The 72,089-nt window shown below is 41.3% G+C and overlaps 2 protein-coding genes across 2 annotated transcripts; both read left to right on the plus strand.

Annotated features, from left to right (window-relative positions):
* Positions 1-15,774: 15,774 nt before the first annotated feature.
* LOC142109644 (granzyme A-like) lies at positions 15,775-28,714 on the plus strand. The gene is made up of 5 exons (XM_075193715.1): positions 15,775-15,895; positions 18,589-18,730; positions 25,553-25,691; positions 26,471-26,737; positions 28,372-28,714. Exons 1-5 carry the CDS (start codon positions 15,790-15,792, stop codon positions 28,531-28,533), a joined length of 816 nt encoding a protein of 271 aa, XP_075049816.1. The 5' UTR covers positions 15,775-15,789; the 3' UTR covers positions 28,534-28,714.
* A 135-nt stretch (positions 28,715-28,849) lies between these two features.
* LOC142100038 (granzyme A-like) lies at positions 28,850-53,411 on the plus strand. The gene is made up of 5 exons (XM_075184037.1): positions 28,850-28,994; positions 29,409-29,553; positions 40,963-41,107; positions 43,141-43,407; positions 49,228-53,411. Exons 1-5 carry the CDS (start codon positions 28,940-28,942, stop codon positions 49,384-49,386), a joined length of 771 nt encoding a protein of 256 aa, XP_075040138.1. The 5' UTR covers positions 28,850-28,939; the 3' UTR covers positions 49,387-53,411.
* The last annotated feature ends 18,678 nt before the right edge of the window (positions 53,412-72,089 follow it).

Below are 72,089 nucleotides of genomic sequence, written 5' to 3' on the forward strand. Positions count from 1 at the left end.
TGTATGATGGCACAAGGGGCTTGTGGAAATGTAATGTGTGTGTGATGGCACAGGGGTCTTGTGGCAATGTAGTGTGTGTGTCATGGCACAGGGGTCTTGTGGCAATGTAATGACTGTGTGATGGCACAGGGGGCTTGTGGCAATTTAGTGTGTGTGATGGCACAGGGAGCATGTGGCAATGTAGTGTGTGAGTGTGGGATGGACCAGGGGGCTTGTGGCAATGTAGTGTGTGTGTGATTGCACAGGGGGCTTGTGGCAATGTAGTGTGTGTGTGATGGCACAGGGGTCTTGTGAAAATGTAGTGTGTGTGTGTGTGATCTCACAGTGGGCTTGTGGCAATGTACTATGTGTGTGATTGCACAGGGGGCTTGTGGCAATGTAATGTGTGTGTAATGGCACAGGGGACTTGTGACAGTGTAATTTGTGTGTGATGGCACAGGGGACTTGTGGAAATGTAATATGTGTATGATGGCACAGGGGGCTTGTGGAAACATAGTGTGTGTATAATGGCACAGGAGGTTTGTGGCAATGTAATATGTGTATGATGGCACAAGGGGCTTGTGGCAATGTAGTGTGTGTGTCATGGCACAGGGGTCTTGTGGCAATGTAATGACTGTGTGATGGCACAGGGGGCTTGTGGCAATTTAGTGTGTGTGATGGCACAGGGAGCATGTGGCAATGTAGTGTGTGAGTGTGGGATGGACCAGGGGGCTTGTGGCAATGTAGTGTGTGTGTGATTGCACAGGGGGCTTGTTGCAATGTAGTGTGTGTGTGATGGCACAGGGGTCTTGTGAAAATGTAGTGTGTGTGTGTGTGATCTCACAGTGGGCTTGTGGCAATGTACTATGTGTGTGATTGCACAGGGGGCTTGTGGCAATGTAATGTGTGTGTAATGGCACAGGGGACTTGTGACAGTGTAATTTGTGTGTGATGGCACAGGGGACTTGTGGAAATGTAATATGTGTATGATGGCACAGGGGGCTTGTGGAAACATAGTGTGTGTATAATGGCACAGGAGGTTTGTGGCAATGTAATATGTGTATGATGGCACAAGGGGCTTGTGGAAATGTAATGTGTGTGTGATGGCACAGGGGTCTTGTGGCAATGTAGTGTGTGTGTCATGGCACAGGGGTCTTGTGGCAATGTAATGACTGTGTGATGGCACAGGGGGCTTGTGGCAATGTAGTGTGTGTGTGTGTGTGTGTGTGTGTGTGTGTGTGTGTTTGTGTGTGTGAGGGCAGGGGGCTTGTGGCAATGTACTATGTGTGTGATTGCACAGGGGGCTTGTGGCAATGTAATGTGTGTGATGGCACAGGGCTTGTGGCAATGTAATGTGTGTGTGTGATGGCACAGGGGGCTTGTGGTAATGTAATGTGTGTGTGATGGCACACGGAGCTTGTGGCAATTTAGTGTGTGTGATGGCACAGGGAGCATGTGGCAATGTAGTGTGTGAGTGTGGGATGGACCGGGGGCTTGTGGCAATGTAGTGTGTGTGTCATGGCACCGGGGGCTTGTGGCAATGTAATGTGTGTGTGATGGCACAGGGGGCTTGTGGCAATGTAGTGTGTGTGTGATGGCACAGGGGTCTTGTGAAAATGTAGTGTGTGTGTGTGTGTGTGTGTGTGAGGGCAGGGGGCTTGTGGCAACATAGTGTGTGTGTGATGGCACAGGGGTCTTGTGAAAATGTAGTGTGTGTGTGTGTGTGTGTGTGTGATCTCACAGTGGGCTTGTGGCAATGTACTATGTGTGTGATTGCACAGGGGCTTGTGGCAATGTAATGTGTGTGTAATGGCACAGGGGACTTGTGACAGTGTAATTTGTGTGTGATGGCACAGGGGGCTTGTGGAAATGTATTATGTGTATGATGGCACAGGGGGCTTGTGGCAACATAGTGTGTGTATAATGGCACAGGAGGTTTGTGGCAATGTAATATGTGTATCATGGCACAAGGGGCTTGTGGCAATGTAATGTGTGTGTGATGGCACAGGGTCTTGTGGCAATGCACTATGTGTGTGATGGCACAAGGGGCTTGTGGCAATGTAATGTGTGTGCGATGGCACAGGGGGCTTGTGACAGTGTAATGTGTGTGATGGCATGGGGCTTGTGGAAATGTAATGTGTGTGTGTGATGGCACAGGGGGCTTGTGGTAATGTAATGTGTGTGTGATGGCACATGGGGCTTGTGGAAATGTAATACGTGTGTGATGGCAAAGGGGGCTTGTGGCAATGTAATGTGTGTGTGATGGCACAGGGAGCTTGTGGCAATGTAATGTGTATGTGATGGCACACGGGGCTTGTGGCAATGTAGTGTGTGTGTCATGGCACAGGGGGCTTGTGGCAATGTAATGTGTGTGTGATTGCACAGGGGGCTTGTGGCAATGTAGTGTGTGTGTGATGGCACAGGGGTCTTGTGAAAATGTAGTGTGTGTGTGTGTGATCTCACAGTGGGCTTGTGGCAATGTACTATGTGTGTGATTGCACAGGGGGCTTGTGGCAATGTAATGTGTGTGTAATGGCACAGGGGACTTGTGACAGTGTAATTTGTGTGTGATGGCACAGGGGACTTGTGGAAATGTAATATGTGTATGATGGCACAGGGGGCTTGTGGAAACATAGTGTGTGTATAATGGCACAGGAGGTTTGTGGCAATGTAATATGTGTATGATGGCACAAGGGGCTTGTGGAAATGTAATATGTGTGTGATGGCACAGGGGTCTTGTGGCAATGTAGTGTGTGTGTCATGGCACAGGGGGCTTGTGGCAATGTAATGACTGTGTGATGGCACAGGGGGCTTGTGGCAATGTAGTGTGTGTGTGTGTGTGTGTGTGTGTGTGTTTGTGTGTGTGAGGGCAGGGGGCTTGTGGCAATGTACTATGTGTGTGATTGCACAGGGGGCTTGTGGCAATGTAATGTGTGTGATGGCACAGGGAGCATGAGGCAATGTAGTGTGTGAGTGTGGGATGGACCGGGGGCTTGTGGCAATGTAGTGTGTGTGTCATGGCACAGGGGGCTTGTGGCAATGTAATGTGTGTGTGATGGCACAGGGGGCTTGTGGCAATGTAGTGTGTGTGTGATGGCACAGGGGTCTTGTGAAAATGTAGTGTGTGTGTGTGTGTGTGTGTGTGTGTGTGTGTGAGGGCAGGGGGCTTGTGGCAACATAGTGTGTGTGTGATGGCACAGGGGTCTTGTGAAAATGTAGTGTGTGTATGTGTGCGTGTGTGATCTCACAGTGGGCTTGTGGCAATGTACTATGTGTGTGATTGCACAGGGGCTTGTGGCAATGTAATGTGTGTGTAATGGCACAGGGGACTTGTGACAGTGTAATTTGTGTGTGATGGCACAGGGGGCTTGTGGAAATGTATTATGTGTATGATGGCACAGGGGGCTTGTGGCAACATAGTGTGTGTATAATGGCACAGGAGGTTTGTGGCAATGTAATATGTGTATGATGGCACAAGGGGCTTGTGGCAATGTAATGTGTGTGTGATGGCACAGGGTCTTGTGGCAATGCACTATGTGTGTGATGGCACAAGGGGCTTGTGGAAATGTAATGTGTGTGCGATGGCACAGGGGGCTTGTGGTAATGTAATGTGTGTGTGATGGCACAGGGGGCTTGTGGAAATGTAATGTGTGTGTGATGGCAAAGGAGGCTTGTGGCAATGTAATGTGTGTGTGATGGCACAGGGAGCTTGTGGCAATGTAATGTGTGTGTGATGGCACACGGGGCTTGTGGCAATTTAGTGTGTGTGATGGCACAGGGAGCATGTGGCAATGTAGTGTGTGTGTGTGTCATGGCACAGGGGGCTTGTGGAAATGTAATGTGTGTGTGATGGCACATGGGACTTGTGGCAGTTTAATTTGTGTGTGATTGCACAGGGGGCTTGTGGCAATTTAGTGTGTGTGATGGCACAGGGGGCTTGTGGCAATGTAATGTGTGTGTGTTGGCACATGGGGCTTGTGGCAATGTAGTGTGTGTGATGGCACAGGGGGCTTGTTGCAATGTAATATATGTATGATGGCACAGGTGGCTTGTGGAAATGTAGTGTGTGTTTTTAATGGCACAGGAGGCTTGTGGTAATGTAATATGTGTATGATGACACGGGGGGCTTGCGGCAATGTAATGTGTGTGTGATGGCACACGGGGCTTGTGGCAATTTAGTGTGTGTGATGGCACAGGGAGCATGTGGCAATGTAGTGTGTGTGTGTGTCATGGCACAGGGGGCTTGTGGAAATGTAATGTGTGTGTGATGGCACATGGGACTTGTGGCAGTGTAATTTGTGTGTGATGGCACAGGGGGCTTGTGGCAATTTAGTGTGTGTGATGGCACAGGGGGCTTGTGGCAATGTAATGTGTGTGTGTTGGCACATGGGGCTTGTGGCAATGTAGTGTGTGTGATGGCACAGGGGGCTTGTTGCAATGTAATATATGTATGATGGCACAGGTGGCTTGTGGAAATGTAGTGTGTGTTTTTAATGGCACAGGAGGCTTGTGGTAATGTAATATGTGTATGATGACACGGGGGGCTTGCGGCAATGTAATGTGTGTGCGATGGCAAAGGGTGCTTGTGGCAATGTAATTTGTGTGTACGATGGCGCAGGGGGCTTGTGGCAATGTAATTTGTGTGTGATGGCACAGGGGACTTGTTGCAATGTTGTGTGTGTGTGATGGCACAGGGGGCTTGTGGTAATGTAATGAGTGTGTGATGGCACACAGGGCTTGTTGCAATGTTGTGTGTGTGTGTGTGTGTGATGGCACAGGGGGCCTGTGGCAATATAGTGTGTGTGTTTGATGTAGAGATGGGCGGGCTAGGTTCCCCGACAACCGAACCCACCCGAACATAGGGTATCTGAGTACCGAGCCAAGCAACCTCGGCACTCTCCCACCCGCTCGGAATCCAAATCGAGGCCGAACGTCATCGCGACATCGTCGGATCTCGGGGCTCGGTTCTCGCGATACTTGAAGATTATAAATACACGCCTCCACAGCAATCCATCGCCATTTGACAGAGGGAGAGAGCAGGGTGTAGTCACAGGCTGATTAGAGCAGGGACAGAGAATACAATATTCTGATTCCAATTGTGCTAACAAAAATCGCTAGAGAAGAGAGGAGAATAGGGGGGCTTTTTGGGTGTCCTCCATTATTTTGCCTAAATATTTCTGGCTGTCAAAATTACTGTCTGTCAGCAGTATCTACCAAATATTTTTTAGCACTCCCAAATGCTTTTGGGGTGTCCCCCATAATTGTGCATAAATATTTCTGGCTGTCAAAATTTCTATCTGTCAGCAGAATCTACCAAATAAATTTTTAGCACTACAAGTGCTTTGGGCTCAGAATGGATTAAAAGCAGTCCACATATGAGCAGAATGAGCAACCAGGTTCTGTCACCATTCCTGATGTTAGTGTTTCCAGTACGTCATCTGGGCAAGGCGATGTCAAACTACACAGTGTTTCAAAATCAGTCAAAAAAACACACACTAAAAATTTTTTTACTGTGTTGAAGCGAAAAAGAAGTGTTACTGAGCAAAAGTTAAGTGCCGATAAAAAGAAAAATGCCAACATGCCATTCTACACACGCAGTGACAAAGAGAGAATGAGGCCTTCACCTTTGTGTATTAGTGGCAGATCCCAAAAAGTTACCAATCCTGCAATTGGTGCACAACTACTGTTACGCATCAAAGCCGATCTGCAAGATAACAGTAAGGCATTAGAGGATAATGTTTGCTCTGATTCACAAATGACACCAATCCCTGTGGAGAGTCCATCCAACAGTTTGATGTCTAATCGTGAGCATTCTGCTGATGTGTGCCTTAATAGCACGTGTGTAGCCGGTGATACACAAATCTCCCCCTCATCCTCTTCTAATTTGGAATTAGAAGAGGATGAGGAGGAGATTTGTGTAGGCGACGAGGGCGCTAATGAGGATGTTGATGAGGATGAGGTTGTTTGTGTAAGTCCTGCACCAGTGGCAGCAGTTCTGGCACGTGACAAGAAAAAGGCCATTGTCATGCCTGGGCATAAAACAAAAAAATCCACTTTTTATGTGTGGAATTATTTCTACCCAAATCCAGACAACAATTGTATAGCCATTTGTAGTGTATGTCAAGCCACAGTCAGTCGAGGGAGGGACCTTAACCATCTTGGAACCTCGTCTATGTTACGCCATTTAATGAGAATTCATGGCAAAGTGTTGTGAAAAGCTGAAAGTTCTTCCAAAACAAGTACAGAGCACTCCATCATCAGCTAAGACCCTCCGCTCACCGACATCCCGATGGCTACAAAATACACCCACCTCATCAATATCCTCAGTCTCGCTCGGAGTTAGCCCGGCATCCCACTTATTAAGGTTGGATGACTTCTGCACTATTATTGATTCCTCTGAAGAAAGCATTAGTCCCACTGCTGCTGCTGCTGTTGCTGCTGCTGGGGGTGAATCGTCAGCACAGAGGCAGGTCAAGAAAATGAGCAGTCCTACATTTCAGCAATTAACTGTGAAATAATCATTTGCTAGGGGAAGCAAATATGACAGCAGTCACCCAGTCGCCAAGCAAATCACAGACGCCATGGCTGCAATGTTAGTGTTAGATCTGCGTCCAATCTCCACAATAAACGCAGCTTGTTTTTCACAGTTAATTGAGGTTTTGTGACACCATTTCTCCCGTAAAGCAATTCCACAACTATACCAAAAAGTGTGTAAAAATGTAGAGACTGCGCTGAAAAAAGGTCATTCTGCCCACTGTCCACTTAACCACAGATATGTGGACAAGTGGAAGTGGCCAAACCAAAGACTATATGACTGTGACAGCCCACTGGGTTGGTCATTCACCTTCACCAGCAGGAACAGCAGCAGCATTTACACCACTACGTAACATTTGTCACAGGCAGGCCACTCTTTGTATCACCGGCTTCACTAACAGGCATACAGTTGACAATTTGTTACGCAAACTGAGAGATGTGATTGATACATGGCTTATACCACTTGGACTCTCCCCAGGGTATGTCATTTCTGATAACGCCAACAATATAGTGCGAGCATTACAGCTGGGTGTTTTCCAACACATTCCCTGTTTTGCTCACACCATCAACTTGGTGGTGCAGAGCTTCCTACGAAATAACCGTGAGGCGCAGGAGATGCTTTCGGTGGCCCGTAAAATTTCAGGCCATTTCAGGCATTCAGCCACAGCATGTAGGAGATTACAGCAGCTCCAAGAGCAGTTTAACTTGCCCTGCCACCAACTTAAGCAAGAGGTGGTAACTAGGTGGAATTCCACCCTGTATATGCTTCAGAGGATGGAGGAACAGCGCTAAGCCATCTAAGCATATTGCACAAGCCATGACATTGGGAAAGGAGGGGGGATGTATTTCACTCTTGCACAGTGGGGAATCCTTTCAGTGCTGTGCAAGGTGCTGAAACCATTTGAAGTTGTGACGTGTGAGGTGAGTGCAGACTCTGCTAGTTTGAGCCAAGTCATTCCTTTAATTAGACTATTGGAAAAGCAGCTTGAGAAACTGAAGGAGGAGCTGAAAGCAAGCAATTCAGCAAAGTATGTTGGCCTTGTCGATCAAGTACTTCATTCGCTTCACAATGATCCTCGAGTTATTAAGATCTTGAACTCGGATCAGTACGTTTTGGCCACTGTGCTTGATCCAAGGTTTAAGACCTACATTGAGTCTTTACTTGTAAATAAGCGAGATGTGAATTTTTGCAAGGAGCTATTGCTCAGCAAGTTGGCCGCTGAACTTGGCCTCGGCTTGACAACGTGTCCTCCTTCACTTTCTCAAGCTGCTGCTGCTCGTAAAAAAATTAATTTCCCAAAAAGAAGCTGGGAAGACAGGGGGCAGACAAGAACAATTTAACATCTGGGCTGGTTTGAAGGATTTTTCAAATAAATGTGTCACTTTGCCCATAACTCCATCCAATACGAGTATAAACATACAAAGGATGGTGGAGGATTACTTTTAAGAGGTAGTTGATATGGAAATGTCAGACAGTCCCTTTTCTTACTGGGAAGAAAAGCAGGCCATTTGGAAACCCATGTACAAACTTGCTTTGCAATACTTAAGCTGCCCACTCTCCAGTGTGTACTCTGAACGAGTGTTCAGCACAGCAGGGAACTTAGTCAGTGATCGCCGTAGAAGGTTACTTCCCAAAAATGTGGAGAAAATGATGTTTATAAAAATGAACTACATCTTCCACGAGGAAAGCCTTCACCATCCAAGACATCCAAGCACTGACTGTTCTCTAATGGCGGATTCAAGCGGCGATGAATTGATAGTCTGTGATGATGACGTACACACTGATGAGGGTGAGGATGAAGCTGAAGATGATGACGATAACATCTTTTTAAAACGTTCTATGTAAGTGTAGGGTGCAATCTACCCCCAAAGAGGAAAGGGACTTGTGGCATTTCCATATAACGTACTGTCTTGAAAGACTGCTGTTTGGGCAATTTCTCCTTAAGGGTAGGGTGTCATAGACAGAGTGACCCCAAACTGGCTTTGTCCATTTCTCTTAAAATTGTACAGTCTATAACGGCTGAATTTTTTTGTATTTTCGACAAGTGGAGGGGGGCCTAGAGAGCCAGAAACCAAACTGGCTTTGTCCATTTCAATTAATATTGTACAGTCTATAACGGCTGAATTTGTTAGTATTTTCGACAAGTGGAGGGGGGCCTAGTGAGCCAGAAACCAAACTGGCTTTGTCCATTTCAATTAATATTGTAGTCTATAACGGCTGAATTTTTAGTTTTTTTCAACAAATGGAGGGGGGCCTATAGAGACAGAAAGCAAACTGCCTTTTTCCATTTCTTTACATATTTAACTATAAGTGTAGGGTGTAATATACATCCAAAGACGATGGCTGCATTGCCAATATGCATAGATGGAGAGGAAGACAATCTGTTTTGTGTGTAGAATAAATGAAGGTCTACCTACCAGGAATTAAACTGTTTTTTTGATCATTTATTAGCTTTACAATTAAATTACTTATCCAAGAAACAGGTGGAGCACTAAATTTGGTTATTTTAGGCCCAAAAACATTGATTTTCCAACAAAATAGCAAAACAAAACCAAACAAAACCAAAACCAAAACACGCAATGGCGGTTTTGCAAAACCAAAACCAAAACACAACGGTAATCCAGATCCAAAACTGAATACAAAAAACGGGGGTCAGTGACCATCTCTGGTTTGATGGCACAGAGAGCTTGTAGCAATGTAATTTGTGGGTGATGACACAGGGGGCTTGTGGAAATGTAACGTGCGTCTGTTGGCATATGGGGCTTGTGGCAATGTAATGTGTGTGTGTGATGGCAAAGGGGGGTTGTGGCAATGTAATGAGTGTGATGGCACAGGGGGCTTGTGGCTATGTAAAGAGTGTGATGGCACAGGGGGGTTGTGGCAGTGTAGTATGTGTGTGTGATGGCACAGGGGTTTGTGGCAATGTAGTGTGTGTGTGTGTGTGTGTGTGTGTGTGTGTGTGTGTGTGTGTGTAATGGCACAGTGGGCTTATGGAAATGTAGTGTGTGTGATGGCACAGGGGACTTGTGGCAATGTAATGTGTGTGTGTGTGTGCGGGTAGGGGGCTTGTAGCAATGTAGTGTGTTTGTGTGTGAGGGCAGGGGGCTTGTGGCAATGTAATGTGTGAGTGAGGTAGGTGGTGGTGGCTAATGAATGGGTGCTATTTTTTTTGTGGGGTGATGTCCAAAAATATACTTGCAGGTTAATTGGTTGCTATAAAAAAAAAAAAAAATTGACCCTAGTCTCCCTCTCTCTGTCTCTGTGTGTGTGTGTGTGTGTGTGTGTGTGTGTGTGTGTGTATGTTAGGGAATTTAGACTGTAAGCTCCAATGGGGCAGGGACTGATGTGAATGAGTTCTCTGTACAGCGCTGCGGAATTAGTGGCGCTATATAAATAAATGGTGATGATGATGATGATGATGATGATGGTGGGGCAATTTAATTTAATAGTGGGGACTATAAATTTAAGATGGGGTGGTTTGGGGGCTATTAATTGAATGTCTGGGTGAGTTTGGGGAGAATGAGGTCTATTTATGAAATGAGAATATGAATTATTTAATGGCAGTGATGGTTGTTTGAAACAGGTATATTTTTTAAATGTAAATACTGTTAATTTATTGCTGGGGCAGTTTGTAGAGAAGAAAATAGGTTTATTTATTAAATGGGAATACTATTGCTTTAATGTTGGAGTTGGTTGGAGGGATAAAGATCTATTTATTTAATGGGAATACTTTTATTTTAGTGTTGTGGCTGGAGGAAGGCCTAATTATTAATCATGGGTGCTACTGATTTAACGCCAGGGTTGGATGTAATTCTCTAAATGTAGCCATTTTTTTCCCAAATAGGTCCTCCAACATTCCAGGATCCGGACAAGCCGCAACTAAAGAAAGCAGCAGTCACAGGGGGTGAAAGTGAGAAGAACAGGTAGGAGAGAGCAGCAGAGTGTGTGAAATGTTGTGATTCTAGTAGGGACAATGTAAATTTTTGTTGTGCCCAATGTAAGGTGCAGGCCAAGACTGAACTCTTTGTGTACACACTGCATTCTTTCTATACTATACTGTGGTGCTAGATGTCTTAAAAGTCAGGAGTGCTGGGACATATGTCACGCTCTGGTGAATTCAGGACCTAGTGATTTTGATGTGCTAGCCACGCCCCAACAGCACATTGCCACGCCCCCAAATGTATGACCACACCCCCAAAATTTTTTGCACCGCCGTTAGGCTAGCCACGCCCCAACAGTGCATTGACACGCCCCCGAATGTATGACTACATCTCCGAAAATTTTTGCGGCGCAAATTTTTTTTAGGGCTTACTCGACTATGAGGGGGGGCCTCATGAATTTGTTGTACCCGGGCCCTGAATTCCTCTTGGCAGCCCTGCCTATGCTGATCAGTGACAAGGTTCCCTGCCGTGCTGAAAACTGTTTCTGAGTAAACACTGGAGGGTGGGCAGCTTAGGTACTGCAAAGTGAGTTTGTACATGGGTCTCCAAATTGCATTTTTTTCCTCCCAGTATGTAAAAGCACTGTCTGACATGTCCTTTTCAATGCTGTCATTAAAATAATCCTCCACCATCCTTTATAGGGTCAGGTGTAGTTATGGCAGAGGTGTCACGGTTTTTGGTCAATTCTTTTAGACCAGAGCAGATGTCAAAATGTTGTGCTGAGTCATCTGCATAATCCCTGGGTCTCCTGGGAAAGCTAATTTTATTCCTAGGAGCATTTGCCTGAGAAACTGAAGGAGGAGACGCCGCCGTACAACATACCACTTGAGCTGTCAACTTGCTCTCCTTGCATCTCTTGAGATCTAGGTCAGTTAGAAGCAAAAAGAAGACTTAGCTCTTAAACCTAGGATCAAGCACAGTCGACAAAATGTAGTGTTCTGATTTCAAGATTTCAAAAACTCTTGGATCCTGGTGAAGCGTAGTTGCTTTGTTTCATCTCCTCCTTCAGGTTCTCAAACTGCTTTTCCCAAAGTCTAATTAAGGGAATCACTTGGCTCAAGCTAGCAGTGTCTGAACTAATTTCACTGCTGACTACTTTGAATGGTTTCAGAACCTTGCACAACACGGAAAGTATTCTCCACTGCACTTGACTAAAATTCATTCCCCCTCCTTTCCCAATTTCAGGGCTTGTGGAGTAAGCGTGGATGGCTTTTCGCTGTTCCTCCATCCTCAGAAGAATATAAAATGTGAAATTCCACCTTCTTACCACCACTTGCTTCAGTTGGTGGCAGGGCAAGTTAAATTGTTCTTGCAGCTACTGCAATCTTCTACATGCTGTTGCAGAATGCCGGAAATGTTCCAAAATTTTACGGACCACAGACGTAGCCGTAGATACACAGAGTAGCCTGCCTTGGAGAAATCTGATGACAAATGACAATTCAGACAACTGATAATAGCTGCTTATCCGTGCCGTTTTCACCCTTCCGGAGGGAATAGATATATGGCAACGTAACTGTAGTCACAAACCTGCTACTTAGATGACTTCCTGATTAATCCTGTAATCTTTAGCGTGATACCGCACGGCTCCAAAAGTCCCTTGCTTACAGCGGGGTAATGATTCCTTTTTTCCGATGCTGCTCTCTTCAGCGCAACTGCGCGCAGCTTCAATTGGAGTCCCACTGGTAGCAAGCGATGGTTACACTTGTTCTGCTGTTAAAATGTTATACATGAGCCGACAGGAATTGGAAGCAATGTCCGCAGGTAGTGTGAAAGGATATTATACCTTCTGACGCATTTCGTGCCAGTGCTTGCCACTTTCTCAAAAAAACTTTTTTGGAGAAAGTGCCAAGCACTGGCACTGTCTGAATTGTCATAAGACAACATTTATCTCGGACAGTTAAAAGGGAGCCGGATAACAGTTTTATTATACCAACCTACTATTCAATAGGAAGAAACATTATCGATTATAAAGTACTGACTGATAATTCATGAGGCGCTATAAGTTGGTGTTACAGCCTTTCACAAAGAATATATGCATTTTTTGAATCAAGGGGAAATTCCTCCATATTTGAATAAAGAAATTCAGCTATTATAATCAACTCAAAACTACTACTAACTACCTCAGTACTGAAGGTCTTTTTATGCTCATCATATATGATCCATTTGCGGGTTCTATTGCCGGTTATTATTGGTGTTGTGTATATACATATTGGCCTGGATATTTTATGATTACTTTGCTTGGTGAATAAATATTGTATTATTTTATTATACATGTTTTGAATGATTTCCTTCTAGTTCTGCAAGAGAGACTCCAATTATATTGATTGATTATAGGTGCTAGAGTTTCCACAGCGCAGCCCTACCCCTTCTTTTGTTTTGTCTATTAGATACTATTGTGGTCTTTATGCAATAGACCACGGGCTTTGCAGCAGTGGAAGACTTGGGTATTCCTTTGTATTGTATACTTATCTCTATCCACTTATCAATTTTGTAATACATACATATATATATATGTGTATACTTCTTACATTTAGATACACATTTTTTTTATATCTCTCCATTCTATAGCGTGCGCCATTAACCCCTTGTGGGATTGTTAGTTGTGTACATGCTGCTGCTGTTCCTGCTTGTGAAGGCAAATCACCAACCCAGTGGGCTGTCACAGTCATATAATCTTTCGTTTGCCCAGTTCCGCTTGTCCATATATCTATGGTTAAGTGTACAGTGGGTAGAATGAGATGTTGTAGCCCAATAATTACATTTTTACAAACCTTCTGGTAGAGGCGAGGAATAGCTTTTTTAGTAAAATGGTGTTGTGATGCAACTTGGTAATGGGGATACAAGACCTCAATTATCTGTCTAAAACCAGTTGCATTATTAGTGGATATTGGACGCAGATCTAATACTAGCATAGTCGCCATGGTGTCTGTGATCTGCTTTGCGACTGGATATCAGCTTTCAGACTTGCTTCCTCTTGAAAAGGATTGTTTAACAGTCAATTGTTGTAAACTACTAGTAGTCTTCTTCTTGGTCTTCTTCTGAGATGAAGATCCACCCCCAGCAGCAGCAACAGCAGCATGGGCACTAACGGTAAAAAATTCTTCTGAGGAATCCTGGATAGTGGAGGAGTCATCTAGCCTTAGCAACTTGGATGTAGAACTAACTCCAATCACTAGTGATGATATTGATGAGGACGGTGTTGTGGGTGTAGGTTGCAGGTGCTGGGATCTGGGTGAGATAAGGGACCTAGCTAATGCTGGACTGCTTGTTGTTATTTTTTTAGCATAACTTTCAGATTTTCCCAAAAGCTTCCCATGAACTCTCTTCAAATGGAGTAAAATGGATGAGGTTCCTAGATGGTTAAAGACCCTACCTCTACTGACTGTAGCTTTACAAATGCCACAAATGGCCAGACAACTGTTGTTAGGATTTGGATAAAAATAATTCCACACAGGCATGGCAATGGTCTTCAGTTATCACTGGCAAGAACTGCTTACACTGCTACAGGACTATCACAAACAACTCATCGTCATCAACATCCTCATTAGCATCGTCGCCAGCTACACAAATATCTCCTTCATCGCCGGCTACACTTGAACTGCTTGTCCACACATCTTCAGAAATGCTGAAAGGAGGCTTCTTTATGAATACAGCATCAGAAAGGTCAGGCTTACACATAGCACTAGTGGATAGACTCTCCTCAGGATTGTGTAATTTCTGAACCTGAATGTACAGTTTCTTCTGACTTACTGTTTTTATTAAGCTCGGCTTTTACACTTAAAAGTATTTTGACACCACTTTTTGAGTCTGACAGACAAGGTCTTGCATCTTCATGACTGACATTACAAGAAGATGCCTCACTGACAGTTGCAGATCTAGCATTCATACAGAAAGGCGAAGGCTGGATTCTTTCCTTGCCACTGCGTGTGTATAATGGCATGTTGGCAATTTTATGTTTTTCTGCAGTTAACTTTGGCTTGATTAAAGGTGTTTTTATTATTTACCAAGGTAAAAGGTGTTTTTTACATTTTCATTTCCGTGACTTAGAAACACTATGCCCTTTAACATAGGCTTTACTATCATCATGACTGGTGCCAGCAGCTGCTTGGCAGTCTTGGTCTTCCACCTCTCCTGTTTCTGTGTAAGCTAAGGCACAGTACAACGTCACTGGAGACTTTTAGGGACACTGCCAGCCCTATTATTCTGTTTTGGCACTGAACACTGCCACCTCTCCTGTTCGGCTCGATACTCGGATCTGCAATGTTCAGGTGTGCTCGGTTTTAAGAAAATCGGGCCTGAGCATCTCTAGATTTAAATGAACCAGAGGTTGTGGCTTTGTTGAGAGACAACAGAATTGTTTGTTATGGTGATGTGTTTAAACAGTTAGTCAAAGACTATCAGTGCAGGGTTGGTCCGGTGCCCAAGGTTGACAAAATGATAGTGAAGCTACCTGGTAGTAGGTATTATTGATTGGGCAGATGTTGGTGTCCCGTGATTTGACAATTTAGTTGGGGACTACAGTCCCAAATGTTATATTAAAAAATTCTGTGATCAAGTTGCTGAGGCCTGCTTACTTGGAAGAAATTTTAATTTATACTCTGGATAGGAGTCACACTTAAATAAAGTGGAGGCGGTCCTTCTTTAAGGTCGGCAGGGTTAAAAGCGAATCCAGAGAAATGTGCGTTGGCAATGAAGAAGCCAAGTATTTGAGAATTTACATTGGACAGAGTTTAGTCAAATCACAATTAGATAAATTAGAGCCAAGGAGTCTGCACAAAAATGCAAATGCTCTACCTCACAAATATGTGATCTCTGAGGTGTACGCTTCACCAAGGTTGGCAACACTAAGGGGAGGGGTATGTGACAAAGAGGGTTATTTGCCACACCGCTCCTGCTTAAGGACAGGTGAAGTCACAAAGAGTCTGCAGGTACAGGCTGCAGACAGGATTAAGTTCTTGCAGACTAAGACTCCTAAGTTGAGCACACACAGGGGCACCACATGGGTGTGATCAATTTGTTATTTTTTTATTGGTAAGTAGTGCTTTGGAGGGGAATAAAAGCCTGTATGTTGTTGTGGGTGGGGTGACCAATGTCAGCTAGTTGGCCGGTGACTAGGCACGAAGACTGTGTCTAGCCAGAGTTAGGGTCGTCTGGTATCTTAATGATAAAAGAATGCTTTGTTATTTGTGACGTGAACAATAAAAACACATTTACCCAAGTAAGAAGTGGCTGTGTCTGTCATCTGTCAAATGTCAGCATCACACTATTTATAAAGTGACTGCTAATAGTGAAACCAAAATCAGACCGTTACCTCCAGTATAAAATGTGCTGTGTATGTCTGTAGCTTTCATCTGTCTTTACAAAAGCTGCAGAGTTGGAGTAATTATGATTCTTCTTTGGATTCAGCATCTTCTAGTAGCTCTTCTGCTTCTCCAGAAATGTAAGTTACACTTGACTTGACTTTAGTTAAATGACAGATGGCATAATAAGAATAATTAAGAATATAGGGTTGCGCTCTACTCCCTATTGCTGCAAGAGCTGCACTAACCTAGTGTATCCCTCCCTAATTAGTATAAATAAAATGGTATATATAGTTAGGCGCTCATTGACCCTTGAAATATATGGATAACCTAAAAAATTGACCAAAAGAACAGTGTAAGGCTAAAAACTGAATGTACATATGCGCAGACACTGTCACATATATACCTACAGAGGTAACACATATACCTACACATAAAACTACACATATATGCACATGTATACATATGTATATATACATCCAAATATAAATATGTGGTCAAACTATATGTCAAACCATACACCTTACCGATATCTCAATAAGTATAACAAGGATTTTTATTTGACAGTAAGGACAGGATCTAAATTAATCAAAGATTTAAAATAAGAATAAAAATAAGAATAAAAATAAAGTTAAATACAATATGCATAGCACTGTGCAATTATTGCAAATAAATAAGGATAACACTGACACGTATAAATATAAACCACAGTATGCACGTGTATCGCAATAGGATCTCAACACTGTACTTCCAGCCAATACAGTCCAGTATTTGGATTTCTATATAAGAGAATCTAGGATTTCAAGCAATGTTCATTTGTGGTGAAAATATGTCCATTACAGTGGATACTGAATTGGACACTTCTAAACGAGAGTGGGCTAACAACGGCAACAACGGCAATAAGTGTCCTCATAAGCTGTCTTTATATAAACAAATTGCGTGGTATAAAAATCAAAAGTACTTGCAAGTTCCCGTGCCGGCCGGGTACCCAGCAATGAAAGTATCTCTTCATCACAGATACTTTTTTTTGGAATAATTGCACAGTGCTATGCATATTGTATTTAACTTTTTTTTATTCTTATTTTTATTCTTATTTTAAATCTTTGATTAATGTAGATCCTGACCTTGTTGTCAAATAAAAATCCTTGTTATACTTATTGAGATATCGGTAAGGTGTATGGTTTGACATATAGTTTGTCCACGTATTTATATTTGGACGTATATATACATATGTATACATGTGCATAAATGTGTAGGTGTATGTGTTACCTCTGTAGGTATATATGTGTAGTCATCATTACAGTGTGTGCGCATACGTACATTCAGTTTTTATCCTTACACTGTTCTTTTAGTACATTTTTTAGGTTATCCATATATTTCAAGGGTAAATGAGCGCCTAACTATACCATTTAATTCTGAATAATTACAATATTTACAGATAAACAACAAATACACAATGTGTGATATAGTTCTAGAATACTTCTCTGTGTGATAAAGGGATTATTTCACCCTTACACACTTGTCTGATTCCTCCTGTCTATTTGTCTCCTTTCCTGCATGGATTGCAAATTTGTGAAAGTAGGGACTACAACTCTAGTATTTAACCGAAGTCAGTTAGTTTTTTGCCCTCTTGCGGTGTCTTTAGTGTGTCTTATTTCCACAAATGGATCACTGACCCCTAAGAAGAAAAGCACAGTTACTGCACACAGGTTTCTTAAAGGGTAACTTCTATTAAGATTAATTTTCTCCCTTCAGCATACTCTTTATAAATTGTCAAGCCATTAACTGTGTCCCCATACTTACATATCTGGCTTATCCAGCTCTATTTACAATATTCAACAGCAGAATGCACAGGCTCTCTTCTGCCTAAAAACCAGTTGATGAATCTGAAGACTCACGTCTCCAGTGTGATGCCGGCTGCTCTTGACCAGGGCCTATTTACAAAACTGCAGTCAGCCTTAAACCGGAGAAAACAGCTGTGTTCTCCGGAGAATGACCATCGCATCAATCTACACAATTTATGAAGGGGTTAACGCAGAAGAAATTAGAGATTTTTCCTTTATTAATCTACTCTTCATTGGTTACAGCAGTCCTCATAGAACTCTATGAGCAATGCAATGATAGTAATTTATCAGACAGCGGAAAGCACTGCTAACTAACTCTAGCTTATCTTGTCTGTGTGGTCCTGTGTGGCCACAAAGGCTTTGCAAGATCCCGTTTTGGGTCGGATCATTATGCCCATGTGTTGGACTTTAGCTGCGGAGGGATATCTTTGTCGGAGCTTCCAGAACAGCAACGCATAGTAAATACAGCAGTACTGCATTATGTATCTCTATAATTTGCAGCGATACATAATGAGTGCTAACGCTGATCACTAGTAAATAGAACCCTATGTGACATATGTGATAGCACACTATTGTACTGTACATAATGCATAGGCAGGGACAGCAATGTGCAGATCCAGTATATTGAGGTTAGACAGAGTCTTGCAGTCTTCCCTGCCGGGAGTTATCCTTTACCAAACTGCATGGTACATCAAAGATGTCAAAAATGTAGGACATGTTCTTGTATTTGTATCCCCGTTTTATCAAACATTATGTGAAACAACTCTGGGCTTGGGCTGTGGGTTTCTTCATTGGCATATCTGCATACTTCCACTCTCCGTTCATACTGAGTACAGCGATAAAAACTACAGGAAGAACTGTAGTCAGATAAAAACAATATTTTTGTGCAAATACCCTCATGTTAAAATTAGGTACCATATATCTTTATGCAGCAAAAATACTTTGGTCACTATATATTTTATTCCATTTTTGTTTTTAACTTTATGCAGATGACTGTGCCCAAATCATAGGTGGGAGAGAAGCTGTTCCTCATTCTAGACCGTACATGGCTATACTGCAAACAAAGGGTCACTCATGTGGAGGAACTTTAATAAAGAATGACTGGGTGCTAACAGCAGCTCACTGCATAGTGTAAGTATCAATCACTTGCGAGATTTCCACAAGTGGGTTTAAATTTTCACACACACACACACACACACACACATTGTGCACATGCATAACATGTTACATAGGTGTATGCAGGAGTAGAACTATTAACAACATTGGCAAGCATAGGGGGATATTATAGGTGCCCTGAAACCCACTACAGACCAGGAGAAATAATTTAATTCATTTAAATATTAAGAAATGCCAAGAACCGTTGTAGCTAACCAGAAGTCCTTTTTCCAGCTCGTTGTGTTTTCTGTAGGGTTTCATTAACTGATAGGACAAAATCCAGACGGCATGTGAGGACAAATTTAAAACTGGGAAACGGCGAAGGTTATTAGCTCTACCAGGGCCTTATTAGGGGTTCAAGCCGCCCTAGGCTAATACACTTATAGAGCCCTCTCACATTCCATACTAGGCTAATACACTTATAGAGCCCCCTCACATTCCATACTAGGCTAATACACTTGTAGAGCCCCCTCACATTTCATACTAGGCTAATACACTTGTAGAGCCCCCTCACATTCTATACTAGGCTTATACACTTGTAGAGCCCCCTCACATTCCATACTAGGCTAATACACTTATAGAGCCCCCTCACATTCCATACTAGGCTAATACACTTATAGAGCCCCCTCACATTCAATACTAGGCTAATACACTTATAGAGCCCCCTCACATTCCATACTAGGCTAATATACTTGTAGAGCCCCCTCACATTCCATACTAGGCTAATACACTTGTAGAGCCCCCTCACATTCCATACTAGGCTTATACACTTGTAGAGCCCCCTCACATTCCATACTAGGCTAATACACTTATAGAGCCCCCTCACATTCCATACTAGGCTAATACACTTATAGAGCCCCCTCACATTCCATACTAGGCTAATACACTTATAGATCCCCCTCACATTCCATACTAGGCTAATACACTTGTAGAGCCCCCTCTCATTCCATACTAGGCTAATACACTTGTAGACCCCACTCACATTCCATACTAGGCTAATACACTTGTAGAGCCCCCTCACATTCCATACTAGGCTAATACACTTATAGATCCCCCTCACATTCCATACTAGGCTAATACACTTGTAGAGCCCCCTCACATTCCATACTAGGCTAATACACTTGTAGAGCCCCCTCACATTCCATACTAGGCTAATACACTTGTAGAGCCCCCTCACATTCCATACTAGGCTAATACACTTGTAGAGCCCCCTCACATTCCATACTAGGCTAATACACTTGTAGAGCCCCCTCACATTCCATACTAGGCTAATACACTTGTAGAGCCCCCTCACATTCCATACTAGGCTAATACACTTGTAGAGCCCCCTCACATTCCATACTAGGCTAATACACTTGTAGAGCCCCCTCACATTCCATACTAGGCTAATACACTTGTAGAGCCCCCTCACATTCCATACTAGGCTAATACACTTGTAAGCCCCCTCACACTCCATACTAGGCTAATACACTTATAGAGCCTCCTCACATTCCATACTAGGCTAATACACTTATAGAGCCCCCTCACATTCAATACTAGGCTAATACACTTATAGAGCCCCCTCACATTCCATACTAGGCTAATACACTTATAGAGCCCCCTCACATTCCATACTAGGCTAATACACTTATAGAGCCCCCTCACATTCCATACTAGGCTAATACACTTATAGAGCCCCCTCACATTCCATACTAGGCTAATACACTTATAGATCCCCCTCACATTCCATACTAGGCTAATACACTTGTAGAGCCCCCTCACATTCCATACTAGGCTAATACACTTATAGAGCCCCCTCACATTCCATACTAGGCTAATACACTTGTAGAGCCCCCTCACATTCCATACTAGGCTAATACCCTTGTAGAGCCCCCTCACATTCCATACTAGGCTAATACACTTATAGAGCCCCCTCACATTCCATACTAGGCTAATACACTTGTAGAGCCCCCTCACATTCCATACTAGGCTAATACACTTGTAGAGCCCCCTCACATTCCATACTAGGCTAATACACTTGTAGAGCCCCCTCACATTCCATACTAGGCTAATACACTTGTAGAGCCCCCTCACATTCCATACTAGGCTAATACACTTGTAGAGCCCCCTCACATTCCATACTAGGCTAATACACTTGTAGAGCCCCCTCACATTCCATACTAGGCTAATACACTTGTAGAGCCCCCTCACATTCCATACTAGGCTAATACACTTGTAGAGCCCCCTCACATTCAATACTAGGCTAATACACTTATAGAGCCCCCTTACATTCCATACTAGGCTAATACACTTGTAGAGCCCCCTAACATTCCATACTAGGCTAATACACTTGTAGAGCCCCTCCTCTTCCAGGGTTGGTTACTTAATTGTGACAATGAAAACACCGACAAGACATACCCCGTCATAATGAGAGTGACGCTGTCATTACTGACAGTGTTATTCCCGACTGTTTGAAAAAGAGATGTGAAACAACTGCGGGCAATGAAGATCCCGGCCGGGGAAAATTATGTCACTTTCAGGGGCCACACTTACAGTAGTCACTGTAATGACTACCACCGCCCTTCCATACCTGGTTAATACACGTAGGTAAAAATGAGCTCATCCTTAATTTAAAATCCAGCTTCCCCCCCCTCACCAATGTGTTCCCCAGTCCTGGGGGCATTGTGTTCCCATGTTTTTGGAATGCAGCTCCCCTTGGCTTTTTATAAGGGCCACGGCAATCTTTAACACTCATTTTGTTTTCATTGAAGTCAGAACTGTATAACAATGGAGGCATGAACCAGCACTACTGAGGGTGAAGATGTGAAGGGGGAGGGGGCTGTCACCCTGTGCCTGTAGGTCAACCTTGTCTCTTCTACTTGCTTATCCTCAAGCGCCTGTTCAAGGATGACTCATTGGGCTTGATTCTTTAAGAGACATAAACAACGTGCTTATCATCTGCAAAATCATTCTGCACATGCCTAGAACTGGCTCGTACGCCACAGAACGCAGCAGCGTACAATTCATCTTCAAGCGCTAAGGACACTTACTACAGCCTGCAATTTCAGGGAGGGCACGGTGGCGGGGAAGGGGCCGTTGGCTGTAGTCAATGTACAGCTCAAGCGTGCCAATCGTGAGCGCATACAGCATCTCAAAAATACTTGATTTTCAGCTCTATTTCAGCTGTACCTATTGAATAATCAGGCGCTCAACCCTACTCTAGATTGCAGTGTGAAATATTTTTGATAGATAGATAAATCAGAGGGTGGAAACCAATAGTGTAGTATATTTTAATATTATAAGTTGGGAGCATGTAGTTTCCTGGTATACCTGGTCATGTGTCCGGAATCGGTGGTGAGTGGGCAGGAAATCCACCCACAGTTGCTGCTGGAGAGACTGGCAACATTATATGGGAAGTCACCCTCTGTGTTTCGTTCTACTACTAAAAAAAAAATCTGGAATGTCAATGTCAATTTATGTGATGCAGTCACAGGGGCCAGGGCGTGGCCAATAGGCGATGTGTGAAAGACTGATAGGCAGAGCCCCACCCCATAATATCAGGGCATGGGACTACTGCACTGGCAGAGTGTTCCGTAACCCAAAATGAGTGAAGAGCATCTTGGAGTTTCCGAGGGTAGTTACGGCCCGCAGAAGCATGGTCTGCAACAGGGAACAGTGTAATAGCAGGAGGCAGAGAGAGAGTGCAAAGGAGACAAAAGAGAACCAGCTATTGAGTGCACATGCATGGCGACAGAGACCACACAGAGAGTGGTGACATTTGTTACAGATGTTATCCCTATGTCTGGCCCCACCCAGTGGTGCAATGTTATTGGTTAATATTGCCAGGCTTTACCTTTGACCTGGATGTGTTTTGTGTCCTCGTCCTGTTTTAACATGGCTACAGTTATCTAGCAGTTTGTGTGTGAGTCCTTATGGCATGCATGGGAAACATCTTATCCAGCCCACAACTGATGCTGCTCGCTGGAAATTACACACTCAGGATTCTGGTAAGCCGTGTCCAAGGTCTGTGTGATTGAAAGTACAAGCACCTTCCCATTGAGATGAAGTTTACAGCTATTTTGAAGAGAGAGAGAGAGAGCACATTATTATGGCAGCTGCAGTATTCCTCCCCCAGAGTGGTAGTTTGAGTAGCAAGTGGGATAAAGTCAGAGCTGAACTTGAAGATTTTTCTTTAGTCACAGGCTTTAATGACAAGACAGGAGAGGTGCAGACCTACACTGAGGAGGGTGATGGGCAATGAATGTCATCACATTTCTAAGCACAATCTGGGCCTTACAGAGGTACAGCAAAAGGATGTTAAAGTAATATTAGGTGCATTAGAAAAATACTATAAACCTGCAAAAAAAAAATGGGATCTATGAAAGGTACGTTTTTGGCTGTTGCAAACAAGATGAAGGTCAATTGACAACTTTGTTACGCAGCTGAAAGCAGCAACATTCGACTACGGCATCTTAAAAGAAAGAAAAAACTTATACGAGACACACTAGTGATTGGCATAAGTAGTGAGAGCACACACCGCCGCCTCTTAAGAGAACGAGACTTAGACATGCCAGTAACTATTGAGATGTTCGCACAGCAAAGCTCACTGACCAGAGAATTAGATGTATTCAAAGGGCCAGTGGAGTCCGTCCCAGGGGAAGTATATTTTGAACTTAACCCAAGTGTCCCATTTCAGTGTGCCCCATGCGATGTGCCCATAGCCTTAATGCTGAAAGTGAAGGTTCTACTTGATCAGCATGAAGCAGACTGTATTGTACCTGTGATAGAACTAACAGACTGGATAAGCAACATGGTCATTGTAGCAAAGCCTGAGAAGTTAAGAATTTGTATTGATCCAAAATTTCTAAACCCAGCATTGCGGAAATCTTTCTATATCATACCAACGTTGGAGGATGTCTTGTACAAGCTGCCTAGACTATGAGTTTTTACACTGGTTGATGCATGGGTTGCATTACTGCAGTGCAAGCTGGTTGAAAAAAGCAGCTACTGTATATGATAATCTTTTGGACTCTCTGGGGCAGGAAAAGGTGTCGTAAACTTCCGTTTGGAGTCTCCAATGCACCCAAAGTCTACCAGCCAAAGCAACATGAGCTCTTGACTTGGCTTAGTGGCATTTAAACAAAAGCAGATGATGACTTTGACCATAAGTTGCTGGCACTGATATACAAGTAAAACTAAGATTTAGTGAAAAGTAACTGCAATTTAAGCTTACAGAGGTCCATTTCCATGGTCATATCCTTTCTTTTGAAGGTTTGAAGGTCAACCCAGAGAAGATTTGAGTAGCCTTGGAGAAGCCAGAGCCCTCTGCTGTGAAGTCAGTGCAGTATTTCATTGGGTTTGCGACATATCTGGCCAAATTTATGGCTCGTCTTCCAGAAGTGTGCGAGCCCCTGTGTAGACTGCTGGACAAGGAGGCAATCTGGCACTGGCTTTCAAAACATGATGAAGTGGTGCAGGAAATTAAACACCTGGTTACAGTAACACCATCGTTAAAGTATTATGATGTTTCCAAGCCACTCACTACACAGAGCGATTCAAGCAAAACTGGACTGGAAGGTTGCCTGATGCAAGATGGTCAATCTGTAGCATTTGCTTCCAGGGATTGACCGCAACCAAGCATAATTATGCACAGATTGAAAGGAGTGCCTGAGCATTGTGTTTGCATGTCACTGCTTTAGCCTCTCCTATGTGGACCATGCTTACAGTGCAACATTACAACTCCAATGTAATCTACAAGCCAGGCACTGAGATGTAAGCCCTCAGTGACACTCTCAGCAGAGGGAGGTCTTGTTTCCTTTCAGTTCTACACAGTAATGAAGACATCATTCTCTAATTTTCAATCAAGTGAAGCTCATTTTGACCCAGTGAAAAAACAGCATTAGACCCGTCATGAGCCTATATTTGCGTAAGTGCACCTAGATTGCCACTGAGACACATGGGGTTACGAAGCAAGAGTGTGGCATCTACAGAGAAGCGGACATTTGCACGTAGTTTTGCAGAGTACTGTAAAAGGGAGATTTTATTTTAAGGCGTGAGATAATTATAATGAAATAAAGGAGTGAGGAGAGTTCCTTGCTCTGTGAAGCGATCTTCTAATAATAATTAGCCTCTTTACTTTAAAATGCAGTTTTCAGGGGATTTAAATCTAGTTGGAGTTTCATAAATAAGCCCTAAAAAGAGATATTAGCCAGGGTACCTGCAGCTGCAGTGATGGTCTGCCTCCCAAGGTTCAGTTTAGAAGATCACTTCCAATGTAGTTTCTCTGTTGACATCCACAGTCACATGGATAAACATACACTTCTAATGTTATCAGATAAAATAATAATTCCACAATTCCACAAAATAGCATTTTTCTGATGGTGTTTCGTTGTTAAAAGAACTTTAGTCAAGGAAGATTTAAGGCCCAACTCTATTGCCTAGCTGCACCTCTAGTTTACATAAGTGTCTACTGAGGTTGGAAAGTTAGCATGTAATTCGATGTGACTGCACAGACCACCAGGACACAGGAGTGCAAAGTTAGGACGGTTTACGCTGCACCTGAGTGCTGGTTCGGCATGCTCACAACTGGGTAGGAAAATGGATTGTCGCTGGTGGCCAGTGCTGCACCCAACGGAGCAACTGGTGTCCACAGCCCACTATATAACCTATATCTAATACAAATCAAAAAGGTGTTTTCAGTGCTGGTAAGGAAAGGGAACAGCATAAACACAATGTGCAAAATATGTAATGTGATGCTGTAAACTTAATGGTGAACATGAAAACTGCAATTTATTAGTCAATTTCTTCTTTCATTCCAAGTAACAAATCTACTGAGGTTCTTCTGGGAGTTCATTCAAGATCAAGTCCAGATCGATATTTACAGAAATTTAAGGTCTCAAAGTGGATAAAGCATGATTACAATAACGAAACAAAGGACAATGACATCCAGCTCGTACAGGTAAGAATATCCCATCTGTCAACATTAATTGTTCTGTTAGGAGGATATTTTCTTTGGAATTTAACTTACCCGCTGATATTAAAACTTGCTTTTACATTCTTTTACTCTCACCACACTGATCTTATAGTCTTCTGTCTCCCTCGCCTTTCATTTCACGTTTTTTTTTCCTTTCTTCCTTTGTCATAACATCAGTTCGAGCCTCGCATAGCACTGGAATGATGGATTCCCATCTTCCAATTCACATGATCATTACGTCACTCAGACCCACCTTGTTGTGCGTTGAGTACCCTTTCCCGAGGACCAAAACACCGACAAGACTTACCCCGACTACTTGAGGGCGACGCTGTCATTCCCGGCTCACTTATAATTTCTACTGTTTGTAAAACTGACGTCCCGGCATGAGGAAATGACATCACTTTGCGTCGCGACTCTCTTATTGCTGTTGTTAAGGGGGCAATGGAAGCAGGCGATGGCTGTACAATGTTTTTGGACAAACGCTTGTACATTGTACAGCTGCCGCCTGCTTCCATCACCCCCTTAACAGCAATAATAGAGTTGCATCGTACAGTGACGTCATTTACTCGTGCCGGGATCTTCACTGATCTCAATACTTGGACGTCAGTTTTACAAACAGTAGGAATTATAAGTGAACCATACAGTCTAGGTTCATTATCTGTTCTCGTGGCTATTAAAGTGCTTTGTATAATCTGATTGACAATATTTCCCAGCTGTTTAGATCAGATCTGAAGATGATAATTAACATTTCATTTATTTTCCAGCTTTTTGGCAAAGCCAAACTAAACAAAGCTGTCAGACTCCTGCCATTACCAAAGAAGTTCACTGATGTCAAAGCAGGGACAGTGTGTGAAGCAACAGGATGGGGAAGGACCAGCAACTCAGTTGCCCATCGTTCAGACAAACTGATGAAAGTCAATCTCACAGTCATAGACAGAGCGGAATGTTACGACATGTGGAGTCCTTACATACAAATTACAAAAAATATGATGTGTACCTGTGAATCACATGGAGGAAAGGACACATGTAGAGTAAGTACAGTGTCTGATTATAATGCAGATGGTGCAACTTTATGGTTATATATAACTATGGCTAAAGGTGGGTGCATTCAGGGACAGATATAAAATATATGAACATAAGGCCAGCAGACAGACTTGTATTTACATTTTTGACCCCCCTATGCCATTTTATCTGTGCTGGCCCATACACCCCCCAACCACCTAACCTGTCCATGGTTCTAACCTCCACTGCATCCAATCTGTATAGGTCTGACATCACAGGAAGAGGGACTTTGGGTACCTGCAGCATGTTTAAAATGTTCACTTTTGGGAGTCAATTTCATATTGAGAGGTGTTTCATTATTTCTGTTCTCTCTGCAAGCAGACAACTTGTTCATTCGTGAGTTTACCTTTTTCTGTAGTGTATTCCCTTATATTTTAACAGAAACTATTGAATTATATATTTGAATGTCATTTTGTCAATTGTTTTCATCTTAAGCATTGTGGATTTATTTTCCATATTAAATTACACTTAATAAGTTCTTACGAATTCACGAGTCAGCGTTATCTTGGTTTTACAATGCTACATAACTGAAACAGAGGAGGTCATTTGGTTGATGATAACTCTGGGTCAGGGGAGATCATTTGGTTTATGATAACTCTGATGAAATTAACTTGTGATAGATTAGTTTAAAGGGAGAACCGAATGCTTCCTGAGTAAGAGGGTCAGCTCGTCACAAAAAACCTTAGTGGGGGCATAATTGGTAAGACAAAGATAGCGTGTGGGACAGGTAGGGAGAATTTTAATCAGTTTTAAACAGAACAGGTGGCTGTTTTTGATTAACCCTTTGTCACACACACGATGCGCAGGATCAGGTGAGTGCTGGATCACGACAGGGTCTGTCTTTATCACTTGTGTGTGTTTGAAAGTTTTTATTACAGTGCTCAAAGTGTGCCTAGAACTGGGCCCCTGTAAGTTTAGACTGAGGCCTGGGCTACATCACCCATGGGCAAATGGAAAATATCAGCTCTTTTTGCTGAGTGTCTACATTTAAAGCTTGGAAAGCCACTTTAAATCTGCCTTCTCTACTCCCACTAGCCTTAGTTTTGGCAAACTGAGCAGAGTGTGCCCCCCTCCCCCCGAAACTGTGCCGCCTTAGGCCTGAGCCCAAAGGGCTTTTCAACAAATAAACAATGAAATAGGCTTATTCACATTCTGCTCTAAACATGAAGCTCATTCAATAACAATAAGTAAAAAAGGGGATCTAGGGGCACTCAATCTTTGCACCCCCAATAATAGATGAATGAAGCAGATATCAAAATATAATACAACTTAGTAGTAAAAATATAAATGTTGTATACTGACAATATTACCTAAATTGTATAGACACAGCACATGTTGCCATCATAAGTGTGATCACGCGGTGAAGAGACAAAAAAGGCATCTAGAAGCCTAATTATGCCTAATTGCTTCCTTTTTACTTACATTTTGGGAGGTGTTCCAAAGGTAAGTGGCTGCCTGAAAACTTTTTATGGATTTGCAGTGTGACTTTTTGCATGTCAACTGGGAAAAGGTAGCTCTATTTAATTATCAAACTGTTAACTTTTAATCATATTTCCATGGAATTAGCAGATGTTATTATTAAAATAAAGTTGTTTTATTCTAGGGTGATTCCGGAGGACCATTAATTTGCAAGAAAGTGTTCAGGGGCATCGTTTCATTTGGTACAAGAATATGTGGAACTCCCAGCAAACCAAGTGTCTATACATTCCTCAATAAAGGTTATATCGAATGGATTAAGAAAGCTACCAAGAAAAAGAAAATATAACTCTTCAATATCTGCTTATATCATGTCTATAACTTTCTATGGATGTAAACTGTATCCAACTAAATGTATCAAACAGAATGTGCAATGTGTTTCCTTCTACATTGTCTGTAAGAATAAACATTTCATCTTCTTTGAGTTATCACCTTTCTGTTTCCTCCAATAAAGTGTTATCGAAATCATACTCTGGTGTCAAAAAGAATCATATTTTCCATTTTAATTAGCTGCATATTACATAATGGCAATACAGCAGGTGTTACCACCCTATGTGATCACACAAAGAGTATGTAACATGAAAGTGACCTGTTTTATAGCACTGCACCACAACCACATCTAAGCAAGCTAGTATATTGATATAACCAGTATCATATCCATTCATAGCAGTACAAGGTGAAGACATTCGAGCAACATGAGCGTCCTACGGATTCTGTTGCTTGTTGCAATAATTTTGCAGATCCAAAATTGTAAGTATTTTTTATCTATGTTGTGACTATAGACATTTAAGCAATGGTTGCATGTTATTATCTGTGTAATATACAATTAAAATCCAACATAACTTACTCTAACTCTCTAACAACTAACTCTTTTGAGCAGCATGTTATTTTCAATTAATTTTACTAAATTACAAGAACCCCTGTTAAGCACTGAACTTAAAAAGGGTTCTAAGCTGCACTAAATTATTATTATTATTATTATTATTATTATTATTATTATTAATAATATTAATCATTATTATTCTTTGTATGCTGCCAACATATACAACAGTGCTTTAGAAAACAATTGACCTGAAATAACAATACAGGAATACATAATCCTCATTTTCAGTTTACCGTTCTGATTTTTAGATGAATCAGCAGACTTTCTGTTGTGATTTACAGGTGATACTGCAGAAATTATCGGAGGGAAGGAAGCAGTTCCTCACTCAAGGCCGTACATGGCTCTAGTGAGAACCGCTGGAAAAGGTTCCTGTGGAGGAACTTTAATCAAACCTAACTGGGTATTAACATCTGCTGAATGTACAGTGTGAGTAATGTTCTAATTGTCCTACATGTGTGTTCTGCATTTCAATGGTCAATAAACGCTTATATGCCTATGTGATTATATTGTGTATGTGTATATATATATATATATATATATAGAAAAAAGAGAAGCGCCAAACATAGTGCAGTACTCTTCTCTGTGTGTTCCAGCCAGCAGCGGAGAAGGAGTTTCCAGTTCATGCTTGGAATAATTTGGAACTTTCTGTCACAGATAAGCCTGCTTATATTTTATTCAATGTACGGGCAATATATTTGTCTTTTTGGAATGTGCCATGTCTATTAAATTTTATTATTTTTTATGAAACAACGCACTTGTCATGAATGTACTACACTATTGTGTTGTTATTTCCCTTTGAGCCCTAGTGTGAAATCCAATTGGAGGCCAGTTCTGAATTCCAGTGGAATATCATAAAGATGTGCAATTTATCATCTGCAATCTGGTACGGGGCCAATCTGGAATAATTATTTCTACACTAACTAATTGGTGATAATACACTATGTTTGGCGCTTCTCTTTTTTCTATTTTTTTCTATAGGTTTACATCTGCAATCTGATGTACAAAAGTGAAGCAGACTACTGTATGTGATTTTATATGCTTATGAGCACGTTTGTTCACGTGTTATTTTAATATACTCTGAGCGCCGTTGTCTTTTTCACTATTTTATATATATATATATATATATATATATATATATATATATAAAAATATATTTAGATATATAAAAATATATTTAGATATGTGTGTGTGTGTATATATATATGTATATATATATTTATGTATATATATATATATATATATATATATATATATATATATATATATATATGCAGATAGATATATATATATAGCGGGAGAAGTGGAAACTTGGAAGTGGCGGTATGGAAAATGTCAGTGAATGGAATTTGATGGTTGTACATTGCAGGTAACAGGAGAGGTAACGGTACACCCCTCTCTACACATATGTATATGTATATATATATATATATATATATATATATATATACATATGTTAGAAAAATATATAAAGCAATAAACAATGGCGCTCAAGGCAGTATTGTATATAGTAATAATAAGTCCAATCCCACAATTACATCTCTTCCACATAAGGAAGCAGCCTTCCTTAAGAAAATCCGGTTGGGAAGTCCGAGGTAATTTAGGATAGATACAACAGAAGGAGTAGGCGCGCAGCCATGTAGCATTTTACAGGGTAAATAGTTTGAACTTTGTGGGTACACCAATTTTTGCAATTCCTATAATATTCCAAGCTTCTGGGTAGTTTTCAAACACCATATACTTTTACTCCAGTCTTGTATACATATAAAAGGAAGACATAATACCGGAAGGGTATGATGGCTAGTGTGTATTAAGTGATAGCCCGTCACCTATCTTATGCACACCAAAGAGATAAGATACTGCTTATCTGTATATATTCTTCTGATTATAGATGTTCACACCCGGATCATTCCATCAGCCGATACATAGGAAACAAAACATGTTCCACATAGTGTAGTATATTTAAAAATAGATACCTACTCCTTCTGTTGTATCTATCCCATATATATATATATATATATATATATATATATATATATATATATACACACACACACTGTATATATGTCAGCTAGTCTATTCTGAAGACATTTGTTTGTTTATCTTGTCATATTTTTATTACCATGTAATCTATTGATGTATGATTTGGATCTATATATTGGGGAATTTACTTGTGTAAAATTTACTATCTTGTCCTTGAAGGAGCTGGGTGACGCTCCTTGTTGAGTGTGGCCTAGATGCATGAATGCACCCAGTTATGCTTCTATATACAAAAACAGGAGTTTATTTTGTGGGACACAGTTATTTCAATGAGATATAAGAGATGAAGAAGCAGCATTCTGTATTTTATTTTTGTTTTCAAAAACTTTCTGTAAAATGTGTGTGGTTAATAAATGCCATAACTGTACTTTAAAATGATTAAAGTTATGATGATCTTTTATAGGACAATGCACAAATAGTGCTTTGATTATATTTCTACAATATTTATCATTATACACAAAGTTATACATTTACATTTTAACTGCTCTAAGAAAGCTTATGATGTAATGTATGAGCTTAATATGAAGTTGACAGCTAAATGGGAACACAGGGATTGAAATATGTTATTTTAATTTATTAGAAGTGACCTGAAAAACATTAATCTTATGCAGCAAAATAATTGCCTTTTAAACTACATTATGTTTATATGTGTAAGGTACCAGGGGAGAGCCGGCAACTCTTTGTCTGGGAGGACAAATTATTCTTACCTGCTTGGCAGCAATGCCAAGTCGGCACAGCCTGGCTTTTCCTCAGGGAGTCCAATGTAGGACCAGTCCAGTAGGCCTATGCCAATCTGCCCTCCCAGCATAGGCATTCATTTATGGTATAAATGTACATTTTTCATGAGAAGGGTAGCTTATAGGTTATAAACAAATGTTCACCTCTATGAGGTCCTAAGGGGGGCTGGAGGCTGTGAAAGGGCCAAGGAATAGACAGTCCATCAGTAAAATTCCTATGATATTTTACAAAAGTCAATCATATATCCGACTCAAACCAGTGACCCAACAAGATTTCTATTTAAATATGTTTATCATTTATTCTTCAAATTATAAAACATTAATGAGTTGAAAAATTCTCATATATAATGGTATATAATGTGTAGGCAACATGTACTTATACTTTGATGATGTTTCCCGTTTGCTACATTCTTACTTGTTAAAAAAAAAAAAAAAGGTGTAAAACATGATGAGCTGATGTGAAACACCCTGAGTTAGAAGTGAGACGTTTCCTGTTACAGGTGTGAAGAAACTCGCTCACATTCTAACAGACAAAATAAGTAAATGCGTTTTTTCCACTTATCACTTTATTCTCAAAGCATTTTACAGGCACAGTAAAAAAAATCAGTTTGTTACAAGTATACAAATAAACATATAGGGCCTGAGACATTAAGGAATGTAAGGCAGAAAAAAGGAGTAAATGTTCTTCGGGGCAAACCATGTTACAATGCAAGGGGTGCAAATTAGTTTATTATTTTGCACATAAGTTAAATACTGGCTGCTTTTTCATCTAGCACACAAATACTTGATAGCTTTATTTTTACAATGAAAGTTAACCTAGGACATGCCCTATCCCAACTATAAATCTGTCCCTTCAGTTTAAATTTAGCTCCCCCCAATGCAACATGGTTTTGCCCAGGTACAAAGTTACTAATTTTTTATGCTTTGCTCTCCTTAATGACTCAGGCCCATAGAGATCTGTGTACTAAGGCAAATATGGAGGAAAGATCAGACCATTTCCACTGTTGCCTCCATATTTGCCTCCTCCCGGTCTTAGCATGGCAGTCCGTAATGGGGGTGTGCCAGGAAGAGGAGTCACAGAGTGCTAGGGTGTGCACCTATGGCAGTGAAATCATTGCCATGCAGTGTGTCCACCACTCCCTACCCTTCACCATATGCCCAAATCCTCCTCTGCTTAATTTTTTGAGCAAAGCTTTGCTGTATGTAATAACCACATATTGCAGATGGCGCTGCCCTGCTTTAAAAACAGAGCACAGTGACTCTATGTATACCAGTGGTGCCCAAGTGGTCAATTGCAGTTGATGGGTCGATTTTAGGGCAGTGATCTGTTGACCTCAATATCTGCCCAGTGTAGATACATGGACATTGGTTGCTGTCTGACAGAGGAGGTGACAACTGCACCACTGTGATCATCAGAACCTGTGAGTGCTAAACTTTAATAGGCCTCTATGACCACAGCGACACTTACTAGTCACACTTTCACATTACTTCTGGGGTTATCCTGGACCAATCAGCACTTGAATTACCCCTGTGCAGCAGGTGGTGAGGTGGGGTCTCTGTGCGGCAGGTGGTGACGTGGGGTCTCTGTGCAGCAGGTGGTGGGGTGGAGTCTTTCTGCAGCAGGTAGTGGGGTGGGGTCTCTGTGCAGCAGGTGGTGATTTGGGGTCTGTGCAGCAGGTAGTGAGGTGGGGTCTCTGTGCAGCAGGTGGTGAGGTGGAGTCTCTGTGCAGCAGGTAGTGGGGTGGGGTCTGTGCAGCAGGTGGTGATTTGGGGTCTCTGTGCAGCAGGTAGTGGGGTGGGGTCTGTGCAGCAGGTAGTGGGGTGGGGTCTGTGCAGCAGGTGGTGAGGTGGAGTCTCTGTGCAGCAGGTAGTGGGGTGGGGTCTGTGCAGCAGGTGGTGATTTGGGGTCTCTGTGCAGCAGGTAGTGGGGTGGGGTCTGTGCAGCAGGTAGTGGGGTGGGGTCTGTGCAGCAGGTAATGGGGTGGGGTCTCTGTGCAGTAGGTAGTGGGGTGGGGTCTCTGTGCAGCAGGTAGTTAGGTGGGGTCTCTGTGCAGCAGGTAGTGGGGTGGGGTCTCTGTGCAGCAGTAGTGAGGCAGGTTCTCTGTGCAGCAGGTAGTGGGGTGAGGTCTCTGTGCAGCAGGTAGTGGGGTGAGGTCTCTGTGCAGCAGGTAGTGGGGTGGGGTCTCTGTGCAGCAGGTAGTGGGGTGGGGTCTCTGTGCAGCAGATAGTGGGGTGGGGTCTCTGTGCAGCAGTAGTGGGGCAGGGTCTCTGTGCAGCAGGTAGTGGGGTGAGGTCTCTGTGCAGCAGGTAGTGGGGTGGGGTCTCTGTGCAGCAGATAGTGGGGTGGGGTCTCTGTGCAGCATTAGTGGGGCAGGGTCTCTGTGCAGCAGGTAGTGGGTGAGGTTTCTGTGCAGCAGGTAGAGAGGTTGGGTCTCTGTGCAGCAGGTGGTGGGTTGGGGTCTCTGTGCAGCAGGTAGTGGGGTGTGGTCCCTGTGCAGCAGGTAGTGAGGTGGGGTCTCTGTGCAGCAGGTAATGGGGTGGGGTCTCTGTGCAGCAGGTAGTGAGGTGGGGTCTCTGTACAGCAGGTAGTGGGGTGGGGTCTCTGTGAAGCAGGTGGTGGGGCATGGTCTCTGTGCAGGTGGTAGTGGGGTGGAGTCTCTGCACAGTAGGTGGTTAGGTGGGGCCTGTTTGCAACAGGTGGTTGGGTGGTGGGTCTATAATATCTATATTACAGGCAATAGCTTTTGTGTATAAATTAAGGCTAACAATAAAATATTGATATTTCCATGTTTATTACATGTATATCAGACAGTTTATTGAAGACAATATTTGCTAATTTGAATTTATAAGGCCCTGATTCATTAAGGAACTTAAATTAAGAAGTTTCTTATTTAAGTCTCCTAAACAAAACCATACAACACAACAGAAAACAGCGCTGATGACTGATAAACACAATCAATATGCAACCATCCGTGGGTAATAAATGTATATAAACACTTTATTAAAAATGAACCATAAAATAGACAACACTGGCCAGTGTATAACTTGACATATAAAAAATCAGATGAACCGACTGTGTTAACCATCAATAAGGCTGATGAACCATGGAATCGATCACTCCTAAAGAGAACCAGCTAAATGTCCCACATCAAATAGATACTAGTGTCCAATGACCCCGTTGAAGATCATGAAGTGGAGCTTCAAAATAAGTGTGGCCACACTGATGGTGGAAAGTATACGTCACCGCGATGATGGCGAACCCCACTTCAATGCTTCTAACACATGTAGTATGGAGGAGAATATGCCATAAATGCCACAATGAGAAAACCGCCACTCCTGAATGGAAATCAAAGTCGCTAAACTACTAAAGTAGAAAGCGCAATACAGACCTGGTCCGATACTCAGTCCCGTATTGTGGTCTGTATGCGCACGCACCTCATACCTAGAACGAACTCCGGGACCTCCGTGATAGATATGTAGGTGAAGACGGCAATCCGTGTAAGTAGTAAAATAGCAGCTAGCACAATCGTGGCACCAATTGTATAGCGATGATATGGCTCAAAAAAGGCAACCTCCAAAAATCCACTAGGGATATGAGCTGGGTCATGGATTAGTGCTATCCAGCGGCTCAGTGAACATCCAAATCACCTGACGCGTTTCATCACCTGCCTGGTGATTTCTTCAGAGGAAGTGCTCTGTTGTGCTCCAATGCCTCTTTAAGTATCCTTGATATAATTACTCAGTCTACAGCTGGTTCATAACGGGCACTTTGTACCTATACCATACTTGTAGTGGGATACATAGATATGGTTGATTCAATTGGAAACATACAAATATCTTATATACAAAGAAATACCAAATACTTATAATTCATATAGAGCAAAAAACAAAGCACTATTAGAGAGAACAATACATTTTAAAACATATATATATATATATATATATATATATATATATAGAAATTATCATAATGATCATACCATCCTCCCCACATAGAGCAAATTGGATAAATTAGGACTCAGAGAAAACACCTTAGAGTCCTAAATTCTCACACTGATACCTCAACTACACATATATTTATGCAAATATAATAATATACAGACACATATCTACGTCAATCTAGATAAAACGAACACTAATAATCCAACCTGAATGGACAGTGATAATAGGTTGTATAATTAATATAGAAATATAGAAGTTACAACCTAAAGATTGAAGCATAGGTAGCCACTCGGATGACTTAAAAAAGTGCTAAAAACACACATAAGGAAATATGGGTGTGTATATCGGTCAAGAGATAGAGTATGTCCTACAAATATCATAAGTAAGCTCGTGAATAATACCGAATAAGGACCCCTAGACTAACACATCAGACCCACAAATAGGACTAATGGATCTTACAGGCGACCAAGATAGATTCATAAATACTCATGAATAGAGAATGTAACTTAAAGGATCAGGTTCAGGACAACACCTCATTGAGCTCAAGTGCTTCATTCAATCCTCTAGGACTCAAGGCATCCAGTTGATGTATCCAAAAGACCTCTTGTTTACATAATCTTTTAAAACGATCCCCTCCTCTCGTGGTCTGTTTAATATGCTCTAGACCACATATAGATAAACCCTCTAATCTCCCATTGTGAACCGCATTAAAGTGGCATGGAACACTATGATTGGTCTTCCTATTTAGGATATTTCTCCTGTGTTCCAGAAACCTCAATTTCAGTGATCTAGTCGTTCTTCCAACATAAATGAGGTCACAACTACATTTCAATAAATAAATGACATAACTCGTGCTACAGTTGATAAATCCCCTCACTCTAAAGTTTCTATCTGAATGGGTGATCTCAGTCACCCTATTACTGATAAAGGAACAAGTTAGACATCTATTTGAACCACATTTGAAGCAGCCTTCTGTTTGTTTAGGCAACCAACCACCTCCTGCAGATGTCATATCCACTTTAGTCAGTACATCCTGAACCAAACTGGGCGCTAATATATTTTTTAAATTGTTGTTCCTCTTAAAAATAATCTTAGGATCTTGGGGCAATATTTGTCGAAGTGACTCATCTTGTTGAAGGATAGGATAATTCCTACTAAAGATCTTCCTGATTTCCCCCGACTTATTATTATATTTAGATATAAAAGCAACCAGCCCTTTTGTATCAGCTTGTTCCCCATTTTGATTCTTAGGCCTATAGGAATCATCTTTCTGTAACAGGGTATCTCTTTCTAATGAGGACACCTCTTTCAAAGCATTATTCAAAATATAATCGGGATAGCCTTTCTTTCTAAAGTCCCCCAACATAGACTCTGCTTGTAGATTAAATGTTTCTATTGAAGAACAATTTCTTTTAAGTCGCATTAACTGACCCTTTGGTATATTGTCTCTCCATTTCTTATAATGTGAACTTCTGTAGTGTAAATAACTCACAACATCAACTTTCTTCTTATAAGTGGAAGTCACCAACTTCCCATTCTCAACATTCATCTGAATATCCAAAAAATCCATACTGGATGCATGATAGCGGCCAACAAACTTTAAATTGTATTCGTTGTCATTCAAAGCAGAAATAAATGAAAGTGCACGTGATTCACCCCCTCTCCATATGATAAACAGGTCATCAATGTAACGCCCATAAAAGACCAGGTCCGCGCCGAACCCACCTCCCCACACATGGACCTCCTCGAAGGAGCCCATGTACAGGTTGGCATAGCTCGGCGCGAACCTGGTCCCCATGGCAGTACCCATGATTTGCAAATAATAATGGTAAACAAACAGAAAATAATTGTGAGTTAAAATAAATGAAATGGAGTCAACAATAAACTTCCCCTGTGCATCATCTACAAGGGAATCTCTTCCCAACAGCTGTTCAATCACTTGAATACCCTTATCGTGCGGTATATTACTATATAGAGCCTCTACATCCAAAGTGAGGAACGCATAGTTATCTTCCCATTCCAAATTTCTTAGATGGTTCAATAAGTGGAGGGAGTCTCGAATGTGTGATTTAAGTTGAACCACCCTGGGTTGAAGAAATGTGTCTACATAAAAGGAGAGAGAAGAGGTCAGGGTTTCTATTCCCGAAATTATCGGTCTCCCTGGAGGAGAGACCGCATTTTTGTGGAGCTTAGGTAGATGATAATAGATCGCTGTGACAGGATACAGCGGATACAAAAATCTAAATTCATCTCGATCAATCACCCCAGATTCTAGGGCTTCATCTAATAGCATCCTCAAACTTCTTTGGAAATCTAGAGTGGGGTTGGAATGTAATTTCTTATAAAAAGCTAAATCAGTCACTTGTCTATATCCTTCACTAATGTAATCCGTAGTGTCCTGAACAACTACCCCTCCTCCCTTGTCCGCTGCCCTAATGACAATTGTGGAGTCCTTTCTCAATTCCTGTAATGCTGTTCTTTCCAGTTTAGTTAAATTAGGATAACTATATCTACTTTTCTCGCATAACACCTTAACATTTTTTAGAGTTAACTGATAAAAGCATTCAATTTGAGGCCCTTTACATGAAGTGGGAAAAAATTCTGACTTCAATTTAAATCTCTTCAACGGTGGATCCTAAACAAAACCATGTTACAATGCAAGGGGTGCAAATTAGTATTTTGTTTTGCACATAAGTTAAATACTGACTGTTTTTTCATGTAGCACACAAATATCAACTTTAAATCTCAGTGTACAAATAAGCTATCAAGTATTTGTGTGCTACATGAAAAACAGTCAGTATTTAACTTATGTTATGTTTACCACTTGCATTGTAACATGGTTTTGTCCATGAGACTTAAAAAAGAAACTTCTTAATTTAAGTTCCTTAATGAATCAGGCCCAAGGTGTATTAGGAGTAAGAGCTCATCCACACAAGAGGAATACTTACATTGTGTCCCTCATGAAATAGGTAGAAAGTATACTGCTGGGTAAATACAACTGACAAATTACCTATTAATCCACATTAAACTAATGACATATGTGGCATATAAGTGACCACAAGAACATTGTGTTTGTTTCCTTTTCTTGCAGTTACCTAAAATAAGACATGGTAACCACACAAATGATCATGTATATACTTGTGAAGAGCATGCTACAAAAAAAGTCAGTTACAGGATTTGGCGTCTGTCACGCAAATCAACACTGATGAGAGCATAATTGTTTCCATGACAACAGAACTCTCTTCATTGACCTTGTTTAAAGTTTATTTAAACACAGTTAGAAGTGATCCTCGATATTGAAACAGATTTTGAGTTAACTTGATGACTTGATTTTGTGGAGTGTATTAACTTGAAATGTACAGTACCATAAGACATAACATACAGGTTTTTATATTTTTACCAACCAAAACCAATTTCAGATATCCATGTGATTTTAGTGTGCAGGTCACAGGTTTAGTGTAATTACTAAGCTGCAATGAGCCAAAAACTTGGAGAAAATAGCTGTTTCCCCAGAGAATGACCATGGCAGCTCTTGTTAGAATTTATCAAGGGGTTAGATCAGGAGAAATCAGAGATTGTTCCTGCCTTAAACTGCTAAACTCTGGTCACTGCAGTCCCCATAGACTTCTACAATTTAACAAGCTTTCTTTTTCACCACCAACCTTAAAAAACAAACCCCATATCAAGATGGAGTTAGCAAGCGGAGCAGCCACACAGGCATCAGATCCCCCAGTCGCCAGCATTGTTAGGATGCCGGTGTATGAGTTTTTAGTTACATTAGGATAGGTGGACCCTGCCTTCATAAATGTCAGCAGCAGTACATTTTGTATCGCTGCAGTGGCACATAATGGTTCTTAATGCCGCCCAACAAGCACCACAGATAAATAGACCCCATATTGTTTTCTGGAACTAAAATTAAAAAACAAACAAACTACCATCTAGTTGAATAGTTTTAATATATAGGATCTGGCAGAATCTTTTGACGACTCTCACGGTTTGGGACCCTACGTATATTTATTTTTTAGAGACCAGTCATATGCTTCTGTATGGTGACATATGAAGATATTTGGGCATCTTGGCTACATGGGGGACAATTCTAGAGGTATATTGATTATGTGTGGACATATTAATTGCATGGGGGACATAGACTATGTGTGAGCATATTATTGGTTATGTGGGGGCACATTTGTTCCACATGAGGCTATATGGAGGTATATTGACTATGAGATAGTGTGTAAGGCAAAAGGGAGGTGCATTGGCTATGTATTGGCATATTGGCTATATGGGTGTATGAGAGGCTATAGGCAGTTATTTGAATGGACAGTTATGTCTGATATATATATATCTTTTGTCATACCATGCACATTAAAAATTTACATTTTTTTTGCCATAATGTTTAAGCTGTATTCATCTCCATGTTGTAATTTTATACACATTGGAACTATGCATGTAAGGTATATATTTCAATATAAATATACATATTGTTTATGTCTACTGCAATAACATGCTTAAGCGAAATGTCGGGACACCATATTATTTTGGAAAATTTATTTTTCCAGTGGACTACATATCCTCTATTGATCATCATCATCATTTAATTATATAGCGCCACTGATTCTGCATCGCTGTACAGAGAACTCACTCACATCAGTCCCTGCCCCATTGGAGCTTACAGTCTAAATTCCCTAACATGCACACACAGACAAACAGAGAGACTAGGGTCAATTTTGATAGCAGCCAATTAACCTACTAGTATGTTTTTGGAGTGTGGGAGGAAACCGGAGCACCCGGAGGAAACCCACGCAAACATGGGGAGAACATACAAACTCCACACAGATAAGGTCATGGTCGGGAATTGAACTCATGACTCCAGCGCTGTGAGGCAGAAGTGCTAATCACTTAGCCACCGTGCTGCCCATAATATTTTGGAAAATTAATTTTTCCAGTGGACTATATATCCTCTATTGATATGTTCATTTAAAGGTTAATTTTACAGCAAGTTTATTTTCATGCTCACGTTCATTTTCTCTAAGTTTCACTGCATTAAAAATGTTTAAGATGCAAGGTCTGGAATGGATATAGCATTTATATAATAAAGAGTTTACATTTCTATTTGTAGAGATAAGACGACTGCTGTTGACCTCGGTGTTCACTCTATAAAAAATACTAGAAGCAACCAAAGACAGCAATTCACAGTTATACAAGCGATCCCACATCCTAAATTTAACAAAGATAAACACATTAATAATCTCCAGCTTTTAAAGGTACGTTTACAATTTACTATACGGAATGTAGTATGTCTGTATAAATAACATTTGGTTGTTTTGTTCCATGTTGATGTACTTCATTACTATTGTGAACACTGTCCATGTGAATTTATAATCCAGTGAATATATTATGAAGGAATAATAGGAGGTCATTCACTCTTTATAAATCATATTTATGAGTTATTACTGATGAATACAATTAATTATATGTTCCCTCCTTGCTACTTATATTATGATAGTTGTATAGCTGTTGATTCACATACCTTATCTGAATAACACTGGGCCCTTAATATTTGTTTGCAATATCTTGATTGGAAGTGTGTAATTAGGATGGGCATTTTCTGCATCCCAACCCACTGGCAGAGGTGCAACCTTTGGATCTGGACCCCAAGTGAGTCCTAGAATCTGTTTTTTGGGGTTCCCTGCATGACACACATTTTCTTTGAGAACTGACCCATTTGGGGAAGCAAAACAACGGCATAATGACACTTGGCAGCTAAAACAGTTTAAAAACACAGAATTCTCCAAAAGTCAGGTTGACAGCAACAAAAATAAACTTTCTTTTATATTAGTAAGACCAAAACTTACTAGGTGGTACATGAAAACCCCCAGCAGGCACTGGAAGGACCAACACTCCCGGGCAGCTGCTGATAATAATAATAATAATAATAATAATAATAATAATAATAATAATAATAATTACAACGTAATAGTAGTACAAAAAGGCTACTCAATCAATTTATAGGTAGCTGTGAAGGTCCCCCTACTAGCCTGATCTGAAACCATATACAGTCCTTTTGTCCCGGCTAGCTTGTGGATATGGACAAGTGAGACCAGGAACCCACCCAACCCCCGCCCCCCCCCCACCACCCCCCCGAATACTTGGATGTTTAGCACCGGTTCCATGGATATGGACACTAGTGTAGTAGCATGGTACAATGCAAACAATTTGGACACCAGGCCATCTCAGTTCTAATAAAAGACAGCAACTTTTTGTAAAATGCCATCTCTCCTGCACATAAACTTATTGGTTGCAATAGATCACAGTATGCAAACGCCACCTACAGCAGATATCTCCATGGCTATATATATATATATATATATATATATATATAGTGTAGCAAAGAGGGATATTTGCCACAGTTCCCCTATAAGGGAACAGGTAGGAACACAGTTAGTCTGCAGCAGCAGGCTGCAGATAGGGTTAAGTTTTTCCTAGGTTCCTCTTTTAGCACATACACCCACAGGTGTTCCACATGGATGTAATCGGTTTGCTTTGCTGTGATTTGTTGTAGTGCTGGGGTGGAGGATAATGGCACTGTCTGTATGTGTGGGTGGGACCACCGATGCCAGTAAGTGGCCGGCTTGCAGGCAGGGAAGTTATGTCTAGCCAGTTGTAGGTGATGGGGATTTTTGTGTTACTGTTTTTGGATGACTGCTGTACCATCAATGTCTAGTACTTTTTTTGTAATTTGGTTTAGTTCTAAGGGACAGTGAAAACCCCTTTACCCATTGAAGGCTGCAACATCTCTGTTAGAGCGCTCCAGGATTCTTCCTTTCTCAATTTGTTTAGTCTTGAAAAAGAACCCACAGAGGAAGCCACTTATCCATGGTGACAAATGCTTATGTCTACTATAGACCAGCACATTCACAGTTTGAGAAACTTATCAATTTCATAAATATTTAACTGTTTTGCCTGTTTATTTTTTTATAATTTTTCAATATTTATATCCATTTTTTACTTCAACCTTTATTGTGATATTTACATATTTTTATATTGCTAGAATATATATATATATATATATATATATATATATACAAGTGTTGTTTTTTTTTATTACCACTTTTCAGTGTGCTATTTTCAAGCCGCTACACACATACAAATTACGCTGTGGGTACACATTTTGCCTGGACTATAAATGATAGTATGTTTCCACTACTGCCACTAAATTCAAGCCATCAATATCACCAGAAATGTTACCCCACCCTTAGATTAATGAACTAACTCAATTGTGCTTTAATTTTTAAAGCTGTCAGGTAAAGCCAACCTAACGAAAACTGTGAAAACCTTACCATTTCCTGAGAGATTTACTGACGCTAAACCCGGCAGTGTTTGTGACATAGCCGGATGGGGGAGGACAGATAACAAGAAACCCGGTACTTCAGACAAGCTGATGGATGCCAGAGTGACGGTCCTGGACAGGAAGGTATGTGCTGCACGGTGGAAGCCTACAGTGAAAATCACCAGCGACATGATGTGTACCAGCGGGAAGGACGCAGCGAGGGGTTTATGTAATGTGAGTATCAGAGCAACACACTGTGACAACAATTCTCTTAATGTCACTTATATCTATGAACTATCTATAATATAAAAGCCTAGCGGCGTGTGTTAATCTGTGTGTGGAAAAAACTACTGGGTGACAGAGTGCTCAAGCTGCAGCACCACCTGCTGGGCGGAGTTATATACTACACTGACCTACTAAATTCTTAGCATTATCTAATATATAAATGCTTAGTGGCGTCTGTGTGTGTGTGTGAAAAAAAAAAAAACAAGTTGCAGCGCCACCTGCTGGGGGGAGTTATACACTGACCTACTAAATTCTTAGTGTGTGTGGGAAAAAAAATTCAAAAAGGGCTGAAATTTGGTAGAGCTCAAACTCATTTTCGTGAGGTAATTTTACCTCATGAACACACATGTGTAGAGGCGTGCGTTAGTGTGTGTGTGTGTGTGTGGAAAAAACTATTTTCTCAGAAAGGGCTCATCCAATTGACCTGAAATTTGGTATACTGACATTATTTGACAAAAAAATTAGAATAGTCAAGTCAGTTAACTTCCATCATCCCCCCTTCCCCCCGTGGGAGGGGTAGTAAAGGCTAAATTTACGAGTTGAGTGGTCAAACTCATTTTCGTGAGGTAATTTTACCTCATGAACACACATTAAAAAGGCCGCTTGCGTCGGGAAGTAACGCTCTTCCCCTGAGGAGGCCTGGGCTAGGCCCAAGTGCATGACAAGAACCTTTTTAAGACCTTAAGTAGCTTGATTTGACTAGAATGCATGAGTATCATGCACGGGTTAACTTGTCTAATATATAAAAGTAAAAGCCTAGCGACGTGTGTTAGTGTGTGTGTGTGTGTGTGGTGTGTGTGTGTGTGTGGAAAAAACTATTTTCTCAGAAAGGGCTCATCCAATTGACCTGAAATTTGGTATACTGACATTATTTGACAAAAAAATTAGAATAGTGAAGTCAGTTAACTTCCATCATCCCCCCTTCCCCCCGTGGGAGGAGTAGTAAAGGCTAAATTTACAAGTTGAGGGGTCAAACTCATTTTCGTGAGGTAATTTTACCTCATGAACACACATTAAAAAGGGCGCTTGCATCGGGAAGTAACACTCTTCCCCTGAGGAGGCCGGGGCTAGGCCCAAATGCATGACAAGAACCTTTTTAAGACCTTAAGTAGCTTGATTTGACTAGAATGCATGAGTATCATGCACGGGTTAACTTGTTATCTATATTTGGCCAACGTGTGGCTTTCCAGGTGTTGTGACACTACAAGTCCCAGCATATCCTTCCAGCTATCTGCTGGCTATCATCTGCCAGAGCATGCTGGGGCTTGTAGTTTCAGTACACCTGGAGAGCCACAAGTTGGCTAGTCCTGCCCTAATTGATATTTGATAACTTGCAATGTATTATGTACCTATTACATTCTGGTGGAAACATATAATACACCTACAGTATAATAAAAATAATACAGTATGACTAAAATAGCTGTAACACTATCTGTGAATGATCTTCTACACAATCTGATGTCACAACGTGCCAAAAATAAGAATATATTTCACTGCTGCTGTTGCCACTTACCTGAATAATAGAGTGAATACCTGTTATATAGCTACTCCAAATTTAAGCATGTCAAGAACACAGATAGATGGCCTAGTCAATAAATTTCAAGGCTATTTAATAATATGTGTCGATAACACAGTTTTCCTATCGCTGCTTGTCACAGTGATAGAAAATCAATCAACGCAATCTACTTAGAAAATATTGTCAGGATAGCTGAGTGATACTCAGTTGTCCGCCAATACTACCTGCCAGCGGTAAGAGAAGTCTTACTGTTTCACTGCCATGGGGTAAATGTATCAAGCCGACATTTTCCGGCGGGTATGAAAGTGGAGATGTTGCCTATAGCAACCAATCAGATTCTAGCTGTCATTTTGTAGAATGTACTAAATAAATATTGATTACAATCTGATTGGTTGCTTCAAGCAACATCTCTTTTCAAATTCGCTGGAAACTTTCAGCATGATACATTTACCCCCTTGGGGTATATTTACTATGCAACGGTTCCGTAGAACCGCTGATTCCCAGCGATATGAAGTCATTTTTTACAACGTCACTTTTATTAAAGACAAATCCCACTGGGTTTTGTCTTTAATAAAATTGTGTTAATGTCAATGTCAGATTGTCTGTGTCCTTTGTGTTAATGTCAGTCAATGTCAGTCTGTGTTTTATGTCTATGACCTTTATATGGTCACAAAATGCCTTGGTGACTTCTTGTAACATCTTTATATATCACAGTAGGTTGCTGTAGATGATCCTTTATATATAATCTCTGTATACATACCTCCCAAATGCTCAAAATTCAACAGGACTGACTTGACTTTAGTGGTCTGGCCTGTCTCCCACCCAATGTTTGTCCTACAGGTGGGAATGTTAAGAGGTGCGCACTTGCTATAGGTGCGCACAGAATTGTTTGAGTGTTTAGACAGAAAGGGAGATGGCTAAGGGCCTGTGTGATGCTACAGGGGGGGAGGGGTGGTAGAAGGAACAATCTGTTCAATAGTGGTGATTGCCATCTCTGATTGGGTCCCTTCCATGCAATCCTCCCTCTACAGCTATTTAATATGACAAACTAAAATGTTTAAATCTCATTTTTCAACTATAAGAAAGGTCATCTTATTAACTGGAGACTACAATAAATGGGATACAATAATATAATACATGGGATAATCTAAAGTGAACAGTACTATAAGAGTTCTCCCAATTTCCAAAGCCCATTCCTTAGAAATGCATTGTTAAACTTGTTACAATCTGTGATAATGCTGCAAATTGGTTTGTGAAACAATGTGATCACAAGTTAAAAAGCCCCATCAACTGAAATGTCATTTCTTGGTCCCTAGTTAACAGTAGAGATGGGTGGGCTTGGTTCCCCGAGATCCGAATCCATCCGAATTTCGCCTATCCGAGTACCGAGCCGAGCACGTTCGGTACTCTCCCGCCCGTTCGGAATCGAGGCAAAACGTCATCGTGAAGTATTCGTATTTCTGAGCTGGGTTCTCGCGAGATTTGAAAAGCATAAATACCAGTCTCCACAGCAATCCATCGTCATTTAACAGAGGGAGAGAGCAGGGTTAGGTCACAGGCTATATCAGCGCAGGGACAGAGCAATAATTGGACACATTATTGTTTCAATTCTATTCTATACAATTCTAATATTAATGCCAACTGTATTAGCAATTGTTAGAGCAGTAAGAGAGGAGGATACAGGAGGCTTTCTTTTCAATTTTTGGCACTCCAAGAGCTTTTGCGGTGTCCCATATTCCCCAGTGTTTTACAGTAATTTTTCTGGCTGTCAAAGTCATATTTGTCAGCAGTATCTAAAACAATATTTTGCACTCCAAGTGCTTTTGGAGTGTCCCATATTCCCCAGTGTTTTACAGTAATTTTTCTGGCTGTCAAAAGTCATATTTGTCAGCAGTATCTAAAACAATATTTTACACTCCAAGTGCTTTTGGGATGTCCCATATTCCCCAGTGTTTTACAGTAATTTTTCTGGCTGTCAAAAGTCATATTTGTCAGCAGTATTTCTAAAAAAATGTTGCACTACAAGTGCTTTGGGCTCATTAAAATGGATTCAAAGCAGTCCACATATGAGTAGAATCAGCAACCAGGTTCTGTCACCAGTCCTGATGGTAGTGTTCCCATTACGTCATCTGGGAAAGGCAATGTAAAAGTACATAGTCTTTTAAAATCAGGGAAAAAAACACACACCAAAAAAAAAAATTACTGTGTTGAAGCGAAAAAGAAGTGTAACTGAGGAAAAGTTAATTCCCAACATGCCATTCTACACACGCAGTGGCAAAGAAAGAATGAGGCCTTCGCCTATCTCTATTAGTGGCAGATCAAAAAATGTTACCGAGCCTTCTTCTTGTACGGTCACTCGTGACCAAGCAAGACCAAGTAATTTGGAGTCTAAAAGTGGTGCACAACTACTGTTACACGTGAAAGCTGAGCAGCAAGAAAACAGTAAGGCATTAGAGGATAATGTATGCTCTGAATCAGAATGACACCAATCCCTGTTGAGAGTCCATCCACCAGTGGTATGTCTAATCGTGAGCATTCTATTAGTGACAGTCTACCCATAAAGAAGGTTCCTTTCAGCAGTTCTGCTGATGTGTGCCTTAACAGCCCGAGTGTAGTCGGTGATACACCAACTGAGGATGCCACTTTGGAATTAGGAGAGGATGAGGGGGAGATTTGTGTAGGCGGCGAGGGCACTAATGATGATGTTGATGATTATGATGCAGACAGATACCAAATTGCCTTTCTCAATTTCCATTTATATTCTTGACTCTATAATGGCTGAATAGTTTTCTATTTTACTCCTAGTGGAGAGGGGGTCTGATGCAGACAGATACCAAACTGCCTTGGTCCATTAATTTTTATATTCTAAATCTACAGTTTATGCAGGCTGCTTTTTTTCTATTCAACTACAAGTGGAGGGCGAGGGCAGCATAGATAGCCACCAAACTACCATGGTCCATTTATTTTTATATTCTACTTCTACAGTCTATGCAGGCTGCTTTTTTCTATTCAACTACAAGTGGAGGGCGGGGGGAGCATAGATAGCCACCAAACTACCGTGGTCCATTTATTTTTACTTTCTAATTCCACAGTCTATGCAGGCTGCTTTTTTTCTATTTAACTACAAGTGGAGGGTGTAATATACACCCAAAGACGATGGCTACATTGTCAATAATCAAAGATGGAGGGGGAAGACAACCAGGTTTGTCTGTATAATTTGCAGGCAAGTGTTAGAATTAAGGACGGCCTACCAGGGATTAGACTGTTTTTTCATAATTTATTAGCTTTAGAATTACCTCACTTATCCAAGAAACTGGTGGAGCACTAAATTAGGTTATTTTAGACCAAAAAAATTGTATTTTTTCAAAAAAAGCAAAACAAAACCAAACAAAACCAAAACCAAAACACGCAAGGGCGGTTTGGCAAAACCAAAACCAAAACCAAAACACGACGGTAATCCAGATCCAACCCAAAATCAAAACCAAAACACGGGGGTCAGTGACCATTTCTAGTTAACAGTAATATTGACATTTGTAAAAAATATTCTCCACCCAAAACATAAAATGTAGTATTTGGTGGAGCACACTATGATAACATTAAATCTTGAGTTTCATTTTACCTCTGTTGCTTTTTTTCCCCAATTTCCCAAGTCCCCAGGAGCTTGCATGCTTCATGGAATCTCTATGTGATAAGACGTTAATACAACATCTGGGGCAGATCGGTGGCTTAGTGGTTAGCACTTCTTCCTCACAGCTCTGGGGTCATAAGTTCAATTCCCAACAATGGCCTTATCTGTGTGGAGTTTGTATGTTCTCCCTGTGTTTGCGTGGGTTTCCTCCGGGTGCTCCGGTTTCCTCCCACACTCCAAAAACATACTAGTAGGTTAATTGGCTGCTATTAAAAATTGACCCTAGACTCTCTCTCTCTCTGTCTGTGCATGTTAGGAAATTTAGACTGTAAGCTCCAATGGGGCAGGGACTGATGTAAATGAGTTCTCTGTACAGCGCTGCAGAATCAGTGGCGCTATATAAATAAATGGGAATGATGATGGTACAAACTTAAATAGGACATTTCTGCTTATAGATTGAATACAATAAAACAAAATAGTGAATGTGGCATATGCAGTGGTTATTTTATTTTCAATTAGTGAAATATACAATTTGACCAGGGGTGCTCAAACGTTTACATACAACTGAAAATGCTGATAATATAGTAACATAAACTAGTGATTAATAAGAATCTGTTAATTCCAGGGTGACATTGGAGGGCCGCTAATTTGTGGAGGATTCCAAAAAGGTATCATTTCTTTTGGACCCCTGTTGTGTGGTACACCCAATGGATCGGATGTCTACACTCGTCTCACTAAAGACTACGTGAAATGGATTAACAGACAAATAAAGAAAGGACTATAGATACTTTATTATTTTTCTATTGCTAAGCTTTTTGCTGTGTCTTTTTATGCTTAGAACATGAAGCAATTTTAAAATGTTCATGATTATTTTGTGTTCTATTGTTGCTCAATCGATAGCTCGGATACAGAATATAATCATACTTTATAACTCACAATTTAGCATGTATTAAATTAGGTGTCACCTACAAATATATTCTGCTAGCGCCTCCAGCTTATGGAATTGAATAACTACACATGCTGTTAGTCCATTCCACAAATATATTTTCCAAATGAATTGGAAATGAATGAAACGTCTGCAAAAAAGATACCTCATTCCATATTTGGGGGTCTATTTATGGCCTATGGGCCTGAGTCATTAAGGAGAACAAAGCATAAAAATGGAGCAACTTTGCACCTGGGCAAACCATGTTGCATTGGAGGGGGAGGTAAGTTTAAAATGTGGGGACAGATTTATAGTTGGGGTAGGGCATGTCCTAGATCAACTTCAATGTAAAAATAAAGCTATCAAGTATTTGTGTGCTACATTAAAAAACAGCCAGTATTTAACTTATGTGCAAAATAATAAACTAATGTGCACCCCTTGCATTGTAACATGGTTTCTCCCGGAGAACATTTACTCCTTTTTTTGCCTTACTTTCCTTAATGACTCAGACCCTATGATTCTGAAGATTTCCCATCGCTGCCTATAGCAGCAATATGAAATCTTCTATCAGGCTATTTATGAAAAAAGTGATGCTTGGTGATACAGACGGGCAGTGTTAAGAGGCACCAGGCCAGTGTAGGGTACCTCTGCGAATGCGGGAGTCGGCATGCCCGGTCCAGGCTCAGTCTTTCAGTTTCATATTCATGTAAAAGAAATAAGAAAGTTTACAAAAAAAAAAATTGAACAAAAATGAATAAAAAAAAAACTTTATTAAGAAAAACAGAAAAAAATACTTTATTTTAATAATAAATTAGACTATATATTCATAGACTATAAATTCTGTGAAATACAAATTTGCAAATACTGTTAGGAATGGAATTCACACTTCTGCTCCTCTGCATATGCTGCTGCTGCTATCTTGCCCTGTAAATTTATGCAGAAATCTCGACGCAGTTGCACAAATCGAGGTACATGGTATCTATTAAGGAGGATTTTGCTCTGCTAGTAAGCCTTTGTGAAGGATGCCCATTGGAGGCACTCATTTCAATTAAGTAGGAAGCACATAGCTTATGAATAGTCTGCTTGATGAATATTGATAATGGAGTGCCTTAGTGATGTCACTGGTTGCTAGCCACCGAGGACCAGCGGAAGCACTTTGGGTGCCCAAGGTGGCACCACCCCTCCTGAAGACGGCACCACCAGCCCTGCTGCTTCTTACCTTGTAGACGGGAAGGAAGGGGGTGATATATCCTGTTCCCTTCAGTTTGGGAGTGTAGCGCTGGGCAGTGACATCATAGCTCCACTCTCGCCAGCCCATCACTCCACATTGAGGAGCAGCAGATGACAGCTTCACAGCTAAGACGCTGCTGGTCGCTTCTCCTCCATATTAGCGGCCTGCGCTCCATGTGGAGGCTCTGTGGGGACGGCAAAAACGCTGGATAAGTAACATTATGTCACTCGTCCAGTGTTTTACCCACCCGCTAACCATTAGTGCCCTAGGAGAAAGCTTAGATTTACCTAATGGTAGCACCAAAATAAGTAGAATGGAAATTACAGCTCTGTCGGGTCAGATTCTATATAACAATGTCTTAAAGGGCTGTTTGTATTGAAAATCCTTCAGGTTGTGAAAGACTGCTTCCATTGTCATACAACATATGTAATAAAGCTAATGTTTACCCATATTATTGAATCAAACTGTAGAAAAGTGCATTTGAAAGTTTAGTAAGTCTGTAGCTGTAGGTCACTATCAAAGCAGACATTTATAAAGAGCAGATGGCAACAGCAGAACCCGGAGTCTTTGCAAGTAAAACGTGTGTGCTTCAATGCTTGTAGCCTAATCTAACTGTGAATTTTAATCAGCGTATTGGACAGCGTCTGGACATGAGCACATAAGGAAATACTTGGATTTGTTTTAAAGCGTTGGCAGAGGCGGTGACGAGGAGGACTGAGAGGAAACACGCTGATTCCCTGAGAGGAGAGGATTTTAAACCCAAGTGTTGGGAAGTATGCAGTGGTAACCAGCCGGCAACCCGATCTCTGGAGAGGGATAGAAAGGTTTCCCTACATGCGCAAGATCATCCCACATGGGGTAAGAGTCCAACCGTATCAGGTTCAGCAGCGATTTCACTCAGATCATACCTTTTACTTGTTTTTATATTGTGCTTAGAATAAATTCATTTTTTTACGGTAATGCACCATTTGGAGCACTTTTATTTTTCTTTTGAGCTTATACTCAAAGAATTACGTGGATTTAATTGAAGATCTACAAGTGTAATCCATTACCATCTTTGGAATCACAGATATCCTCCTGTGTAAGTGTATATTTTTTTCAGCGGGGAACTTCTGGTCACACATGGTGATAATTAAAATACCTTTTATACTACACGGGCATTATAAGGTATTCTTGATCGTAGTAGAATATAAGTGAATACAGAGTAACACAATCTTTTTTTGCTTATTTATATGTATGAACATTGGTGGAAAACAATATCCGGATATACAACACCCTCCCTTTGGGATCAAATTTTGTTGGGACCATATGAACATTGAGGACATTGTTTTTGGGACTCTAATAATACGTATATATTCTGGACTACCTTTTTTGTGTTCTTTTTGAGATCTAATAGAGTATAAGCGCCATATCTGTTTGCATATATTTTTAGGTTTAGTTCATTTGTACATACGTAGATAGGTTGTATATTAGCAGACAGAGGCAGCTAAGATACTAGTCAGCGCAGACAGATCCATTTTTGCAATCATTTTTACCCATATTATTGTCTGATTTCTTTTATTACTGTGACCGCAAAACAACTATTGTAAGTACATCTGTGAATCCTACAAACAGGTTTCTGACTTTGTAGCTTGAAAATGCTGTCTTGGTTAGCAGGGCCACTCAGGAAGAGTCTGGGGCCCCGTTGCAGCCACTCCCAACCTCCAAGCTCCTCGTGAATCCTTAGCAATAGCCCCTAGCACTGCACAGAGCGTCCAAAGGCTGCATGCACAGCTTCGCCAAAAGCCAGTGCTGTCTGTGCATCTAGGAGTGGTTTATCCATGCGGACCAATAGGAAGCTTCTGGTTTGTGCAGTCACTTCCCCCCACCCATAATCTGCCTCAGAGGGGTCTATGGATGTTTATTTTCTACCCACTCCCTCTCTTGGTACCCCTGCTTGTGGGGCAATAGCAGTTCACCGTAAGTTACACTGACATCAAAGCTCTGTGTGCAGTGATTGCTGAAGAAAACTACATCTACCATCATCCATTGCATGCATAACTGCATTAAACAGAGTCTGTCTCTGCACCGTGACTTCACCAGCAAGCTACCTGTAGCTTACATGGAGCAGCTGGTATTATAATTCTGCCTGCACTGCACTATTGGTTGCAGCAAAGGTAACACAGAATAATGTTTGAAGTGAGATGTAGCAGATCGCAAAATCCTAAAGCTGCAGAGCAATATCTGTTCCCCAGAGCAACCAAACTAAACAGGATCACTCCACAGGGTGCCAGGCAGTGCTTTGTGTTCTAAACTAAAACTCAGCTGTGCCATGCTGTATTGGCAAATATGTATGTTAGGACTTTTAATGGAGGCCAATTGTGCAATAGTGGACCTTCAAGTCTGGTTGCAGTGAATAGGTAACTGCATGGGACCCACCGATACTAATCGGGGGCTTGTAATAGTAATGACAGATACTGGCAACAACTATGCATGGTAAGAATTCTCCTTCAAACCCTCAGTACTCTCCATTTCCCAGTTACCTTGGTTTAGGCTCCATATCCAATGTTGTAGTTCTATTATGCTGTTCGATGAATAATCTAATCGCAGTTGTCAGTACAGACTGTTATATTTTCTTACATTCTACTTTGTAATAAAAAGGTAATGTCTAGTGCTGCAGTGTCCTATGACTCATGTTCTCCTATTCTTATAACACATTGAAACAGGAAACCTAAATTTGATACATGGGTTTTGTAATGAATGTCAGTATCTAGCACTTGGTAGGTGAACATGAGAGTTTGTGCCCCTTACAGGTATTGCTACTTCACACTATGGTCTGTGTCCTTTATACTTAAATAAATTATCCCAAAAAAGTTATAAAGCAAGTTATAAGTTAAAGTAGTTATGTAGTTTCCTTTTTCAAAAGACCAGTTTCACCATGATGAATGGAGCCCCTTTACTAAACCAAAATATAAACGTTTGTGGAAGTCATGTTCCTTGCAAAGTACAGAACAGGCACCCTGTTTAAACAGTGTCCCTGCAGGGTCCTGACGCAGTAATAGAGTCTTTCTGAGGTATCAACAGACAATTTCAGGTAGAAGTCCTATTTCAAGTATCAGGAGTCATTATAGTAAGTTATGATTTTCATTTGGAAAAGTAATTTTTGTGTTGAGTTACCCTTTAATTGAGTTAACTATTAATTGTCTATCTGTGTTAAGTGTGAGGCACTTGAGACATTAAATATATCAGTTGATAAATCGTAGGATGGAGCACTTGGGCACATTGCAATGTTTGTTGTCATTGGCCAAGCGAGTCCCATCAGCACACTTCATACCTAGCTGAAGAGGACGTCCCAGGATTGGATGTAAGTGTGATGTGATTGGCTCAAAACCTACTCTAGGGTGCCATCTTTTGCCATGTAGAACTTGCTGCCAATCATGATAAATATTGCAAAATGTTTTAGCATATTTGATTAGGCTAGATACAGTATACATTACATCAAACACTATCTACTCATATGCATAATTTAAACAGTAAAATCTGCATTCAAGATTTTATTTTAGAAATCACCATATGATTTCCATGTAAATATTGATGTCCTGTGGAATACAAGCTACATCATCAATGGGTTCTGGAAGAGTAACATATTGTTATTTGTAATATGTAATATATGAATGAGTTAAGTGTTTATTAAACAATTGCACGGCTACATTCATATACCTCCCAACATTTGTGAAGATAAATTTAGAGCACCTAGTGCCTAATCCCCAAAGTGCAAGGACACCCCAATGCTCTCCAAAATTCCCAGAGCTTACCTTACATACCCCCAACTGTCTGCAAGTCGGGACAAATGTACTGTCTCATGGGATGCCGGGTCAGTCCGCTCAAATTGGGACTGTCCTACCTAAATTGGGACAGAAGAGAGGTATGCATTTAATAGTGTAGAGCTCTTAGGAAAGAAGGCAGATTAATAAGAAATATTGCAAGGCTGTGGTAAGTGCACTCTGGATGGAACGCAGGACCTTTGCCTGTGGTCTATCACTTAGTCTGTTCGCTAAGAGAAAGATTATTTGGTTCTTCATTCTACTTTCTGCCCATTGCCCTCTGTTTTTCCTGCTGCACGTGTGGAACTCCTGGCTGATAATGAGCTCCAGCCATGGCTCATTGTCGATTCCTCCAAACAGCCTAAAGGCATATTTATGGTCTTCCAAAATGCCAGAACTTTGCTGATGGGCTGCATGGTGGCTAAGTGGTTGGCACTTCTGCCTCACAGCACTGGGGTCATGAGTTCAATTCCCAACCATGGCCTTATCTGCGTGGAGTTTGTATGTTCTCCCCGTGTTTGCGTGGGTTTCCTCCGGGTGCTCCGGTTTCCTCCCACATTCCAAAAACATAATAGTAGGTTAACTGGCTGCTATTAAAATTGACCCTAGTCTCTCTTTCTGTGTGTGTATATTAGGGAATTTAGACTGTAAGCTCCGATGGGGCAGGGACTGATGTGAGTTCTCTGTACAGCGCTGCAGAATCAGTGGCGCTATATAAATAAATGATGATGATGGTGATGATGCATTTTGTGACTTGAACTTGGCTCTACTTGATCTTTGTAGTTTCTAGTCCATCCATATATTCTGTTTTTGTCCTGTGGCATTTTGTCTTCTGCCCCAGATCTGTATAGTCCCAAGGTCCTGTTCATAGTATGTTCTGTTATTTTTTTTTTCTCATTTGGGCTGATTCCTCTCATCTGGTTTGTTTGCTTGTCCTTGTTTCTGCCTGGTCATCCCGGCCTGCCTGTGTAGTGGGAGGAGCGACCAACCTGGTGTGGGCATGCCATACCAGGTCCCAAGAAGTTGCTGTACCGTGGCCCAAAATTCCTCTTGGTGGCCCTGACTTCAGATCCAGATATCCGATACACTGATCTTTTGCAAATGACCAAGAAGTGTAAAGGGAATGTCTTCTACACTCAATTTGCTCTGGGGTGCCTGGATGATCCACCCAGCAAACATCAATGTGCACTTCTACCCTACACTCTTGGGAGACACCTCCACAAACAACAAGTGTGCATAGGTGTGTGTAGAGGAGGGGAAAAAATTTGAAACTATGTGTTGTGTAAACGTCACATTTAAACAAAACCTCAAACCACTTTAGAACGACTGTTTCATTCAATTAAACTCTTCCCTTTGTTTCCTAACATGCTGTTCAGTTTAGCCTCATTTATGGCTTTAATTAATGGGCGTAAGGAGGAGCAGGCTATCCAGAATATTTTGACAACCTGTCAAAATTTGGTTGGTGAACCTTATTATTATATTTTTTGGAATGTCCTATCTGCTAAACTACAAACCACTGTGGTGAAAAATGGGTCCTATTAAATGTATAGGATGGGATTCAAAGACCTCCAACTCTGACCTGATTCCCAAATCATGTCCTTTTATAGAGGGGAAATTTGCAGCAATGAATGCCTCTAAAAACACTCTCACTCCATTGTCTTAATTCAATCATCTCACCTCACAAATCAAAATCTTATTTAACACTGATAAAAAGTACACAACATGGCGGTGGTAATCGCTTAGCTGATGACGATAACACTGACACAGAGCACACCTACAAGAAAAAAATGATTTGATGAAAAAACGACAGGTATATTGACAGACTTACCTTAAAATCGACTGTGCACAACTCTGATGGCAGCAGAAGGCTGACAGGACCTCCCTCCGATTGGCCAGCTCTCCGGCAGTACTGTGTGACGTCAGTGCGCCCTTTAAATTTAAAGCAGCAATGTCGGGACCCTGCAGGGACACTGTTTACACAGGGTGCCTGCTCTGTACTTTGCAAGGGACATAACCTCCACAAACGTCTATATTTTGGTTTTGTAAAGGGGCTCCATTCGTCATGGTGAAACTGGTCTTTTGAAAAAGGAAACTACATAACTACTTTAACTTATAATTTGCTTTATAACTTTTGTGGGATAATTTATTTAAGTATAAAGGACACAGACCATAGTGTGAAGCAGCAATACCTGTAAGGACCTAGCAGGTCTATCACATGGAATTTGATAGACTATCCAATATTTCAAGTACTATCCATACTAGCCCAACAAATTCACATTTACCTGGAGCCCCTGGACAGAACATTAGAAAGCCGCCTCTCTTTGCAAGATTAAATAATTTCTAGTCAATTGTTTAGTTTGTTATCTCCATACTTTTTTCCCACCTCTTACTCTCTTTTCTCTTGATGTTCCTATTTATTGTTAATATAAGATACATATTTATTTTGTTTGGAGTTTAATTACGTTAATTATGTATCTTAGCTGCTTATTCGTGATCTTCTCCCCTTCCCTTTTTTCATTCTGTACCCCCTGTTCATTATATTTTTAAGCTTAATTAAAAGAATTTTCAAAGAAAAAAATCTGAATCACAAACAATACAGTAATTGGGATAAGCAAAAACAATTTTTTATTACTTTTTAGATTTGTATTTTCGCTAACAGTTTGAGCTAAACAATTAAGGACTAAAAAAGTATTTGCAAACAGTAAAATAAAATCATTGCATTATACATATATATTACAAATGTATATTTTGAGAGCAGTTGTATAACTACTGAATCTGACTGGTGATGTTAATGTTGGACTGGGGTTATAAATAAGAGTTATAATACACATCGGCATGATTCATCAAGGCACGTATCTGCCAATTTTGTGAGTATCATGCGGAAAATCACTCTGCATGCACAGGACCGGGCCATATGCAACTAAACGCAAGCAACATTCACTCTATGTACACAAAGGACACTTACCACAGCCTACAATTTCTGGGAGTGGGGTGTTCTCCGTAGTCAATGTACAGTAAGGCCGTGCCAAACTCGAGTGCAGCCACATCGGAACCAAGCTTTGGGCATCTCACAGTTGCTTGTTTTTCTGCCGTATCTCTTGCTACAGCTACAGAGCTCGTCTAAGTCCTGATCACTAGTGATGACAGTCTCCTATGCATGCTATAACATGTGTTTGCAATCAGGAGCAACTGTAAAAATGTTTTTTTATGTTCAGTAGACATTAAGAGCATTCTTATAAATGTATTTTGTGGGGAAAAAATATATATAAAAATGTTTTTGTTTAAACTATTTTGTCATTAATGCCTATATTATTAGCAGGTGCCATTAATTCAATAGTTTTTTTTTTTATATCTCTGTGCATTCTTTTGCGAATGTTTCACATAGGCATTGGACGTATACTACAGAGTAGACCTACTCCCGAATTCATCAGCGCATGTATCTTCAGATCCGCTCCTTGTTGAATTCAGGAGTATGCGGAGCCATTTGTTGTTAATATGTGTATAAAATTCTCTAAATAACATCAGTATATACAGTGAATTCTGATGTCACTGGATAACTTAGTGCGTTATGATGAGATCACATAAAGATTTATTAGGAAAATATGTATTATAAGACTAACGCCTTACTACTGTAAATCATCACATATATTAGAACTCACCTCAGATTTCTGTGACCTGTGTAAAAAAAAAAAACTCAGCTTACAGCCTTTTTATTTTTCTGGAAATAATTCTGAATAATTAAAAAACACATAACAATTATTGTCCTATGAAAGAAGCAAATATTTATGTTGTTCAGACTGTATACTGTGTTAACAACTATCATTTTATTGCAGTACCCCAATACAGCCACAAGATGTCCTGCAAGGAATGAAAAATAAGTCTACAATAATGTATCTAAAAAACAGGGATGGGGAGGTTTGTTTTTTAATAGTGCAATTTAAATAATATTGACAGAATTCAGTATGCCGCAAAACAGTTTGGTTTATAATTAAATATAATACATAATTATGCCAATCTAGTATAGATTCTATACTTTCTTACCTAGATATATGTAAAGGTTTAGATAATAAAAAGAACTGTGCAATGGAATAATACATGGAATAAAATCAACCTTACTTAAACATTACTGAACATGAGTACGTGGATAATTGGAACAGTAGTACTCGAGTTACAGGAGATGGCTGGTAATATTCATCTGAAGTGACTGAGTTGTGTTATATATTGTAATATTCCCAGTACATGTAACATGTCTGGAATGGTAATCAAACATATTTATTAATGGTTTTATTATAGAAATATGTGGGAAAGGCAATTTATGATCTGGACCTTACCAGGGCCGCCGAGAGGGGGGGGGGAGCGGGTACTAATTACCCGGGCCCGGCATGACAGGGGGCCCGGCCCGGGCCCTTGCGCTGCTGATTTTTTTTAATTTTTTAATTTTTTTTTTCAAAACGTTTTTTTTCCTTTCCTTTTTTTTTTTTTTTTTGGCGGGGGGGGGGGGGCTCGGTCGTTGGTGGGGGGAGCAGGCTAGTTTAAAAAAAACAAAAAACATACTCACCTGATCGCGGAGCCGGCATCCCTCCTCTCTGCTGCTCTGTGCTCTATTCAGACTGTCTGAATGCTGGGTGTGATGTCATCATGTCATGCCCAGCATTCAGTCAGTCTGGAGCAATGGAGCACAGAGCAGCAGAGAAGACCAAGAGAGGAGAAAAGGTAAGTGAAGGGAGGAAAACGAGGGGGGCACAGAGGGGTTAAAAAACGGGGGGGGGGGGCAGCATGACAGAGGGGTTAAAAAATGAGGGGGAGCACAAAGGGGTTAAAAAACGGGGGGGCAGCATGACAGAGGGGTTAAAAAATGAGGGGGCACAAAGGGGTTAAAAAACGGGGGGGCAGCATGACAGAGGGGTTAAAAAATAAGGGGGGGCACAGAGGGGTTAAAAAACGGGGAAGCAGCATGTCAGAGGAGTTAAAAACGGGGAAGCAGCATGTCAGAGGGGTTAAAAAATTAGGGGGAGCACAGAGGGGTTAAAAAACGGGAAAGCAGCATGTCAAAGGGGTTAAAAACGGGGAAGCAGCATGTCAGAGGGGTTAAAAAATGAGGGGGAGCACAGAGGGGTTAAAAAATGGGAAAGCAGCATGTCAGAGGGGTTAAAAAATGAGTGGGGGCACAGAGGGATTAAAAAATGGGAAAGCAGCATGTCAGAGGGGTTAAAAATTGAGGGGGGAGCACAGAGGGGTTAAAAAACGGGAAAGCAGCATGTCAGAGGGGTTAAAAAATGAGAGGGGCACAGATGGGTTAAAAAATGGGAAAGCAGCATGTCAGAGGGGTTAAAAATTGAGGGGGGAGCACAGAGGGGTTAAAAAATGGGAAAGCAGCATGACAGAGGGGGTGAAAAAATGAGAGGGGCACAGATGGGTTAAAAAACGGGGCAGTATGGCACAGTGGGGTTAATAAACAGGGGTCAGCATGGCACAGTGGGGTTAAAAAATGGTGGGCAGCATGACACAGTGGGGTTACAAAGGGGGGGGGAGGCATGGCACAGTGGGATTGAAAAAGGGGGGGAGCAGCATAGTATAGTCTGATGAAGGGGAGCCAGATGAAGGGGGCAAAAACAGCATGGAGGGCACAGTGTGATCATAAGGCATGGCGATGATGAAGGGGCACATTATTGTAATATTGGAGCTGGAGGAAGGCCTAATTATTAATCGTGGGTGCTATTGATTTAACGCTGGGGCTGGCTGTAATTTTCTAAATGTAGCCATTTTTTTTTCAAAATAGGTCCTTCAACATTTCTGGATCCGGACAAGCCACAACTAAAGAAAGCAGCAGCCACAGGTGGAGAAAGTGAGAAGAACAGGTAGGAGAGAGCAGCACAGTGTGTGAAATGTTGTGATTCTAGTAGGGACAATACCAATTTTTGGTGAATGTTGTGTCCAATGTAAGGTGTAGGCCAAGACTGAACTGTTTGTGTACACACTGCATTGTTTGTATACTACCCTGTGGTGGTAGATGTCCTGAAAGTCAGGAGTGCTTAAACATATGTGACGCTCCGGCGAATTGAGAGCCTAGTGGTTTTTATGTTAGGCACGCCCCAATGGCACGTTTGCCACGCCCCCAAATGCATGACCGCACCTCCCAAAATTTTTGCACTGCCGTTTGGCTAGCCACGCCCCTGAATATATGACCATATACCTAATCTTTTTTGCGCCGCCGTAAGGCGGCGCAAAAAAATTTTGGGGCTTACTTCACTATGAGGGGGGCCCCATGAATTTGTTGTACCCGGGCCCTGAATTCTTCTTGGCAGCCCTGTGTGTGTGGGGGGGGCAGTATACTAATGTGTGTTTGTGTCAGTATACTAAATTAATGTGTGTGTGTGTGTGTGAGGGGGCAGTATATGAATGTAGTGCGTGTGAGGGGACCAGTATATGAATATAGTGTGTGTGAAGGGCCAGTATATGAATGTACTGTGTGTGAGTGGGCCAGTAGATGAATGTGGTGTGTGTGAGGGGGTCAGTATATGAACGTAGTGTGTGTGAGGGGGTCAGTATATGAATGTAATGTGTGTGAGGGGGTCAGTATATGAATGTAGTGTGTGTGGGGGGGGCAGTATATGAATGTGTGTGTGTGTGAGGGGGTCAGTATATGAATGTAGTGTGTGTGTGGGGGGCAGTATATGAATGTAGTGTGTGTGAGTGGACCAGTAAATAAATGTAGTGTGTGCGAGGGGGGAGGAGGGAGTGTAGCGCCTTACAAATCTATGATAATAATAAAAATGATAATAATAATAATAATAATAATAATAATAATAAATACCACACCATTCATTGTTTCTTAATATGACCATTGCTAGACCCTCACTTTTCCAAAGATATAATAAAAAAATTACCTCAGAAAGCAGTAAAAGTAAAAAAACATTTGCAATTTATTAGAAAGGGTACATTAAAAAAATGTATGATAACCTTGCATGATTTATTATATATGTAGTGTTTCTACAACATCTACCAAACACCACATAGCTGAAAATACAGAGAGAAAGTACATAGCAAGTCTTCCCAGGGGAGTAGCTGAATGCAGCCAGGGGACATCTGGGAATAACAAAACCCATCGTAATTTTCACATTACATTTAGTGACTTCTTTTGAACCTTTAAAGTTGTCAATTTTCATTCCAAAATTTCATCTTCTTCAGTGAAAAGAAGATTGGTTTCATTTCCTCAGTGAAATTAGCTCTTTCTTCTTTCTCATACGGAGATTACCTTCTGAAACAGAATATCTGTTCACATCTTGTCATTATCCACACGTGCATCTGATGTACTGAAGCCAAATATCTGCTAGGGGGCAGTAGTAGCTCTCACAAACATTGCACAGGACACTCTCATGATATAGTTAGTTAACTGGATGAATTATATGTTTTGTACTCTTTAGCATGCTATACAAATAAATAAGGCAATCATTGTGTAATAAATGCTCCTGTTATTTTGTCTTATTATTTTCAGAATAAAAACATTCTTTATACATTCAACCTAATCTTGCAGGGCCTTATTCCCACAGTTGTTTTAAAGGCTATACTTTTATCCAAACACAGGTTGAAAGAAAATATTATCAGCTTTTTAGGTATCACTTAATTTTGCTTCTACACCGTGAGGGTATGCAGTTGACGGCTAGACATTCATTTGGTCAACATTCAGGAAGTCGACAACATTAGGTGTCAATTGAAATATAAACAGTATTATTAGGTTGACATTTAGAATGTAGACAGTATTAGGTCGACAATTCAAATCTTGACATTTTTGTAGGTTTAGGGTAACGGATAGGAGTAGGGTTAGGGATAGGGTTAACCTTAGTGATAGAGTTAGGCTTAGGCTTAGGAATTGGGTTAGGGATTGGGTTAGGGTTAGGAATAGGGTTAGGGATAGGGTAAGGGTTGGTCTTAGGAATAGGGTTAGGGTTAGGCTTAGGGATTGGGTTAGGCTTAGGAATAGGGTTAGGGTTTGGGTTAGGGATAGGGTTAGGCTTAGGAATAGGGTTAGGGTTTGGGTTAGGCTTAGGGATAGGGTTAGGGTTAGGTTTAGGCTTAGGGATAGGGTTAGGCTTAGGAATAGGGTTAGGGTTTGGGGTAGGCTTAGGGATAGGGATAAGGTTAGGTTTAGGGATTTTATTGTCGACCTAATAATACTTTCTACTTTTGAATTGTTGACCCAATAGTCTTTGCACAGCACTACGGAATTGGTGGAATTAGCCGTAAATGAGATATTGGACATATCCAGCAAGTGTTCAACTCTTCTTATATCTTCTTTCTGGTCCAACACCCCATTTAAGGAGAATTAGGCAACTTGCATTTCAACAATGGGAATACAACAGTTTGTCTTGGCTTAGTTTGCAACATTGAAATGTAAATACATTCTCCAGTATTACAGAAATCCTGACTTGGATCATCAGCAACATATTTTATACAATGGGCATTATTTGCTACATTGTGTCTGTATTATATCTTATGAGGTTATGGATCTGACACAGATTTTGCACTTGCGACTACACAATTATTTTATATCCAGACACACACGTCTGCCAATTCTCCCTGTAGGAAGTTTGTGAGTTTAGTCTGATCTGACATCTTAGGAAACAACATTATGATACATTTCTGGGAATATGAACAACTATTATGTACAAGGACATCACCAGCCATCAAAACCTTAGATGGGAACATTCTGACTTTTACAGATAGATAACCGAACCTGTACTAATCAGGAAAGTAGAAGAAAATATGTATCCAGTGCCGGAGTCTTTAATGATAAACTCATTGTCTGGTACAAAACTGTGCTGCGAATATTGAGGATAAATCAGTAGGTTAAGAAAGCAGAAAAAGCGGCCAGGAAATGTGTATAGATTCCTGTAAACAGAATCTCTATTAAGAATGAGTAAGATTTATTTCAGTATTCATTAGGTACACAGCGTCTTTATGGTGAATAACTTACTCAGAGCAATAATATGATGTATGTAACAGAACACCAGGGGCCTGATTCATTAAGGATCTTAACTTTAGAAACTTCTTATTTCAGTCTCCTGGACAAAACCATGTTACACTGCAAGGGGTGCAAATTAGTATTCTGTTTTGCACATCAGTTAAATACTGACTGTTTTTTCATGTAACACACACATATCAACTTTAAATTTCAGTGTACAGATAAGATATCAAGTATTTGTGTGTTACATGAAAAAACAGGCAGTATTTAACTTATATTGACAACAATTCAAAAGGCGCGACTCTAGAGAAAGTCTGAGATGCTGCTCAAAGTGGCAAAACACACCCCTACAAAACACAATATGCACGAAATCCACTGGCGCAAAACAAGACTAAGATGTTACAAATTGGTATGATAGAAGTGAAGTCAAAATAGACAAAGAAACAGGAGACATAAAATGTTGAAAAATGTATAATAAACAGCTAAAAAATTACATACATACAATAACCAGTGCACTGGTACATATCAAAATATGTCGAAAATGTCCAATCATGAGTCAGAAAAACAATTAAAAATTGGTTGACTAGTGAGATAGTTGTGGCATGTAATCCTGTGACTGGTATGAACCAGATAAAAATAGAGTCCTTATTAGCAAATAAATGGCACAACAGCGTAGTGTTGCCTAAATACTGCTCTGATTGGCATACAATAAATGTCATCCAGAAAAAAATATATAAAAATATCAAAAAATTAATTTTGACAAAACGCGTTGTTGATCCTCTTTGGATCAGGAACGAGGTGATGTCAGCATCATAGTGATTGTGTGAAACAGTGATACTCCATACAGCACAGCAGGAAGGAGGAAGGGTCTACTCCTTGGACCTCTGGGCAGCACCTTCCCTCGCAGACCAGACACCAACAAAGACCTCTAAGCTTAACCTCTAAAAAACCAAGAGCCACTAACTGAAAAGTAAGTAAATATTATTAGTTTTGCGTACTTCATTTACTACCTATTGACACACATTTTCCTACTGCCACCTTTGCTCCCACATTCTCACACCTACAACTAGAGGCAAATAAGAAGCACTTACTTTGACGCACACAGTCATAAACGATAATACATTTGCTCTATTTTAAACTTAAATTATAGCTGTGATTAGTTTTGCACTTTTTGGCAACAACAGAACTATAATAATTTCTACAGTTGCACTCAGGCCCAAGGTGTACAATTTATATTTAACAAGCAAAGGTTGCAAATAATATACGGAGCAAAGCATTACTAATGAGAAAAGAAAATCAAAAACAACTTGTAGTAAAGACTCATACACTTGTCTGTTGTTTAATACATTATGACCTTGTTTAATACATTTTTTACAGCTAGTTAAATGTATACAAATGGGTCTGATCTTAGGCACCACTCACTGTCTTCTGTGTCACCATACACACTTGTGTTTTCATTAGGATTCTGTTTACATTCCAGAATCATTTGGGAGATTAAATTCAATCCGAAGCCCTTCACATTGCCTCCTATTATGATAAGGAATCTCTGCTCATTTTTCTGCAACCTCTATGGGGAGTGAGGATTGAGACAGGATTTCTTGCTAGACATCGCCTTGATGTGTTTCTGCAGACTGGTCCTGAGACGTATCGCGTTGAATTGAATCTACCCCATTGTGTTCTTTTTTTGCATTTACAAAGTGTAAACACATTGGTGGAATCCTACAGTGATTTCCAAAACGTAATAAACGCAGGTCAAATTCTAACGTGTATGACGTGTGTTTTTACTAGTATATTTAGCAATGAAAGCTAATACTGGCACAAGAGCTGTACTTCTGTGTCCTGTGTATACACAGTGGTTCAGTGAACCGTCAGAGAACGTCGCTTTATTACATACTCAGCAGATTTACCTCTGTACAGGAAGGACCAAGTGCTGCTCAGGTTAGACATTGCAAGTACACCAATGAATTATTAACTACATATATGGGTTTAAAGTGAAAACTATACTCAGGCACCAAGCTTGTTTAGAACAAGACCAAAACCAATTCAACAAGACCACAAAACCAATGTAACAGATAACATGGAATAGGACAAATAGAACTTGGACGAGAGTTTACTGTAACGGCAAAAAAACATACTGAGACAATGTCAATCAAAATACATGACCAACTTTGATCCCAGATAATCTGCCGAAGGTTTTGGACCCGATTGATTGTGGATGTCACAACTGAACGTTGCGTACCTGCTAGTGTTGGCACAACTTGAAAGGAATGTGCGGAATCTAACATGCCCCTGGTTTTCACCAGGGACCCCTGCAGGGAGGTATGGGCTCCGCTGCAGGAGACACGCAGGTCGCGGTCATTTCCTGAGTTGTATAGCGAGGCACGAAAAGGATTAGTCAGACGAGCTGGTTCGGTAACATTGCTGGCGAACAAGGTACACAGGGAATATCCAGAAGAGAGGTCAGACAAGCTGGGTCGGTATCAGTCAGGCACTAGGAAGATCCAAAAGAGCGGTCGAAACAATCCGGGAAGTAATGGGCACAGGATAAGCTGGGAAGTCAGAAACAAGCCTAATGGTCACTGGAACGCTGGAGCAGGAAAAAAGACCTGATACTCTGGCACTGGAAAATGGTTGAAACTGCCTTATAAATCCTGGGCAGCCAATGGAAAGGAGGGAGGCAGCGGCACTGTCATCGGCCACCACCGGGGGTTCAAAGTAGCGTCCCATTGCCTGGCAACCGGACGCGTGTGCGCAGAGGCTGGGCCGGCTGGCCGGAAGGTCCGGGAGTTCAGGAAGTGAGGACAGGCGGCCATAGCAGGGAAGCAGCGGAACGGCGCCTGACAGTGGATTCACACAACACTTGTTAGGACATAACTAAGGGTAGGGCTGGCAAATGTTTGGTACATAATGCTACTTAAATTTACACTATCATCATCATCAACATTTATTTTTATAGCGCCACTAATTCCGCAGTGCTGTACAGAGAACTCACTCACATCAGTCCCTGCCTCATTGGAGCTAAATTCCCTAACCAAAACACACACAGACTAAGTGGTATATTTACGAGTTTGAAGGAGATGTTGCCTATAGCAACCAATCAGATTCTAACTGTCATTTTGTAGAATGCAGTAAATAAATGAAAGCTAGAATCGGATTGGTTGCTATAGCCAACATCTTCATTTTCCACACCAGCAGTTTAGTAAATCTAGCCCTAAGACTGTGAATATGTTTGGGCGTTCCTGGGGTGTACCGACATAATAGGGAGTAATACAGAGTGCCAAGGCAGCGCCGCTGTAAATTTAAGCTGCGCAGACGCCGATCTCCCGCGAGTTGAGAAAACCGGGGTATGATACATTTACCCCCTGGTGTATCCCTCCGCCAAGTACACACACAGTAAAAGGAACTACATACACCACACATATAGAACCTATAAACGTCTCTGTGGATAATTGGGTGTCATGTAGGCACAGCTCTTACCCACAATTCAGGAGTAAGAAAAAGTTTTCAAAGGTTATGTTGATTAATGGGGTTATAAACAGCATTTGTGGAACACAATTTGTCCCTCCACAAAAAATACACAGAATCAGGCGCTTCTCTTCTATAAAATAAGAAAAACATTTTCGAAAATGTTAGTAATCCATTACTGCTGGCCAAGATCCTAAATACAAACTATAAAACACTACTAAGAACAGCACTGCGAGCCTGATTAATGCACTTATATTAGGCATACGCATACGTCTGTATTCAACAAGGAGCAGATGTAAAGATATATCTATTAATGAATACGGGCATACTTGCCAACTCTCCCGGAATTTCCGGGAGACTCCCGAAATACAATATTCCGGACTCCTGGTAGAGCAGGCAATTGTCTCACATCCTGCAATTCCCAAAATAATGCGATTTGCGGTGAATCTCGTCATTTTGGCACTGTCCCCCACAACAAAACGGTATTTCCGTCATGGGGCGGGGCCAAAATGATGCAATTGACGGTGCCCCATCCTCTAGTCGCGCCCCTCTCCCGGACTGCACTGCCTGAAATTAGGCAAGTATAACACGGGTCTAGGTTCGCTCTGCTCTAACAGACAATACACTGCAGGATACGTCCAATACATATGTGGAATATATAGTTACAAATGAACACACAGAAAAGAAAAAAAATCAAAATTCAATTAATGTCTTCTGTTAATAATATATTCATTAATGTCAAAACATTAAAAAAAGTTGTTTTTTTTTCAATAAAATACAATTATTAGGATGTTATTAATGTCTCACTGTACTTAACATGCATTTTTACAGTTGCTCCTGAATGCAAACACATGTTGTAGCATGCATACGTGACCGTCATCACTATCACTCAGCACTTACACCTGCCCTGCAGCTGGTGCAAATGATACGACAGAAAAACACGCACTTAGAGATGTCCAAAGCTTGAACCTGACGTTGCTGCTGCTTGGCTTCACTTACTGTACATTGACTTCGTGCATACGCCCATTCTCCTCCCCGTTCTGCTCCTGAAATCATATTCTGCCAGAAGTGTCCTTTGCACTCAAACATTAATTAAACGTTACTGCGTTCTCTGGCATATAGTTTGTTTCTGGGCATGCGCAGAGCGATTTTACACAAAATACAGCTTGTATAAGCATTTACGTTCCTTAATGAATCAGGCCCGGGATCTCTAACACAAACACATAGATGTTTGAATTTAAAACAAGTGTTCAGTCATGGCAGATAAACTACTATACAGAACTAGCTCAGTCGAACATCAATGTATTTTATTACATTAAAAAGCATAAGATAAAAGCAACACAGAGACAACGCCTAAGGACGATAATCAATTGCAAACACAATAGTGACAGCGGATAAATATTTCAACCAGCTATTAAGAACTCTTAGGGTGTAAATGTCCACTATATAATAGGGATGAGCGCGCTCGGATTTCTGAAATCCGAGCCCACCCGAACGTTGCGGATCCGAGTCGGATCCGAGACAGATCCGGGTATTGGCGCCAAATTCAAAAGTGAAACTGAGGCTCTGACTCATAATCCCGTTGTCGGATCTCGCGATACTCGGATCCTATAAATTCCCCGCTAGTCGCCGCCATCTTCACTCGGGCATTGATCAGGGTAGAGGGAGGGTGTGTTAGGTGGTCCTCTGTGCTGTTTAGTTCTGTGCTGTTTAGTTCTGTGCTGTTTAGTTCTGTGCTGTTTAGTTCTGTGCTGTTTAGTGCTGTGCTGTGCTGTGCTGTTTAGTGCTGTGCTGTGCTGTGCTGTGCTGTGCTGTGCTGTGCTGTGCTGTGCTGTGTTCTGCAGTATCAGTCCAGTGGTGCTGTGTGCTGTGCTCTGTCCTTCTGAGGTCAGTGGTGCTGCTGGGTCCTGTGCTGTGTCCTGTTCAGTCCAGTGGTGCTGTGTCCTGTGCTCTGTGCTTCTAAGGGCATAGTTATTTCCCCAATATTCCCCTGTGTTTAAAAAAATAAAAAAAAGTTTTTTTAAAAAATACCAAAAACTACTTTAATATTTTTTAATTACCACAAAATTTTCACAACCAATCCTGCAGTATAAGCCCATTGGTACTGCAATATTACCAAGTTCACACATTCAGCAGTAAAAGTCCAGTGGTACTGCAATATTACAAAGTTTACACATTCTGCAGTATCAGTCCAGTGGTGCTGTGTCCTGTGCTCTGTCCTGCTGAGTTCCGTAGTGCTGCTGGGTCCTGTGCCGTGTCCTGTTCAGTCCAGTGGTGCTGTGTCCTGTGCTCTGTGCTTCTAAGGGCATAGTTATTTCCCCATTATTCCCAAGTTTTTAAAAAATAAAAAAAAAGTAAAAAATAATAAAAAATTTAAAAAAAAAAAAATATATAATAATTATAACCAAATTTGCAAAACCAATCCAGCATTATAAGTCCATTGGTACTGCAATATTACCAAGTTCACACATTCTGCAGTATCAATCCAGTGGTGCTGTGTCCTGTGCTCTGTCCTGCTGAGTTCCGTAGTGCTGCTGGGTCCTGTGCCGTGTCCTGTTCAGTCCAGTGGTGCTGTGTCCTGTGCTCTGTGCTTCTAAGGGCATAGTTATTTCCCCACTATTCCCAAGTTTTTTAAAAATAAAAAAAAAGTAAAAAAAAATAAAAAATTAAAAAAAAAAAAAATATATAATAATTATAACCAAATTTGCAAAACCAATCCAGCAGTATAAGTCCATTGGTACTGCAATATTACCAAGTTCACACATTCTGCAGTATCTTGTGCTACATATAATGGAGACCAAAAATTTGGAGGATAAAGTAGGGAAAGATCAAGACCCACTTCCTCCTAATGCTGAAGCTGCTGCCACTAGTCATGACATAGACGATGAAATGCCATCAACGTCGTCTTCCAAGCCCGATGCCCAATCTCGTAGTACCGGGCATGTAAAATCCAAAAAGCCCAAGTTAAGAAAAAGTAGCAAAAAGAGAAACTTAAAATCATCTGAGGAGAAACGTAAAGTTGCCAATATGCCATTTACGACACGGAGTGGCAAGGAACGGCTTAGGCCCTGGCCCGTGTTCATGACTAGTGGTTCAGCTTCACCCACGGATCTTAGCCCTCCTCCTCCTCCCCCCCCTACAAAAAATTGAAGAGAGTTATGCTGTCAGCAACAAAACAGCAAACAACTCTGCCTTCTAAAGAGAAATTATCACAAATCCCCAAGGCGAGTCCAAGGGTGTTGGTGGTTGTCAAGCCTGACCTTCCCATCACTGTACGGGAAGAGGTGGCTCGGGAGGAGGCTATTGATGATGTAGCTGGCGCTGTGGAGGAACTTGATGATGAGGATGGTGATGTGGTTATTGTAAATGAGGCACCAGGGGGGGAAACAGCTGATGTCCATGGGATGAAAAAGCCCATCGTCATGCCTGGTCAGAAGACCAAAAAATGCACCTCTTCGGTCTGGAGTTATTTTTATCCAAATCCAGACAACCAATGTATGGCAATATGTAGCTTATGTAAAGCTCAAATAAGCAGGGGTAAGGATCTTGCCCACCTAGGAACATCCTCCCTTATACGTCACCTGAATAACCTTCATAGTTCAGTGGTTAGTTCAGGAACTGGGGCTAGGACCCTCATCGGTACAGGGACACCTAAATCCCGTGGTCCAGTTGGATACACACCAGCAACACCCTCCTCGTCAACTTCCTCCACAATCTCCATCAGATTCAGTCCTGCAGCCCAAGTCAGCAGCCAGACTGAGTCCTCCTCAATACGGGATTCATCCGAGGAATCCTGCAGCGGTACGCCTACTACTGCCACTGCTGCTGTTGCTGCTGTTAGTCGGTCATCTTCCCAGAGGGGAAGTCGTAAGACCGCTAAGTCTTTCACCAAACAATTGACCGTCCAACAGTCGTTTGCCATGACCACCAAATACGATAGTAGTCACCCTATTGCAAAGCGTATAACTGCGGCTGTAACTGCAATGTTGGTGTTAGACGTGCGCCCGGTGTCCGCCATCAGTGGAGTGGGATTTAGAGGGTTGATGGAGGTATTGTGTCCCCGGTACCAAATCCCCTCGAGATTCCACTTCACTAGGCAGGCGATACCAAAAATGTACAGAGAAGTACGATCAAGTGTCCTCAGTGCTCTTAAAAATGCGGTTGTACCCACTGTCCACTTAACCACGGACATGTGGACAAGTGGTTCTGGGCAAACGAAGGACTATATGACTGTGACAGCCCACTGGGTAGATGCATCCCCTTCCGCAGCAACAGCAACAGCTGCATCAGTAGCAGCATCTACAAAATGGCTGCTCATGCAAAGGCAGGCAACATTGTGCATTACAGGCTTTAATAAGAGGCACAACGCTGACAACATATTAGAGAAAATGAGGGAAATTATCTCCCAGTGGCTTACCCCACTTAGACTCTCATGGGGATTTGTGGTGTCAGACAATGCCAGTAACATTGTGCGGGCATTAAATATGGGCAATTTCCAGCACGTCCCATGTTTTGCCCACACCATTAATTTGGTGGTGCAGCATTACCTCAAGAGTGACAGGGGTGTGCAGGAGATGCTTGCGGTGGCCCGCAAAATTGCTGGACACTTTCGGCATTCAGCCAGTGCCTACCGCAGACTAGAGGCACATCAAAAAAGCTTGAACCTGCCCTGCCATCACCTCAAACAAGAGGTTGTGACGCGCTGGAACTCCACCCTCTATATGCTGCAGAGGATGGAGGAGCAGCAAAAGGCCATTCAGGCCTACACAGCCACCTACGACATAGGCAAAGGAGTGGGGATGCGCCTGAGTCAAGCGCAGTGGAGACTGATTTCCGTGTTGTGCAAGGTTCTGCAGCCATTTGAACTTGCCACACGAGAAGTCAGTTCCGACACTGCCAGCTTGAGTCAGGTCATTCCCCTGATCAGGCTGTTGCAGAAGCAGCTGGAGAAAGTGAGGGAGGAGCTGGTAAGCCATTGCGATTACACCAAGCATGTAGCTCTTGTGGATGTAGCCCTTCGTACGCTTTGCCAGGATCCGAGGGTGGTCACTCTTTTAAAGTCAGAGGAATACATTCTGGCCACCGTGCTCGATCCTCGGTT

Source organism: Mixophyes fleayi, chromosome 1 (genome assembly GCF_038048845.1).
Source record: "Mixophyes fleayi isolate aMixFle1 chromosome 1, aMixFle1.hap1, whole genome shotgun sequence".
Taxonomy (NCBI): Eukaryota; Metazoa; Chordata; class Amphibia; order Anura; family Limnodynastidae; genus Mixophyes; species Mixophyes fleayi.

Excerpts from the sequence above, each read along its gene's own strand:
- LOC142109644 (XM_075193715.1), top strand. The coding sequence starts at position 15,790 with ATGTCTGTAGCTTTCATCTGTCTTTACAAAAGCTGCAGAGTTGGAGTA. Across the intron at positions 15,896-18,588 it reads TCTTCTGCTTCTCCAGAAAT|ATGACTGTGCCCAAATCATA; the intron begins GTAAGTTACACT and ends AACTTTATGCAG. Across the intron at positions 25,692-26,470 it reads ATGACATCCAGCTCGTACAG|CTTTTTGGCAAAGCCAAACT; the intron begins GTAAGAATATCC and ends TTTATTTTCCAG.
- LOC142100038 (XM_075184037.1), top strand. The coding sequence starts at position 28,940 with ATGAGCGTCCTACGGATTCTGTTGCTTGTTGCAATAATTTTGCAGATC. Across the intron at positions 41,108-43,140 it reads ATAATCTCCAGCTTTTAAAG|CTGTCAGGTAAAGCCAACCT; the intron begins GTACGTTTACAA and ends TAATTTTTAAAG. Across the intron at positions 43,408-49,227 it reads CAGCGAGGGGTTTATGTAAT|GGTGACATTGGAGGGCCGCT; the intron begins GTGAGTATCAGA and ends TGTTAATTCCAG.